We start from the raw sequence: 51349 nt of genomic DNA, 5'->3' as shown, positions 1-51349 counted from the left end.
CACGGATCTGGCGCAACGTGGGTCTCACTCCCTGGGAGATGGCGCCACCTGCAGGCCCTCAGGTGCACTGCGGCATAGGCCCTTCAGAGGCCGGAAGAGAGTGCAGAGAGGGAGCAGATGACTCTCTTGGAGGCCTGGGTGGAGCTCCCGGCTAGACCACCTCTTGCTGTCCCCGGCCCTGGAGGAACCGAGGCAGATTCCCAAATATGTTTTCCAAAACATATTTCATGGAGCTCACATCCTGGTCAACAAGCTTGGGAAATGCTCTTTGGGATTATCTACACACAGTTGCCCCCAAAGTCTGCACTGAGTTAACCCTTCAGTTCCCTGACATAAGCCCTGAGGCCATGAAAGAGTCGGCCTCATCTGCAGAATGGGGCAGAGAGAGGGTGCTGCAACCCTTATCTCAAAGGCTTGGCAGCATTTTCAAACTTTAATGAGAAAGAAAATCATGTGGGAGCTTGTTTCAATTTCAAGTTCTGGGGCTCCAACCCCCAAGAAATTCAGATCCATGCAGGAATCTGCATGTTGAATTAAGGGAGATTCTAATGCACATCTTCTGCCAGCCCTGCATGAGAAAAACTGAGGAGGCGGCCTTCAAGGAGGTCTGGAAGCAGGCAGTGGCCTGCCCGACTCCCTGCCAGATCATGCCGGGCAGGCCGAGCTGTGACTGCAAGATAGCAGATGCCAGGGGAGCCTCTAAACAGGGGTTACAGAGCATTAGAGGGGTCACGCTGGCTCTGGAGACTGGGAAGAAAGGACTGATGGAGGGTGAGACCATCAAGGTGATGGCTTCAGTTGCCTGGGTGAGATTTAATGGTGCTCTGGATCAGGTGGTGACAGTGGAGGGAAAGGTGAGGGGCAGATACTTGAGGTAAATCCTGTGAAATAACAGAAAGAAAACAATGAAACTTCTGGTTATATTAATTTCTTATGCCAGATTTTTAAAACCACACACACACACACACACAGAGTATGACTAACTAGATCTCCAAATGATTCCAGCTGGTGAAGTTCTCTTTGCAGGTGAGGCCACACTTAGCATGGGAAAGAGACAAGTGGTCCCCACTAGGCCCTTTCCAAATTTCTGAGCACAGAATCTGTGAACATAATGGAATATCTGCTTTTCACAACTGAATTTCAGGGTGGTTTACTGAGCAACAATTTAAGCAAAACTCCATCATTATGTAACCTTGGTATCTTTGTTCATACTTTTTTTTTTTTTTAAAGATTTATTTATTTATACAAGCACTGGGTACAGTCAGAAGCACAGGAGGGTGAGAGAATTCACCAGAGAGCAGAACAGGTAGAGTGACGAAGTACACTGCTGAGGGGAGCAGCCGGCGACAGGAGAGGTCTGCACGCCATGTGGGACCCTCCTCCGGTGGCCGGGGAGCAGCTGGGAATCGAACCAGCGCTACAGAGGCTGTGGGCAGCTTCGCAACCCAGCGCTCAACCGCTGCACCACAGGGGAGGCCCTCTTTGTTCATACTTTCTGTGAGAAAATTAAGTGTGTTCCCATAGCTGCCCAAATTGAGGAGGGGGAGGAGACAGCAGTATTGAGTCCCAGGCAAGTTAGGGTTAATTAGGGAGCTTCAGGGACAGTGCAGGCAGGGACTTCTGAGATAAGAACAGTAAATTCTAAGGGGTGCTAACCAAAACATACTCCAGAGATGAGGTCAGAAAGCCCAGGAGGACTAAACAAAACCAGTAAAACTTGAGAGAATGAAACTTTGGACAGGGGAGGTAAACTCCACGATAAGAGAGCAAAAGAGTCTCAATATCCTCTAGACATGGGCCCATACGGCGTCTTTTGCCCTCCCTGGCAATGCTTCCTTGAAGTCTTTGTTTTTGTTCTTTTTTCTCTAAATAAACTTTTCTTACTTTCTTGAATAAAGTTTGCTTCTTTCTGCTTACTTGTCTACGTCTGAGAATTCCTTTTTACGGTTTCAAGAATCCATGGTTTTAAGGGCTAAATTAATGCACATGGGCTTCCGTATCAGTTTTTGGGGGAAGAGGTGGTGTAACCAGGGGCTGTAGCTAGAAGCTATTACAGGTGGATGCCCAGTGAAGGATGGCACAGGTGAGAAGGAACAGTCCCACGCATAAATTTGCTAATTTAAACCATCCTTGCCCGTTGTTGGTTTGCAAAACCCCCTCAGGCAGAGATCAGGACGTAGTCTCGATCAAAAGCCAAAGTCACAGCAACTTTAGCTAACAAAGGATGCCACAAACAGAAAGCAAAAATCGGGCCTCCCTGGTGGCGCAAGGGGTTAAGCATCACCACACTATGAAGCAATCCGCAGCCTCTGCAGCATAAGTTCGATCCCCGGCTGGCCAGGGAGCAACCCACATGGCGCAGCAGACCTCTCCTGACTCTCACCCGCTGCTCCCCTCAGCAGTGTACTTTGGTCAATCTGTCTGTTCTGTTCCCCACTCTGTGTTTGGTGAATCCTCTTACCCCACCCCCCTTCTCTGGCCTGTACTCCAGCTCTTATATCCGTAAATAAATAAATGTTAAAAAAAAAAAAACAGCAAAAGTCTTAGGAGGGTGTAGGGGCAGGACTGGACAGTGAGCAGGTTTTCTGATCCAGCAGACTGGGTAAAGGAGGAGTCAGAGTTCTCAGTGGCTTTTTTTTTTTTTATTTTATTTTTTGTTTTTTTGTTTTTTTGTTTTTTTTTCTTTTATTCTTTTATAAACCCTTGGGTCGAGGGCTGACTTTCAATAGATCGCAGCGAGGGAGCTGCTCTGCTACATACGAAACCCCGACCCAGAAGCAGGTCGTCTACGAATGGTTTAGCGCCAGGCGCCCCACGAACGTGCGGTGCGTGACGGGCGAGGGGGCGGCCGCCTTTCCGGCGCGCCCCGTGTCCCTGGACGAGCGGCTCTCCGCACCGGCACCCCGGTCCCGACGCGCGGCGTGCGGGGGACGGACCCCGGTCAGTGGCTTTTGCAGTCTTTTATTGGGATTACCAGGTACACGGCAGGCAGGGGCGCTGGGGGGCCGGGAGGCTGGCAGGCCTCCCAGCCCCCAGCAAGTCTTCACTCTTTCTGGGGTCTCGGCATTCGCTCTGCTTCTCTGATCTTGGCTTCTTTTTCAGCTTCTTTCTCTGCTTCTCTCTCTGCTGCTTCTGCTGGCGTCCCCGTGATGCCGCCCTTAAAGGCACAGTCTTAGCCCAGGTGAATCCCATCTACCCATGCCCACACCCTATTCCAGATGCCCGCCATCAGGCATGCATTCAGGACTGCAGGGAGCCATCATCTATCCTGATGGCAGGAGGGCAGAAAAGCCTGACATTTTTTCTTACCCTACAGAGGGCCTCCCTGGAGGGCCTCCCTGGTGGCTCAGGCGATTGAGCGCAGTGCTGTGAAGCTGTCCGCAGCCTCTGCAGTGCCAGTTCTATCCCCAGCGGCGGAGATACCCACATGGCGCAGCAGACCTCTCCTGTCCCGCCTGCTGCTCCCCTCAGCATTGTGTTTCATCAGTCTGCCTGTTCTGTTCCCTGCTCTGTCTCTGGTGAAGCTTCTAACCCTCCTGCACACCTGGCCTCTTACCCCAGTTCTTGTATAAAAATAAATAAATCTTTTTTAAAAAATTATCCTTTAAAAAAAAATCTTAGGAGACCAAAAGAACAAAAACTTCTGAGTTTCAGAGAAGCCCAACAGGTGGCCTCAGATGCCATCTTTGATCTGGCCACAGGATCCAAAACTGCTTACTACCACACAGAACAACTTCCGCAAAATCAAACCTCTGAGCAAGTGACTACAAACAAATTGCACACAAAAACACAAAGTTTTCAGAAGGGCCAAGCCAGTTTTTCTACAGCAAATCTACACATATCTGAAACAAATATACTTAAACCAAAAAATCACACTTGCGCTATGGTAGCCAGTGCCATGGGGAAGCCACCGTTCCCCAAAGAGCTAATCACAGATGGCTCATTCCTGGCTGCCTCACCAGCCAAGACTGGGCAATAAGGGGCACTAAAACTGGCCAAGGACAGTACCCAAATAGTTTACCAGTCACTGAGTTCTTCACTCGCGAACACAATTGCAAGACTATTCAGGTTCAGAGAACAACAACAACGGGATTTATTTAACAAGCAAGGGAAAACAAAGAGTCACTGAGGCCACTTGACACCCGGCAACCAGACAAAAGGCCAGGATCCAACTCACGAAGACAGCAGAAGACACGACAGGAGATGCTCCGGTTGCTACCATGATGCCCCCATGCAGCACCAGACAAGCGACACTCAAAACAGCAGCTGCAGCGGCCCAAGGGCAAACGACCAGACAAACGGCCACACTCACCAGCTCAGTGAGGCACCAGCTCCGGGCCTTCGCCTTCCCTGCCAGGCTGTAACAGCAGCAAAACCAGGAACAGTTCAGTCGCTTGGCTACTCGTAAAGCCTCCGAACTTTTCCTCTCTTGAGGTTGGCTCCTGGAAGCCTCTCCACGTTCTCCAGAGGCCCGCAACAGCCTTCTGGAAGACCGACATGGTGGGGGTAGAAATCGCTGTCCCCGGAATCCCTGAATACCCAAAAGTGCTGAAATCCCAAATGCTGAGTGCCGGAATTCTGCAGTCCTTTTTATTTCTTATCAGAGTCTCTACCCGCACTGATACTTTGTATTTTCCCTGGGACCATCCACCCTCACCAGCAGCCCCCTCCAGGGGGCGCCACCTATAACAGTCTTTGACTTCAGCCACCAGTTAAAATCAGCCCCAGAGGGGCTCCACCTTTGAAAGCTCCCTGTGGAAGGAGCTGAAAGGCCAATTTCACTGTTTCTGACTTCACTGCTCCATTTCAGTTTACCCTGGATGATCTAGATCCTGCTGCCTGTGGCTTTTTTGCTCTCAGCAGAAAGATTCTGGCAAACTGGCTTCCTCTTTGGCACCCAACATTTGGGTGCCAAGTGTTTTGTTTTTTTTTTTTTTTTTGCATAGAACTGGGGTGTAGGCCAGAGATGCAGGGGAGATGAGAGGATTCACCAGAGTGGGGAGCAGAACGGGTGGATTTACTGAAATACATTGTTGAGGGTAGCAGCGGGAGAGACAGATGTCTGCTGCTCCCTGGCCAGGGATTGAACACAGTGGTGGGCCGTCATCACAGTGATAGCACTGAGACTTAACCCCTAGGCCACCAGGGAGGCCCCAGTACCCAACATTTGGTTACTTTTAGAATGGGCACTTCTAGAGTCTCCAAGGCTGCCCCTCCCCCCCACCATGGCTTGGAAGGGCTGGGGTGAGGGTGGAAGGGAAAAGGCTGGATTATTGTGCCTCTGCTGCTGCTCACAAGCTCTGTGACTTTGAACAAGTCACTCTATTTCTGAGACAGTTTTTTCAGCTGTAAAATAGGGCGAGTGGGCCCTGCCCTGAAATACTGAATGCAGCAATGCTTGCTTTCGTAAAGGCTCCATGAATGTTTGTCACTCCTTCAGGGTTTTTCTTGTTGAAAACCAGAGTCCAAGAGAGTAACTTCAACTGTGAACAGAACACATTTCTGCTCTGAAAAGGGACCTTTGCTTCAGTCCAGACTGGGAATTTGGGCCTAGTTTAGCCAGGGCTCATGAAATCTAGTTTGGGATTGGTGCAATCTGGGCTCCATAACCCACAGGTCTGCACTTCTATCCCAGAGCCACCTAACTCCTCCGTTGCCTGAGCAAGGCCAGGATGCAGCTTAGCGGAAAGGAAGCAAGCTGTTTCTGCAGGCCAAGTACCCAAGGCAGACAGGAAGAGACCTAGATTAGGATATATGAGAGCTGTGTTGATGTCTTAGCTCTTCTCGTACTTGCTATGGGATATGAAGCACCTCAGGACCTCAGTTTTCCCATCTGTAGTTCATTTCATATTTGAAATGTTGCCAATGGGAGGAGAATTCTGTGTGATAATATGGAGACAAAAAGGGAGGTGAATATGAAGGCCAGACCATGGAGGGTCCATATAAGCCATTTTTTTTTAATATTTATTTTTATACAAGAACTGGGGTACAGGCCAGAGGTGCGGGAGGATGAGAGAATTCACCAGAGACAGAGCGAGGAGCAGAACAGGCAAATGGGACAAAAACACTGCTGAGGGGAGCAGCGGGCGAGGCAGGAGAGGTCTGCTGTGCCATGTGGGTATCTCCCTGGACAGCTTCATAGTGCTGCGCTCAACCCGCTGCACCACCCGGGAGGCCCAAACCATTCTGTTTTGATCTTGTAAACCTGTGTTCCAAATCCTACAGCAGAATTACCCATGAAATTTGTTAAAATGCAAATTCTTGGGTCCTGTTCTGGGGTGAGGCCAGTGGAGTGTATTTCTAATGATTTCCCTGTAATTTTTTTTAAAATTTTTTTTTAAGATTTATTTATGCATTCAAGAACTGGGGCAGGCCAGAGGTGCAGGGGGTGAGAGGATTCACCAGAGACAGAGTGGGGAACAGAACAGGCAGATTGACTGAAACACACTGCTGAGGGGAGCAGCTGGCAAGACAGGAGAGGTCTGCTGAGTAGCTCCCTGGCTGGGGATCGAATTCATGCTGCAGTGGCTGCCATAGTGCTGACACTTAACCTAGGTGGACCAAGGTTCCCTGTAATTCTTACCTTTACTTTCCAACCTCTGAAAAGAGGGCAGAGGTAAATGGAGGGAGCTGAAATGAACACGTCGTGACTCCACTGCTTTTGAGAATCAGTAATCTCACATCTGTCTGATGTTTGGTGTCTGCCTCTTGTGAACACTTGGTACTGCATCAGGGTGGTCCCCAGGAAAGGGGGAGGTTCCCTGCCCCACCCAAGGGAGGGTGGAGCTGAGCAGGAAGAGGAAAAGCTGCAGAAGAGACTGAGGAAGGAAGCAGGATGGAGCCAGGAGACCTGGAGGAGGCGCATGGAGCCTAGAGACACGTGAAAAAACTGCACTTGTCTTTTGGTCGTGGACTGGGTGACACAGATGTGGGTGAGACCCGTGGGGAGGTGACAATGGCAGCTTTTATCTGGATGTTGATTTTGCTCTTTTCCTTCTGGGCTTGTCTGGTTGTTTGTGACCTTTTTCTGTGGGTCCCCACTGGAAGATGCTTTAGACTTGTGGCAGGCTTTGGGGCCTTGTTCTGGGCCGATCCCATTTGGATGGAGTTTTACCCACGAGGGGATGGGTAACATTGGGTGCTTCATTTAGAAACTAGACTCTTTGCCTTACCTGTATTGTTTCCTAGTTTTATTAAAGTTCCTTCCCATTAAAGTCTCCTATGTTTTGTGTTGATGCGGCGGATGGCAGAACCCATTTAGAATAGGCAGGTTTGCGGGGTTTGGGCTGCCCCTCTCCCTGTCCTATAACAGTACCACCTACTTCACCACTATCCCTTTTTCTTCCTTCCTAAAAGAAAGGACGTTGACTAAGTTTTGAGTGAGTTGGTACATGTCTTTACTGCTTATACCAGTCAGTTGATGCTTCCGCTACTTGTGACCAAGGATTCCAGACACAGTAATTTCTCTCTCCAGCTTGACTAAGAAACTCCTGAGAGTGGGAAAGACTGGGTATGACTGAACACTGTATCCCACAAGCCTGGCACATGTACCACATCTATTAATAGCAGAAAGTACTATTTTTCATTATTCCCCAGACACTGCTCTGGACCTGGTTTTGGGCTTGCTAGAGCTGGATGGCTGGGCCTGAGAACTCCCAGACCTGAGGTGAGAAGGCCCTGAGGCAGTTTATGAGAAAAGCTTAAGAATGTCCAGCATGGATCTCACCCACAGTGACGCCCGGGAGTCACACCAATGCAGGCTGGGAAGGCAGATGCTGGCAGTAATAGGCATTACAACCAGATTCTTCTTGGGCTGGAAATAAGGATATTGTGTAAATAACCAGGCAGGACCAACCTCCACACAAGTCATGAATCCAACCACTGTGGTCAAGTGCCAAATATGAGTGTAGGCACACCTTAGAGCAATGACAGTTGGGGAACACAGCATGGGCTGTTTCTCAGGTAGGACCTCTGAAATGATCTGGTCTTGTGTCCTGGTCTCACAGATGGGAACATGAGATCTGGGTGGGACCAGTGGTTAACAGTAGTGTTCAATTGTGAACTCAGGTTGCTTTCCACTGTAAGAGATTTGGGGATGGACAATGGAGAAGGATCCTTTCAATTCTGCCACTTTGCATGCAGAATTAAGGGTGAAGATGCGTATGTTGACTTTTCTGAAGGAGAGGGTCCACAGCATTCATCAGCTTCTCAAGGGGGCATAAGACTAAAGAAAAAGGGAGTGAGTAGATGAGGTTGCACAAAGTCATACAGAAAGTCACAGGAGGCCTCGGGCTACCACTGTGTCCTAGAGTCTTAGTTATTGCCCGACACTTCCTCCCCACAGGTAAGGCCATTTTCTTCAATGTGGCTGATTGGTTAATGCATCAGATGGGCCGAGTCAGTAGGAGCCCCAGGGTTTCCAACAGGTGGAAGCTCTGTTGTCCTGCTGGCATCACTCATGGATGCTGATAGCGAAGGACGAGAGAATTTGGTTGTCAATGCACTCAACGCCGCAGATTCAGTCTCCAGAACCTAAACACACTTATAGTAACACAGGCTCTGCTCTTCGGTTCAGGCTGTTATGTGCATCAAGCTCAAGTCTTCCATACATCTCCACAGCTCCAGGGGACACCATGCTGACCTGGAAAGGGTCTACTCCCAAAGCAAATGACAACTAATTGAACACAACAGCAAAGTATGAAAATTAATCGAGATATTTAATAGACAGTGCAAACCATAATTTCATCTGAATATAAATGTATGCACATGTTTCCAATGAGTTATCTATCAGTTATCACAAACAGCAACAAGGACCTTAGAGCTATGTTAGAAAAATGTATAGCTGGAATTTAATTCTAACAATCTCACTTGCTCTCAAGAGAACACCATCCATTTCAAATCAGTGTCACAAACTCCAAAAGACCAGGGGAGCAGGAGTGAGGAGTGGGCCAGAGTGGTAAACACAAGGGCCAGTCACAGGTGATGGAGAGAAATACAGTTCTTGAGGAAACCAAATCAGATGCATTATTACAGCTAAGAACAAGGAAAAGCCTATGGCTTTTAAAAAACGACTTTTCTGCCAGTACCATACAAGTCTTACAAAGAGATGTGCGACAAGTCAACAGACTTAAAAGGACAGAGGCTACATTTTCAGATCATTTAAACTGCAAACGGTCGACCCTTTCCATTGAGGTTCAGCAGTGGAGTTAGCGTAGTCCAGAAGCTCAATGTTGGATTTGCAAATACAGTTTATTTTACAGAAATTCAACATTATAAACAGCAGGCACCTCCCACCCCGCCCGCCCCCCCTCCCCCCAACCCATCCCGCTGGGTGCAGACCATGCTATGCAGAGAGTGAGCAGCGATGTGGCCGTACTGCTTTGGAGGGAGATTCAAGAGCGATGGAACCTGCCTGCACCACGTCCTGCCTGCCCTGCACACGCACACGCACGCCTGCTGCGCAGGCCACCAGAGTCTGTCTGGCCCAGCCTGCACTGGACCAGTTACATGGACCCAGCCCAGGTCTCCAATTCCTTCATGTCATCATCTTCCTCTTCCTTCTTCTTGGCTGTATAAAGAGAAAAAGGGCTTTTAGGAGACCTGCTGCTGGCTCTCAACGCACCCCAGCTGGGAGCCAGGGCTGTGCTACATGGCGTCTGCTGGCAGCCAGCTTCCTCTCCAGGCTGCGGCAGACCGCTTCTCTGTGCCTAAACCTGCAACATAAACTCCTGGTTAAGCACTTTCCCCAGGCCAATCCCTCCTGTGCAGGGCCTCACAAAATAAGGATTATACATCGAGAGCCCCTAAGGATTTCCTGAGGCCTCCAGTCCCAGACCATCCATGGTGAGGGAGAGCAGTAAGAGCCCAGAAGACAACTAATCCTCGACAGCCCTCCACTCCCCTCAAGTGGCTCAAACCACCACTGCACACCCACAGGCAGCTTTCTGGACAGCATTTCGACAGCACTGCTCACAGCTCTCCAGGGAGCTCACTTGACTGCAGGGGCCATCTCCCCTGGATATGCGGGAGACTGAGCTGACGACGGCCTGGCCGCACTTGTTCCCTGAAGTCTCCAGGCCAAATCAAATTGCTTCACCTGTTCTATAGGAATACGTTGTAGAATATTACCAAAGGGTGAAATGATGTGGGAGTGGAGAGGGAGAAGAGGCAGGAAATGAAAATTTTATAGAACCAGGTTTCCAAAGCTGTTTCCTTCTCAAAGTGGTCGTCTCAGGGCCTGGGCTTTCCCCCCCAGACAGCGCAGGAGACCACATGGGACGTGAGAGCCCTCCTGGACTTCAACTCTCATACTTTCTCCCAGTGCCTGGGCCTTTCTCTTTTTTTGGCCACCCAGGGAAAATTATTCTAGAACAGTGTTTCTTGACTGGTGTGTGTGTGTGTGCGCGCGCGCACGCGACTGGTGTGTGTGTGTGTGTAAATCCCAGGACATCTGGCAATATTTGGTGACATTTTTGGTTGTCACAACTTGGGGAGGGGGTGCTACTGCCATCTAGAGGCCACAGCCATTATTATTAAGTATCCATAGTGCACAGGACGGGTGCCCTCCTACTCCTCCCATAGAATGACCTGGTTAGGTTAGTAGTGCCAAGGTTAAGAAATCCTATTTCTAGAGCGAAACTAGGAATGGGCAGGTAAAAACGTCTCTGCAGCCACCACAATAGATCCTATCTAGTTCTCAATGCTGTGCAAACTCAGAACCCACATTGAGGCAAACCACCCACAAGATTACCCACCACATGGTGTCACAGATGTGTAGTGACTCTGGATAAAGAGTACTCACTGGGTTTTGATGGAAGGGTTATAGAAGGAACATTTGGTAGAGGGACTGTTTCGGGTCCACTGATTTCCAGCAAATTCTTGTCTAGTTCCTCCTGTTCTAGTTCTTCTAATTCTGCCATGAGCTCATCCTGGTAAAAGGAAACAAAACAGTGAAACAGATGCACCTGGGAAGCCCAGTTCCTGAAGCAGTATCTCTTGATTGATGGCTCAGAACCCTCCTCCAGAGAAGTGAATCCCCCCACCTCCCCTGAAGAGGTCAGACGAGAGATGAATTCCAGGCCAATGCTCTATGACTCAACTAACCCAACATATGCTCTACTGGTGAACATACAGACTATCAAGCAATTACTGATGTCTACATCTGGTGTCTTATAATAGGCTGTAAAATATTTAGAAGGGTTTTATCTTTTCATTCCTATTTATCTCAGAACTGGGCACACTGAGTCAATATTCTGAAATGTTTGCTAAACTGAAAGTAACGTGACCAGTCTATCAAAGTCCACTCTGAAACTATGAAAACCCTGGTGCTGGGAGCCAAAGGTAAGAGTCACAGGCTGTCTTCTCAATTATACAAGTGAGAATCTGATAGGACAAGGAGTGAGGCTTAGCAGAGAGAGTCTTCATTGAACTCAAATCTAAGGCAGAATGCAGTAGCCTCACAGGGACTTTGTTGCATTTTTAAAACCCAAGAAACCAAGGTCCCAATTGCTATAGCAGAAATTGGTAGGTGGCAAAGTTCCAAACAGATGGCTCAGGAGCCAGATATAAATGCTCCTTTTGTGGTTTTACCTTTCCCTCACATTAGCGTTGTCTAAAGGCAAATCCTGTTAACTTCTCCAGGGCATGGTCACCTTGGTTGCCCCAGCTTTGAGCCCAGGGCCCACCAAAGAAAGGTGCAGAGTAACTGCTTCCTGAAACCAACCAGCAATCTGAGGCCTATTGAGGAGTCCCAACAAAACAGTTCCTTTACTCCACCTCCTAACCCAGACAGTGAATGTATCCTTAAAAATCTAGAACTAGTAAGGGCTAATACTATGCCCTATTTATGTCCAAGTCTTTGGAGGGACGAGACTGGTGATTTCCAGACCGCATGCCCCAGGTTGAGAACCTGCAACAACACATCAGAGGGTGACCCGGGAGTCGCTGTATAGACATGTGACCCAACACACTCACCTCATCAAACTCTTCTCCAAACCCAACAGGCTTTGAGATAGCTGTTGAAATCTCTTCTGCCAGTTCTTGCTGGTCAGCAATGTCCTGCATTAACTCATCAACTTTATCGATGTCCCTTTAAATAAATAGACAGATGTCATATTAGATGATCAGTCTGTGTAAAGATGGGCCTCACTGGTGGCGCAGGGGTTAAGGACACAGTGCTATCAAGCGATCACCAGCCACTGCGGCTTGAGTTTGATCCCCAGCCAGGGAGCTGAAACACATGGCACAGCAAACCTCTCCTGTCTCCCCTGCTGCTTCCCTCAGCAGTGTATTTCAGTAGATCCGCCTGTTCTGCTCCCCACTCTGTCTCTGGTGAATCCTCTCACCCCCGCACCTTTGGTCTATATCCCAGTTCTTTTTTTTTTTTTTTTTTTTTTTATAGAGGCATGTTTTATTTATTTGTTTGTTTGTTTGTTTTGTTTATACATGCACTGGGTACAGTCAGAAGCACGGGAGAGCGAGAGAACTCACCAGAGCCAGAGCGGGGAGCAGAACAGGCAGAACGACCGAAGTACACTGCTGAGGGGAGCAGCGGGCGGCAGGAGAGGTCTGCGCGCCATGTGGGACCCCCCTCCGGTGGCCGGGGAGCGGCCGGGGAGCAGCCGGGACCGAACCGGCACCGCAGAGGCTGCGGGCAGCCTCGCAACCCAGCTCCCAACCGCTGAGCCACCGGGGAGGCCCCTCTTTTTTTTTTTTTAAAAAAAGATTTTATTTATGCATACAAGAGCTGGGGTACAGGCCAGAGGTGTGGAGGGTGAGAGGATTCACCAGAGACAGAGCAGGGAACAGAACAGGCAGATTGACTGAAGTACACTGCTGAGGGGAGCAGAGGGCAGTCAGGAGAGGTCTGCTGTGCCATGTGGGTTGCTCCCTGGCCAGCCGCGGGGATCGAACTCATGCTGCAGAGGCTGCGGATTGCTTCATAGTGTGGTGATGCTTAACCCCTTGCGCCACCAGGGAGGCCCCTACACCCCAGTTCTTATATGTATAAGTAAATCTATAAAAAAAAAATAAAGACTGTCTGTGAGGTGGGAACAGAAACCCCACTCTACATAGTCTGCTTCCCAGCTTCACCCCCTACAATTAATCCTGTGAATCTTTATTTCCTTCTTTTTCCCCTTTAAGAATCATAGTATCAACAGGGTGGAAGAATCGTTAGATCAGCTATTCCAACAACCCTTAAGAAATGAGGCAAAGTTAAGTGCCACAATCACAGTCTCTTATGCAAGCTAGTAACATGTCAAATGAGAACATGGAGCCTTAACTCCTGGGTCAGTAAGTCTTCTTCAAGCTCAAGGGAACTCTGTACAGGGGGCAGTATAATCATAAATCATAAAGTACAGCTATGCCACCTGACAGGCCCTTCCCATCTATCCAAATCCATTTTTGGCCCTAAAGGAATGCTCTGTACTAGGTGCTAGGTATCTAGAGGGCCAGAAATGACGCAGACATGGACTTCACTCAGGAAGCTCACAACAATGAACTCTCAGATAACACCTCATTTATTTGAATACAACTTTTCCTACAAACCCACATTTCTAGAGCAGGGACCAGTAGGATTTTTCTGTAAAGTACCAATTTTAGAATTTGCAGTCTATACACATGATCTCTCACAAATACTCAACCCTACTGTGTCACACAAAAGACATATATAAATTAATGGGCAAATAGTGTTTCAGTAAAACTTTATTTACAAAAACTTTACTGGCAAAAACAGGCTGCATTTTGCCAATCCCTTTTCTAGTGAGCACTCAGAAGGAGGCAAAAAAGGCCTCTAAGCACTCCCACATACATGCTGCCGATTGAAGCAGAATTCCAAATGCAAAATTTGTTCATGAGAGGCCTTCATTTGGCTCTAGTGTTACCTTGGCCTTTCATTATAACTGCAACAAGCTTGTTCATATAGTTTCTTAGACCACTATAAGTGAGAAGTAGCTATGCAAAGACAGGAATACTGAGGTCAAGCACATTGTCAACGTAATAGTCTAAACCGAAAGCAAGAGGAGAGGCAGAAAATTCCATTAACAGCAGACATAAGAGATCAGAAACCCTTGGAAGTACTTTTCAAGGCACCTGACAGTGTGATGAAAAAGTCATGGACCTTAAATTCTAATCAATTACTTCTAACCCTAGTCCTAGCCAAGGGAATATATTTATACATATATGCCCAAGTTCATATATAACCCAAGGAAGTCAAGTCCCATCAAGCTTGCCTACCTTGGTAATCAGAGGTCTGGGTGAGAGGACCTTCTAAAGACCTTTCCAGACTGAAACTCTAAGCTCACCACAATAATCCTGAATTACACAGAAAATACTGTTTCATTCCATAAGATCTGCTTCCAAGGCAGCAGGAGACATAATCCATTTTAGGAGTTCCAAAAACAGAATGCAAATTAAAATAAACTCAGGGGCCTCCCTGGTGGCGCAGGTGGTTGAGCACAGCACTGTGAAGCTGTCTGCAGCCTTTGCATGCCAGTTTGATCCCCTCCGGCCGTGGAGATATCCACATGGTGAGCAGACCTCTCCTGTCTCGCCCGCTACTCCCCTCAGCAGTGTAGTTCAGTCAGTCAGTCTGCCTGTTCTGTTTCCCACTCTGTCTTTGGTGAATCTTCTCACCCTCCCGCACATCTGGCCTGTACCCCAGTTCTTGTATAAATAAATAAATCTTAAAAAAAAACAAACAAAAACTCAGGGGCTGGCACGGATCAGTCAAGAGATCTATCCACCAAGGCCATGGCCTCAGCTTGAGGCATTCCAGGGTCAGCATTGCTCCATGCTGGGTGCCCCCCTCCACTAGCAGGGGACCACTTACATGTTGTCGTGGGCAGCCTTCATGGCTTTGGCGGCATAGCCCATATTCTTGAGCACCTCAGTGTTGGTATTAGCGTTCTCTAGGGCCTCTCGCTGGAACTCAATCGTTGAGAGTGTACCATCGATCTGTGCCAGCTGCTTTTCGTACCTCTTCTTGCGCTTCAGTGCCTGGAGGGCAGCTGCATGAGAGAGAAAAACAGGGTTTCAGAGAGCCAGATACAAGGTGATGTCCACAGTTCAGCTGAGTCTTCACCCTAATTGTAATGGATGTATCTCAGTTGCTTCTATTGTAAGAGAGATTGGCTAATAATCTCTTCTACACAAGAAACACATTCAATTTCAAAACTATACAAAATTCACATCCTTCAAAATACAGCCAAGCTGGGCCTCCCTGGTGGCCTAGGGATTAAGTCGCAGCGCTACCACTGAGACAGCCCACATCGACAGCCTGAGTTCGATCCAAAGACAGGGAGGTAATCCACACATGGCGCAGCAGACCTTTCCTGTTTTGCACGCTGGTCCCCTCAGCAGAGTATTTCAATCTATCTGCCTGTTCTGCTTCCCACTCTGTCTCTGGTGAATCCTCTCACCAACTGCACCTCTGGCTTACACCCCAGTTCTGCTACACAAAAAATAAATAAAATCTAATATATATATATATATATATATATATATATATATATATATATATATATATAGCCAAGCACATGAGCAGAAGTTCACATCCTCTGGTAAACACACACAAATCAAAGCATGAGAAGGCACCCAAACAAAGAATGCATTTTGAGGTTTAACTGCCTTAGATTCAAACTCCAGCTCATAGACAGAGATAGGTAAGCTATTTTCCCATCCCTGAAAGGTTCATTTTAATAAGGAGTAAATGAGATAATATATGTAAACAAGCAATTATTTGGCAAGATTCTTTCGTTGTATTCCCCCAGGTCCATAAGGCAGGAAACATTCTTTCCTCCATCCTCACTGTAAGGTATGCCTTTCTGATACTAGGAAAAGGTGCTGGGCAAACAGCCAGCTTCCTACCTGCAAGGTTGACTAGGTATCTTCCTCTCTGGGGATAGTTGATTTTTTTACCCCATCTCTCTCCTGTGTGTATTCTGAACTAGCTAAGAACTCCAAAGAGAAAGGTTATACATTTAATATTCCCATCAGAAACCTTCACACATGGGTCATGAGTAAAATAACCTTGAAACTAGACATTGGGTTAGCATTTGGGCAAAAATACGTGTGAACATAGTCATGGTACCTGGACCACTCTGTATTTTACAAACTTTTGGCAATGCTAGTAAACTAAAGGCTCACTGGAATCAATGTGCGAAGGTGAGTAAAATGCCACTCTTCCTACACACTAACACACTTAAAGTAAAACATCCTCCACTCCAACCTTATTTCTGACCATAGAAAGTTGGGTCTATCTGTTGCCCAAGCCTAAAGGGCTATGCCCAGGGTTTTACATAAATATATGCTAACTCTTAGTGCCCTGCCTGATACTTCTCCAAATTCCATTAGAAAAGTAAGTAGTGGGTTCTCATCACAAGAAAAAAAACTGTAACCACATATATGGCAATGGGTAAACTCACTGTGGTCATCACTTTGCAACATACACAAATACCAAATCATTATGTTGTACACTTAAACTAAAAGAATGTTATATGTTTATATCAATGAAACTGGAGAAAAATGGGGGAAAAAACAAGTACTGGATCAATAGGAGTTCATCTAAACCAAATATTCAAAGAAGATGCTTCTAAGAAATCCCTTTCCCAAAGAATCCCAGTGTCATTCATAAACACAACTTCTCTAACAACTGAAATAGCACCCAAGCCAATAATCATTTAAGAGGTAAGAGGTAACTTTGAGATGGAAAGAAAAAATAGTCCTTGGAATCTCCATATTTAATTATACCTTTGCTGGTTCCAAGAGAGTAATTACAGCAACAGTTACAAAATCTAATAACCAGCTTTATTGGCTCTGAAAGCTGAAGCAAAAACAACTCCAACCACACTGAAATAAACATTGGTCTCTAGACAGTTGTTTCATTAGACATTCCAAACAGCTATTTGGAAGAAAAATACAGAAGAGATACCCTAAGAAGCAGAGAGATCAGCTGAAAAGACATTCACCCAGGACTGGAAACTCCTTTGAGGCATTTGTTGTAGTGACTGTACAGAAACTGTTTTCAAAGAATGCACTGGATCAACGAAACTAGACAGGACGGTTCTTTCTCCTGTCTAGGCAGAGGCAGGTGACTTCTCTTTGAAGAGTTGTGAGTAGGGCAAGTTTTCCTGCCCCAACTTGGGCATTCATTACAGGGATCATTAGTCCAAGGTAGATCAACTGATGCTAAGAAGTCATAATGTATACTCATGACTCACATAGGCAGTTTCACACGTTGGGGAAAGAGTAACCAATAATATCCTTTCACTAAATGAGTGATCGTGTCCACAGTCCTTTCAAAGACCCAGGATTCTACTAACAGAATTTTAGTTCAGCTAGCAGAAGGTACAAGGGCTGGGAGGGAAGGAGAGTGATGCTTCTTTCTTACTTTCAGCATGAACCACACAGCTAAAACAAACACACTCCAAAAGACACTTACACACAAATGCAACACTAAGTGATAATTCTGAAGAACCCTCAGCAGCCAGGTCATGGCAGGGCACTGGCAGGCAGGGGGCCAAGTGAAGCCCTGCTTTGTCTCCAGCAATCATTCAGATGGTCCTTGCCCATCATGCCCAGAAATAAAATGTTCAGGGTGCCCTCAGCCAGGAGAACCACAGCCATACCTCATGTCACTAGTTGTGTTTGCTGGAGTCACCTGTTATCTTCCCTGTGCATGTGGGCAACAAAAGACCCAAAATCAAAACAACACAGTTAACCAATGTCAAAGAAACCCACCCTTCTTTAGGGACAGTTATTAGTAACCATCTGTGGACCATAAGGCATCAGATATCCCACCAAAGTTTGACCAAATAAGAGTTTCAACATGCCATCAAAAGCAGAGGGGTTCAAAAGACTCCCAGGGATACTGAAGTCCAACTATTCTCGGGAAAAATGATGCCCAGGAAAGTGACACAGCTTGCCTAGATCCTGTACTGAGTTAGAGGAAGAATCAGGACTAGAACACAGGTTTCTAGCCCAGGGCTCTTTCTACCACCTCAACTTTGTTATCTCCCATTAAGTTGCTATAAATAAACCAGCAGTTCCCCCTTCATCAGGAAAATAGTCTGCCTAATGCTCTTTCATCCAATTTCCAAACCCTGCCCTTTGCAAACCTCATTTAAAAGCTCATGCTGACACATGAAAGAAGTGGAAAGCTACTGAATATACTCCTAAGTCCCCAATTAGAAGAAAAAGAAAAAAGAATGGAAAAAAAGATACTAGTGTGCCTGGTTCCAGAGTACACCCCCAAATGAGTGCTGCCGATCCTGCCTGCAGTTTCTGGGTTCTCATTTCTCTACCTTATTAAAAAAGGGGGCAGGAACAGTATGACTCTATAGGACCCACAGAAAGGTCTCAAGAAACCTAAATGCATCTTTAAGCCCAAACAGAGGCTGGTTGTGTCTGTCCCTCAATGTCCCAGGCTCACCTGCAGAAAAAGAGGGCCTCATTCCAAAAGCCTTGGCATGTTGCCCCTGACAATGCTGTCCTTATTCCCACACAACTGGGGAGTTTACGCTAGACGTGAAGACAGCACTTTTCAAGGAGCTTCCTTCTGTGATATATCTCCCTGTTCCCCTAACTTGCTCTCTGTGTCCTGGAGCTAATAGGCTCCATTTAGTGATGATAAAATAAGTACTTGTATATGAACAGGAAAGTGGTGTCTGAAACCCTGCTGACTTTATCAGCAAAAGCACAGGGAGTACAGGGAAAATTCTAGGGAGAAAAAAGGAAGTTGCGTATCTGTTTAATGAGAAATAAGATGAAAGAAATAACCCCCCCGATCGACAATCTAATGAAATATAAAAGTGCTCCAAAATTATTTAAATAGTGTATATAAAATATGTTCTGTAAAAGGCAGATAAAGGCAGGTATGATAAAACACCACCAAACAGGGCCTCCCCGGTGGCGCAGCGGTAGAGCGCTGGGTTGCGAAGCTGCCCGCGGCCTCTGCGGCGCCGGTTCAATCCCCGGCTGCTCCCCGGCCACCGGAGGAGGGTCCCACATGGTGCGCAGACCTCTCCTGCCGCCCACTGCTCCCCTCAGCAGTGTACTTCGGTCCTTCTGCCTGCTCTGCTCCCCGCTCTGGCTCTGGTGAATTCTCTCACCCTCCCGCGCCTCTGACTGTACCCAGTGCATGTATAAACAAAACAAAAACAAACAAGCAAACAAATAAAGAAAAACATGCCTCTATTAAAAAAAAAAACAAAACACCACCAAACAAGCTCAGGAAATGCTGGATTACATTAAGTTACCATGGCCATTTAGGGAGTTTAGCTATCCAGCTATGAATTTCAGTTCTACTATCAGGTAAACCTTAAGCAAATTAGTTAACTTCACTAATCCTCAGATAATAATAATACTGACCTCAGAGTTATTGTGAGGATTAAAAATGAGATAGAATGTAAAGCTCCAGACACAAGGTCAGACATGTCTATGATATTACTAATGGAAGACTTCTCTCCAAGCCTATTTTAACAGCAAAAGAACTGTTACCACCACCACTCTCCCAAAAAATAGTTTGGGAAAAATCAATTTAAAACCACCTTGAGGGGCCTCCCCAGTGGCGCAGCGGTTGAGCGCTGGGTTGCGAAGCTGCCTGCAGCCTCTGCAGCGCCGGTTCGATCCCTGGCTGCTCCCCGGCCACCGGAGGAGGGTCCCACATGGCGCGCAGACCTCTCCTGCCGCCCGCTGCTCCCATCAGCAGTGTACTTCGGTCCTTCAGCCTGCTATGCTGCCTGCTCTGCTCCCCGCTCTGGCTCTGGTGAATTCTCTCACCCTCCCGTGCTTCTGACTGTACCCAGTGCTTGTATAAATAAATAAATAAATAAATCTTTAAAAAAAAATAAAACCACCTTGATTGGGCCTCCCCTGGTGGCACAGGCGGTTGAGCACAGCGCTATGGAGCTGTCCACAGTCTTTGCAGCGCCGGTTCGATCCCGGCCGGCTGGGGAGGGCCCCACACGGCATGGCAGACCTCTCCTGTCACACCCACTGCTCCCATCAGTAGTGTATTTCGTCAGTCTGCCTGTTCTGTTCCCCGCTCTGTCTCTGGTGAATCCTCTCACCCTCCCGTGCATCTGGCCTGTACCCTGGTTCTTGTATAAATAAATAAATCTTTAAAAAATAATAATAATAATAAATAAAACCATCTTGATTATTCAGCCAACATAAGCTTCACCATTCTTAGTCTTGGCAGGTGCATACGGGTACTGGAGCATAAAGAAAGAAGCACGAGGCTCGAAGTCAAAATATTGGCCCTGATACTGGCCTGGGCTAAGTTATTTCACCTCCTCACCAAGTGGGAAATGGAAATGACATCACTATTCCAATGAAAATAAGAAAGATAATCTCTTTGAAAATACTTAGCGTGAATATTCTCTTCATCTTGCCCATCTCTTACCCCCTTCTGTCTCTCTCTCCTAGTCTGTGTTCGACAATCTCCCTGTGGGTCTCTCGATTTTCCTGTCCCTGGCATTTTCCCCTAGCACTCTCCAAGAAAGAGCTGTGGCACAATGTAGAAAAATATATGGACAGCAGCTAGCATCTGTGAGTGGCTTCCTCAGAAACAGGCACCAGCACTGATGTTTTACATGCTCATTGGATTGTCCCAACAACTTTATAAGTAGATATTTTTACTGTTCCATTTGACAGATTAGAAAATTGAGGCACCTGCCCAAGTCATTTGGTTAGGCAGTGATGGACCGGAGGGTGGTGGGCCAAGGCTGCCCATCTGCAAAAGGCAAGTTCCCACTCTCCACAAGAACACCTAGAACACCTACCCTGTAAGGCGCAGGCAGCTGGCTGGCTTCTGCTCGAGCCTGAGGATCTAAGAGTCTCCCGTGCTTTCCCCACCCAACAGATTTCACAAACTAGCAGTCTGACAACAAGGGCACCAGAGGTAGCTCCATCTTCCCAGAAGCTCTTCACTAATTGGTAATACACGAAGGTAAGTAGTAAAGGCATTTTTTTATCTAGTGGGTTTCTTTTTTTTTTTAATTTATTTATGCATACAAGAACTGGGGTACAGGCCAGAGGTGCGGGGGTGAGAGGATTCACCAGAGACAGAGCGGAGAACAGAACAGGGGGATTGACTGAAATACACTGCTGAGGGGAGCAGTGGGCAAGACACGAGAGGTCTACTGTGCCATGTGGGTCAGCTCCCTGGCTGGGATCGAACTCATGCTGCAGTGGCTGCGGATAGCTTGATAGTGCTGAGACTTAACCCCTTGTGCCATAGTGAAGCCCATTTTTGTCATATTTTTCTTTGTTATTCTCCACTAGGATACCTAGAATTTGAAAAACCAAAGGGTCCAGGGTTTGTATAAGTGATAGCGATCCTGGGACCTTCCCTGTGACTACATCTGGAGGGAAAGAGCAGAAACAGAGCGTAAGCAGCAGATTGTTCTAGGGTGTCCCAGAGAGAGACACCCGGGGCCATAGGGAGGAAGAGAAAATGGCAAAGGGGAGTCAGGCCCACCCAGGGAAATAGTGCAAAGCCTATGTGGCTGCCTCCTCCTGTTCCTAAAAGGGCAGCTGATGGCTTCCCACGGCTCTGCTGTGGCTGGGTTCAATTCAGTGGAGGTGTTTTACTTCCCAGACACAGCAGGAGGCCACGGGTTAGCTCCATGTGATCAGGGCAACTTAGGGCCAGCACTGAGAACTGAGAACTAGAACCTAGGGAAGGAAAGTGACAGCCCTTCATTACTGAGGGTTACTATGATTTGAGATCTAAGGTCAAGGTTCTTTCTGTACACCAACCATGTCACAGAAATTCACTTAAACAGCCATCAGAAGCTAAAACTGAGCACTCATGAGGCTCACAGATATGTTTTCATTGTCCTATGTCTCAATATATAAATCTGAAAGTTATATATTTCACACAAAAATCCACCTTTTTGGCTTCCTCGTGAAGATGCAGATTATCTAGCAACAGTGAGCCCACATTGCTGTCTGGCAACCACTCAGTGGAGCTGAGTCCAGCCATCCTTTTAGAAGGGCACACATACTACAGTTCACCTCAGCATCAGTCACTGCCCACCACTGTATACCTTACTGTATATCTTTATTATATACCTGCATACATTATTCATTTACATGTCCTGACCACCCTAAAACACCTGGCATTAATCTTAAATCTGGAGGAAACCCTTAGGAGTTATCTGGGACAATCCCTTGCTTTCAAGCAGTTAAAGTTATTCCCAATTTAAAGACAGGCAACCGGGGCCTCCCCGGTGGCGCAGCGGTTGAGTGCTGGGTTGCGAAGCTGCCCGCAGCCTCTGCAGCGCTGGTTCGATCCCCAGCTGCTCCCTGGCCACTGGAGGAGGGTCCCACATGGTGCGCAGACCTCTCCTGCCGCCCGCTGCTCCCCTCAGCAGTGTACTTCGGTCGCTCTGCTCCCTGCTCTGGCTCTGGTGAATTCTCTCACCCTCCCGCGCTTCTAACTGTACCCAGTGCTTGTATAAATATAAATAAATAATATTTTAAAAATAATAATAATAATAAAAAAAATAAAGACAGGCAACCGAAGTCACTAAAGCTCAAAACTTGCTCAAGGCCATAAAGTCAGAGGTAACATCCAAAGAAGAATCCAAACCAGGTATCCTGTCTCCCAGGACGCTGCTCCTTCCACTCTTCTAGGGGATACCAATATTCAGACAGAACCTGTAAAATGGGTCCTGTGATCCTAGATCTGCCTTTTAAATTTAACTCTGTCATGACCAAATTATGTCACTGAGAAAGGCCACTTGCTTCTTAGGATCTGTACTTCTCATCAAGGACACGAGAAGGGTTGATCAGATACTCCAAGTTCTTCCTTCAGTTTAGTAATACATGAATCTATATAGCTGTGAAACTGCCAGTAACTGGGTGAAACAAATACTGATTGACCCTGTGAAATCCTGAAAATGTAAGTAATATCAAATACACTTCAATTTCTGAGTATTTTGGATTTTCTTATCCAGTGAAATTAGTATCTCTTTTAACTGGTTTCACAAACTGAGTTAGAAAGAGCTGAGACTCCCTCCAACCCCTGAACTCAACAGTGCCAGCTGGGTGGAGGAGGATCCAACATTAGCCACAAAGATCATTTACAACATCATTTAGGAGAAATGATAACTAGTGTGTGACTCCAGATGCCCTCACCCTCCACTGCATTACAAGTTCTGACCCTGCTAATAACCTCCTCTGTCTGAAATTCCTCTATCCCGTCAGTCTTAAAAGATACCATAGCCGGGCCTCCCAGCCCCACAGTCATTTCTTCTCAGGCTTTCCACACCAAGATCCTTTCCCTCTTTTCAATTCCTAATGGTCAGTATGGAGCTCAAACCTTGATCCGGTTCTTTTCTCACATACTAAACGGAGCTAACACTTGTTCAGAGCCTTGCATTTTATTCCTTCATTTAATCCTCACAATAAGGAATTTATCTTAATAGCCCCTTTACAGATGAGAAGATTTGAGGCTGGAGAGATAAGTAAATTGCTAACCTCTCAAAGCTTGTGAATAACTGGCAGAGTCAGGATTCAAATCCACACTTCTGCTTGTAGTCAAGATAAAATGGTAGGGACTGGATTTATCCTCCCATCTAAGAGAAATAAAACATAGTTTTCAAGATACTGAACATCAGGCAAAAAAGGACAGTAATCCCTCAGAGATGTAAAATAAACAAGATGAGCCCTACAATCAACCCAGTTTATTACTTTGAGAGTTTCCAGACATCAACGCATGGAGAGAAGACCCTGGAAGCACCTGACACATTCCCTGAGTTGATGAGCTGAGTCTGGGGAGACCAAAGCGATAGGAGTCCAGAATTCGAGAGAGCTGTGGGGTGGGAAGTGGGGTAAATTCTGGAGATCTGCAGAAAGTCCCCCTCAAGTAGTTAGTAGAATACTGATCAGTGTAAGTGTGTGAAGAAAGTTCCTGAGGCCAGGAAAAGAACCACCTGAAAGGATCAGAGAACAGTACTCATATGGGGCGAGTTAAGAGTGTCTGCTCCTCAGCCATATTAGAAAGACCTCTTAATTCACAGGGGTTTTGGGTAGCATATTCAGAAAGGTCTTGTTTCAACAGTAGGGGATAACTAATCCTTTACCAGATAAGCATGGCTCTGGTCCCACCAATCTTAAAAGCAAGACCCAAAAGGACAAACTATTGCCATGGAAATTAAGCTCAAACAAAGCCTAAGAATATTTATAGGAAATTAGAAATATCCCATATCCAAAAAGGAAAAATTTACACTAGCAGTTCAATCAAAAGTTACATTCAAAGAAACAGGTGAACACGATCCATAATGTGGAAAAAAAATCAATCAATTGCATGTACCCCTGAACTAAAATAGATGTTAGAATTAGTAAAAACTAAAGGAGACACACAGGAAGATGTTATTTTAAACACCCAAGTGAACTTTTAGATACTAAAATTACTGGATGGAATTAATAGTAGATTCGACACTGCAGAAGAAAAGATGTAAACTTGAAGACATAGCAACAGTAAATATCCAAAATAAAACAGAGAGAAAAAGAAATTTTTAAATGAACAGAGGATAAATGCTGTGGGATAAGGCCAAGCAGCCTATGTAAATATAACTGATTTTCTCAAATGAGGAGGACAGATAAAAAAGTATTTCAAGAAACAATGGCCAAAATTTTTCCAATGTGGTAAAACTATAAGCCCAGGGGCTTCCCTGGTGGCGCAACGGGTTAAGAAGCAACCTATGAAGCTGTTTGCAGCCTCTACAGCATGAGTTCGATCCCTGGCCGACCAGGGAGCAACCCACATGGCGCAGCAGACTTCTGACTCGCCCGCTGCTCCCCTCAGCAGTGTACTTCAGTCAATCTGCCTTTTCTGCTCCCCACTCTGTCTCTGGTGAATCCTCTCACGCCCCCCCCAACACCTCTGGCCTGTACCCCAACTCTTGTATACATAAATTAATAAATCTTAAAAAAAAAACCTACAAGCCCATAAATCCAAGAAGCTCAATTAATCTAGCATTAAAAAAAAAAAAAACAACAACATAAAAACTACCCCAAAGCACAGCGTAATAAAATTGTTTAAAACCAGTATAAGAAAGAAATCTTAGGATAAGGAACAAAGTGTAGAAAGGGTCCAGTGGACTATGGTAGAAGCCTTTGGGTATCTTGGTGGTGTGTGTGGTGTGGTAACACACATCTGCAGAGGTTTGAACTATATCTCTGAATCATACAGTGTTGCGTGACATTACTTCAATAAAAACTAATACAATTAAAAAAAAGTATCATAATTAATGTAAAAAATAAATCTCAAAAGCAGCCAAAGGAAAAAATACACATTACATACAGAGTAACAAGAGCAAAAAAACTGATGGAGATTTCTCATAGGAAGCAATACTACCAAGAAGACAATGGAGCACTATTTTTAAAGTAACAAGAAAAGAAATACCAACCTAGAATTCTAAACTGAGAGAAATCTTTTAAAAACAAAGGCAAAATAGGGCCTCCCCCGGTGGCGCAGCAGTTGAGCGCTGGGCTATGAAGCTGTGCACAGCCTCTGCAGCACCGGTTCGATCCCCGGCCGCTGGCGAGGGTCCCACATGGCGTGCAGACCTCTCCTGCTGCACCCCCTGCTCCCCTCAGCAGGAGGGGAGCTGTTCTGGTCTGCCTGTTCTGTTCCCCAGTCTGGCTCTGGTGAATTCTCTCACTTTCCCGCACTTCTGACAGTACACAGTGCTTGTACAAATAAATAAATAAATCTTAAAAAAAAAAAAAAGATAAAAACAAAGGCAAAATAAAGGACTTTGCCAGACAAAGAAAGAAATGAAAACTAGAAGAATTCATTACCAATAGATTCACACTATAAAACATTTTAAAGTAAATCCATTAAATGGAAGGATAATAATAGCAGATAAAAATATAGCTCTACAAAGAGATGTAAGGAACACCAGATAAAAACAAGAATAAACAGGGCCTCCCCGGTGGCGCAGCGGTTGAGCGCTGGGTTGCGAAGCTGCCAGCAGCTTAGCGCCGGTTCGATCCCCGGCTGCTCCCCAGCCACCGGAGGAGGGTCCCACATGGCGCGCAGACCTCTCCTGCCACCCGCTGCTCCCCTCAGCAGTGTACCTCGGTCCTTCTGCCTGCTCTGCTCCCCGCTCTGGCTCTGGTGAATTCCCTCACCCTCCCACGCTTCTGACTGTACCCAGCGCTTATATGCATAAATAAATAAATAAATAAATAAATAAATAAATAAATAAATAAATAAATAAAAATAAATAAATCTAAAAAAAGGGCAAATTATCGAATGGATTAAAAAATCCACCTATACTACCTACAATAAATGCTTCAACCATTAAAAAAAAGTAGATTAAAAGTAAAAGAATGGGGCCTCCCCGGTGGTGCAGCGGTTGAGCACTGGGTTGTGAAGCTGCCCGCAGCCTCTGCAGCACCGGTTCGATCCCCAGCCGCCGGATGAGGGTCCCACATGGAGTGCAGACCTCTCCTGCTGCCCGCTGCTCCCCTCAGCAGTGTACCTCGTCACTCTGCCTGTTCTCTCCGCTCTGGCTCTGGTGAATTCTCTCACCCTCCCATGCCTCTGACTGTACCCAGTGCTTGTATAAATAAATAAATAAATAAATCTTTAAAAAAAAAAAAAAAAACTACAAAAAGAACAACAAGAGAAACCCAAAGTAAACAGAAGGGAATAATGATTAAATGAAAATCAATAATAAAAAACAGATGGATATTAACTAGACTTAGTGTGGAGACAATTTCACAATATACACATACATCTAATCAGTACGTTGTTGATCTGAGAAGATCAACAAAACTGAACTCCCAGGCAGACTGATGAGGAAATAAAATTTACCAGTAGTAGGGATGGTGGATGCGACATCACTGCAGATAGATATTAAAAGAGACTATGATGAACAACTTCATGCCAATAAATTTCACAACCTAGACTGACAAATTCCCTGAACAACCCAAATCCATGTTCCTTCTCCTGCATCAGGAATTACACCTTGTTCATACTTTGCTATGTAACAGGGACAAAAAATGTTTATATAGTCCCAAAGCTGATGGAACCCACAAGCCACAGAGAGATGCACAATGTGATATGATGACAGAGATAAGCACAGGGCTCTGTGGAACCCAGAGGAGGGGAATCTAACTTCTGACGTTACCACACATTTTAAAAGACGATAAAAAGCAAGAGATATATCCCAGGCAGGAGGAGACATGAGAGAATGGGGGAGGGATTGAAGGAAGATAAAAGCCCAAGAGAGAAACTCAAGAACAGACTTGTATGTCTTATTAAGGAGCTGCTGGACTTTATCCCAGGATTAGAGGGAAGCCATTGAGAGATTCTAAGCAGGACAGGAACGTGATCAGATTTGCATTTCAGAAAGATCGTTCTGGCTTCTGGGGGCAGAAAAGACTGGTGACCAAATCCAGAGTTTGGATTTTAAGGGTCTAAACTAAGGCCAGAGCAGAGGCGCTGATTAGGATGGAATGAACTTGAGACATATCAAGAGGGAAGATTCCATGGCCTTGATCACCAGTTGGAATGTGAGAGGAAGGAAATGGAGAGGGAGACAGGAAAGACTCCAGCTAAGGAAGTCCCAGCTAGGGAGTCAGGAAAGGCTTCCTGGCTGGGGTGACCAAGAAGGTGACTGAGATAGAGATTTCTGAGACTAGTGACTGAGAGATAATGTGGAGCAAGAAGAGGGAAACCATTTTCACCAGACCTTTCCTTCCCTGCACCACCAGTGAGGCCTGAATAAATAAAAATAAATGTTAAAAAAATTATCTACCATTTATATGACTAATCAAAACAAAAAGGTAAGTAACTTAAATAAAATTGCCAATTTCTTCCTCATTGCCAAACATGAGTTATAGTTAAAACAGCTAACTTAACTAGGTCGGTCTCACCAGAGGAATAAAGACATTGACTGAGCTCCTCCCCCACCCACTAGGTTCCAGGCTGGATGCTCTTAGCTGTGGGTAATGATCTTGGCTGGGACAGAGGTAAAGTAGAGTCTGCCTTTGGGTTCCGTTCCCAGGCTGGGATGAAATGTTGTTTTTTTTTTTTTTCTAACTGGCTTTTCTTCCTTGCTTCCATCTGAATTCATGCCAACAAGAGCCCCCTTCTGCCTGAGCAAGCATAAGAGCACCCTGGCAACTGAGATGACAACAGACATCTGGGGGATGGGGTAGTTTGTGTATGGGGCACGTGAAAGCAGAGAAACACTTTCCAGTGGCTTTCCCAAGCAAGAGAGAAAACCAAACCAGCTTTTTTCCTTTCAGAATCAGAGACACGATGAGGGGATGTAAGGACAAATCACCCTCCTTGCCCAAATGAAGCAGGTACATTTCTTTTCTTTCTTTCTTTCTTTTTTTTTTTTTTTAAAGATTTACTAATTTTACAAGAACTGGGGTACAGTCAGAGGCACAGGAGGGTGAGAGAATTCACCAGAGACAGCGCGGGGAGCAGAACAGGCAATCTGACTGAAATACACCACTGAAGGGAGTGGTGGGCAGGACAGGAGAGGTCTGCTGCACCATGTGGGAATCTTCCTGGCTGGCCGGGAATCAAACCCACACTGCAGAGGCTGCGGACAGCTTCAAAGTGCGGCGCTCAACCTGCTGCACTACCGGGGAGGTCCTGAAGCAGGTACCTTTCAGGGAAAAAAAAAAAAAAAAACTGTCCTGTCCTGGTCCACAAGAAATGGGGACACAGAACCTCAGAGTACTAGAAGACTGTGGTATATCTTTATTTTCACATTGCCTGTAATTTATAACCCAGCCTATAAAGTTAGAATATGAGCTCTGGCACAGAAACATCAATTCCAAAGAACACCTGCACCCCTATGTTTATAGCAGCACTGTTTACAATAGCTAAGCTTTGGAAACAACCCAAATGCCCAAAAATAGATGACTGGATCAAGAAGATGTGGTACATATATACCATGGAATATTACTCAGCATTCAAAAAAGATAAACACATGCAATTTGCAGCAACATGGATGGCGCTGGAAGGGATCATGCTCAGCGAAATAAGCCAGAAAGAAAAAGAAAAATACCGGATGGTCTCACTCATAGCAGGAATCTAGAAAACTTAAATAAGGGGCCAGGAAAATGAATAACTATAAGAAAGTGAAAATCAAAATCAACAAAAAACTATGAACCAGAGACACTTTTAGGGGGGCGGGGGCGGGAGGGGAGGGATTGGGGTCAGAATGGGGGGGCTGCAATTGTATGGGGAATATAACAATAAAATATATTATCTAAAAAAAAATATATAAGCTTTGGACACTCTATCTAGAAAAAAATTGAGCCCTTCGATTTATTTTTTAACGTCTGTTTTTGTTTTAATTCATCTGTTGATTTTCTCTATATATCACATATGGGTGAAATCAAAGGTGTTCGTCTTCCTCTGTCTGGCTTATTTCATTAAATTTAATACCCTCTATGTCCATCCAGTTTGTAGAAATGTCAGGAATTCATCTTTTTTATAACTGTTTCTATTTTGTATATGTATCATATCTTCTTTATCCACTTGTCAGTTGATGGGCATGCCAATAAATATGGGAATGGAAAAAAAAAAAAAGAATATGAGCTCTGGGAGGGACAGAATTCTCTATCTCAGTATCCTTGGTTCACAGTAACACCTGGTCAAGGATGGCTGGCTGGAGGGGAAATCCAGCCTTGCAAAGACAGAGGAAATTAAAGCCCAAGGAGGTGTAAGCAGAAAAAAACATGCTTAGGAAACCCCTGCTGAATGAAAGTCTGGTGGAGAAGAGCGCCTAGGACCAAAACCCAGGTCTCCAATCCTTCCCCACAATCCGGGTTGGGTTAGGGAAAGAATGGATGATCTCCTAGGAACATCCCTATCCCAGGGAGAAGAGTGCAGGGACGATTGTTTTTCTAAGTACCAAACCTCATAACCCAAGCCTCAGCAGCTGCCTCCTAGGCCACAGAGACATGACTCAAACTGGGGGGCAGAAAGTGCCCTCTCTGATTGCTGTGATTGGCCTAGTCATGGGCATATGACCCAATCAGCTTCCTTCTCTGAAATGTGTGTGTGTGTGTGTGTGTGAAACGCATGTGTGAAATGCATGTGTGTGTGTGTGTGTAAATTCTTTCCCCAATCCCTCCAAGAACCAAAGCCATCAACCAGAGCAGTCTGCCTCTGCCCCAAAGGCCCAGACTTAAGAAGTCAGTAATTCAGTAAGATTGTGTCAACAAGCTGAAGGGAGTCACTTCCGCCTTGCCCTTTCTCACAGTCATGTGACTCAGTAAGTTCCCCTTCTGCAGAGTAAGAGAGCATGAGTTGGCATTCTATAACCTGCAATGAAAAACAAACCAGCCAATTCAAGAAATGACGTACAACAGAAAAACAGCAGGAGAAAAGCTGGGACAGGATTCTCAAACTGGGGTCTGGGATCCCTAACACACCTAAAAAACTGCACATGCACCTGTTATGCATGTTTTTCTAAGGAAAAAGGACATATTGGATTTTTAACTGGGTCTGTGACACCCCCACCCCTGCCACCCCATATATCTCTCTCTCTCACACACACACACACACACCACCCCCATCGGAGAAGCATGATTTTATTTCTACATTTACTTTCCCTGAATGAGGAGCTAGGTTGAGGAGGAGTTAGGTGGTTAGCAATTCCCACTTCTTCACCAATAGCCATTTACTGCCCTTCTCAATTCTAGGGGACCTGGATGAAGGCAGATACAGCTTCTCCCTTAGAGACTCCAAAAGCCTCTCTGCCCACACATCTTCAACTTAAGCCTCAGCAGCTGGCTCTTCAGCACACCAAGGGAAAGTCCCTCCCAGTAACTGGAGCAACCAGGGTAGGGTTATGGTGTTGCGGGGCAGCACAATCAGCTGGATATGTATTATCAGGGGCAAGGGGATTTTGCTGTGCTTTTAAGCAGACATGCTAAAAATGGCTGGGAATACCCTTTCCTTACTACCCTCCGCATTATCTTTTATTGTTTTGTGATTCAGGTCAGATCTCACTGCAATTAATTTCCTGAGGCTAGCCAAATTCTAAAGCTGAAATGAAATTCATTTTTATCAAAAACTACTTGAAACAACTGGGCCACTGTCAGGTAATCCTGAGGTGGGAATTAGGAAGATTTGGGTCACTATACTGGCTCTTATTTACAATCTGGGTGACCTTGAGTTTTTGTTTTTATTTTTTTAAGGTATAATTGAAATATGACATTATATAGTTTCAGGGGTACAACATAATGATTTCACATCTATAGATACCACCAGATGGTCACCACTATAAGTTCAGTTAACGTCTGTCATCATACTAAGCTACAGTTTTTTTTTCTTGTAATAAGAACCTCCAAGATTTATTCTCTTGGGAACTTTCACATATGCACTAAACTACTACTAAGTATAGTCAAGATGCTATACATTACTTCCCCATGACTTATTTATTTTATAATTGGAAGTTTGTACTTCTCAATCCTTTTTACCCATATCACTTATCCCCACTATTCCCCTTCCTTCTGAAAACCATCATTCTGTTCTCTGTATCTATGAGTTTTATTTTGTTAGTTAAGCCTTGAGCTTTAATTCCCCATTTATAAAATGGTGATAAATACTCCTGGCATGAACTATAATACCTATCATCTAGGAAAGGCTCAGCAAACATTAACGGAATCAAGTCTTTATGAAAAAGAAAATCCCATTTCCGAAAGTACCATGATAGTCATTCCTAAAAGGCTCTTTCCCAAGGCTCACTAAGATGGCAGTCACTAACTCTCTCTGAGGCTCACTGTGTATATGAGTACAATAAACACAAGAGCAGCTGTATTTCACTGGGGCATTGTGAGGAAACAAGGCAGCACAGGTTAAGCACTGTGTAACCATACCTGATAGAAGATGCTCAATAAATCTTCATTCCCTTCCTCTTCAAGAGGGCAAAAGAGTAGAAAATGACGTCTTTGACCGTTAAATAACTGTCCTAACACTGCAGTTAGTAAGTGGCAGAGTCTGAATTCAAACCCAGTTGTCTAACTCCAGAGCCATTATCATCATCATCATCATCACTATCATCATCATCCCCATTTTACAAGTTAGGACACAGACAAGGCCAAACCACTGACCTTAATGGCAGAGATCAAATAGAAGAACCTTTCTGCTTAGTGATTAACCTTGGTCAAAAAAAAAAAAACCAAAAAAATCCAAGGAGTAAAAATACAGCAGGCACAAAACTGTGAATGTACTTAATTCCATATAACTACACATAAAAATGTTTAAAACAAGCAATTTTGTTACATATGTTTTATCACACACAGAGAAACCAGATCAATTCATGACTCCGCTAGTTGGCCTTCTCACTGAACAATGCAGCCCATGGCCATATATATAAGAATAATAATACTGGGGCCTCCCCTGGTGGCACAGCGGTTGAGCGCTGGGCTGCGAAGCTGCACGCAGCCTCTGCAGCGCTGGTTCAATCCCCAGCCCCCAGCAAGGGTCCCACATGGCGCGCAGACCTCTCCTGCTGCACCTGCTGCTCCTCTCAGCAGTGTATTTCGTTGATCTGCCTGCTCTGCTCCCCGCTCTGGCTCTGGTGAATTCTCTCACCCTCCTGCGCTTCTGACTGTACCCAGTGCTTGAATAAATAAATAAATAAATAGATAAATAGATAAATAAATAAATAAATCTTAAAAAAAAAAAAAAGAAGAATAATACTGGAGGACTAAATCCAAACTGCACACAATTACCAGAAACCAATACTGTGGGGGAAATCATTTCTGTTCCCTTGAACAATACACAACAGTGCTATATTACACCTGACTGTTCAGAAAGGAATGTCAGAAAGCAAACTTTGTACACAGGGAAGCAATATTTCAAGGGTTCCCAAGCAGTCAAACTGAAAACAAAAAGATAAAGTGGTTAAGCATTGAAGATTTTCCAGTCAATTAAGAGCCTTAATCCTGGCCACAGTACCCTATACATCCCCTTGCTGGAAGGCTCCAAAGACCCTCCCCACAAATGACTTACAGTCTCAGATGCTTCCCTGTGCCCCACTCCCACCTCTTCAGCAAGTTGGTTTTCCCGGTTCCAAATGTTTGGAACCACCTGACGCTCCTGTCACTGCATTCACCCTTCACACGTCACCACCACCTCCCCCATCCAAGCTTCCTCCCAAATCCTGCTGAGCACTCTTCCAGAGTGTCTTTGTTTTCTACCAGACATGAGACTTGGTTCTGATTTTGGCTCTGGTCAAATCAGTCTTGGTTTCCTCATCCGTAAAACAGACCTACATGATCTAAGTCTCTTAGGTTTCTAATAAATAGTAATTCATTAAAACCTAAACAAGGTTCAGCCAGGCTAAGCAATTTACCCTACTTTCTTTCCTATCTACTGTCTACACACACACACACCAAGATACAGCACTGTAATGTGCAGATGTCCCAGGTTATCTCTTCAGGCTGACCTCTCAGGTGTTGGTCTTCACTACCTCAGAAGACTCTTTAAAGAAAGGAATCACCTTATATCTACGTCAGACATTGCGTTCTTCCCTCCTACCAATCACAGTCAAATGCTTTTATTAGCGATTAAAACAAAACAAAAACTTGCTTCTCACACATGAAAAAATATCAGAAAAGTCTATGTTTGAAATTATTCAACCAAAGGGGGTAAAGAAATTCGGGCCAAAATAAATGCAGACATGTATTCTTATGAGCCTTAAGACAGAAGAAAGAAGTCAGCTTCTTGGAGTCTAGGGCACAAAGAAGGGTAGGGACATGCCTCTTGGTTTTCCTTCCCGCTACACTGCCCCATTCTCCATTGGCTCCTGGCAAACAAGGAAAGGCTGAGCGAACACCACAGAGGTGGATTTTTGGCTGTCACTGTATCTCTCCAAGCACCCAACATAGTTCACGAATGCAAAGAACTGGCTGAGAAGGACCTGGAAGTTCATCGAGTGGATCCTTTACTGTATGTATGGGCCATAGGAGAACTGGATAAATTGTGTCTATACACACACATTCCTCTCCCAGCAAAAGGCAGTATTCTCTCCTCCTAGCTGCCTCTCACAGCCTCCTCACTTTTGCCCTTGGATCCTAGTTATAATCCCTGATGGGTTGTTAGCCCCATGACACAGGTCAATCACTCCTTTCTGTACCCCCAGCAATACCTGGCACAGTGCCCTATTCCACTAGGTGTCTGGGAAACATATGTTAAATGAGTAACAGAAGGATAATATAAAGGCTTCTGGGATTCTTAAAGGAAATAGAGTAAACACTCTCCCTCTCAAGTCCTGAGTTGCTATAAAAATTATCAAGACTGCTGGAGTGCTTGATCTGGGTAGTGGTTACACTAGTGAATACTGTTATAAAAAGACATTAAGCTGTACACTTTGGACTCATCTGCTTCTTCTTCTTTTTTTAATTAATTTATTTATTTATACAAGCACTGGGTACAGTCAGAAGCACGGGAAGGTGAGAGAATTCACCAGAGCCAGAGCGGGGAGCAGAACAGGCAGACTGATGAAGTACACTGCTGAGGGGAACAGCGGGCGCAGCAGGAGAGGTCTGCCATGCGGGACCCTCGCTGGCAGCCGGGGATCGAACCGGTGCTGCAGAGGCTGTGGGCAGCTTCGCGGGCCAGTGCTCAACCGCTGCGCCACCAGGGAGGCCCCATCTACTTTATTCTTAAGAAAGTTTAACATCTTGGGCTTCCCTGGTGGCACAGGGGTTAAACTCTCAGCGCTATCAAGCTACCGCCAGCCACTGCAGCACAAGTTGGATATCTGCCCAGGGAGCTGACCCACGTAGGGCACAGCAGACCTCCCCTGTCTTGCACGCTGCTCATCTCAGCAGTGTATTTCAGTAGATTGCCTGTTCTGCTCCCTACTCTGTCTCTGTGGATCCTTTCATACTCCGCACCTCTGGCCTGCACCCCAGTCCTTACATGCATAAATAAATAAAAATAAATCTTTTTTTTAAAAAAAGATATCTTAATAAAAAAAAGTCAAGACGCAACAAGAATTGCTATTTATATACCCTTTCCTAAGTCTTTTACAGACTTCCTAATCCTCCCCAAATCTCTGTAAAATGGGTTAAAGTGAGAATTATTCCAATCTCTTGCACAGGAGGATCCTGGGAGGCAGGGAAAGACAGCTTAGTCACACACAGAGTTAGGAGTGTAGCAACAATGGGCCCTGGGGTTTATGATTCTCCACCCAGCCGTCTTAACCACCAACAGCCAGTTATAACTCAAAAGAAAACAACGCCCTAAAATAGCAACTGTTTGCTCCATCTCTCCTGTTGGCTTAGTTTTATTTTCAAAACCATTCTGGCAGGGCTGGGAATATGCCACCACAGCATCTACAGAAAAGCAGTGAGGCATTAGAACTCACTGGAATTGAGGAGCTAAGTGCCATGGGTTCTAGTCCCAGGTTTGCTTTCATGAGCTGTGCCTTTTTTTTTTTTTAAAGATTTATTTATTTGTTTATTTCTACAAGCACTGGGTACAGTCAGAAGCACGGGAGGGTGAGAGAATTCACCAGAGCCAGAGCGGGGAGCAGAGCAGGCAGAAGGACCAAAGCACACTGCTGAGGGGACCAGCGGGCGGCAGGAGAGGTCTGTGCGCCATGTGGGACCCTCCTCTGGTGGCCGGGGAGCAGCCAGGGATCGAACCGATGCTACAGAGGCTGTAGGCAGCTTCGCAACCCAGCACTCAACCGCTGCACCACCGGGGAGGCCCCATGAGCTGTGTCTTTTTTTTTTTTTTTTTTTTTTTTTTTTTTTTTTTTTTTAGAGGCATGCTTTATTTATTTGTTTGCTGGTTTGTTTGTTTGTTTTGTTTATACATGCACTGGGTACAGTCAGAAGTGCGGGAGGGAGGGTGAGAGAATTCACCAGAGCCAGAGCGGGGAGCAGAGCAGGCAGAAGGACCGAAGTACACTGCTGAGGGGAGCAGCGGGCGGCAGGAGAGGTCTGCGCGCCATGTGGGACCCTCCTCTGGTGGCCGGGGAGCAGCCGGGGATCAAACTGGCGGCGCAGAGGCCGCGCGCAGTTTCGCAACCCAGCGCTCAACTGCTGCGCCACCGGGGAGGCCCAGCTGTGTCATTTTTAACTGGTCACCTAACCTCTCTTGGCCTGGGATTTCCCTCTGCATGGGCAGAAAGAGTTCTTAAGTTCTGTGAATTTCCAGACTGCTTAGGAGATAGAAATGTACCATGCACGTTAATGAAAGGGAGAGAACCGTGTTAACAGGCACTAGTAGGGAACTTGAGGTTTTAAAGGCCTTCATTTAGAACCAGGTGGGTAAATGTTTTCCATATTCCTAAGAGGCTTAGCTGCTTACGTTGGCATCAGGATTTATATTAAGCACAGGAGGTCTCTGCGGAGAAGCCTGCTATTCTCCCTAAGACAACCAGCATCATCCTTAATCACCAGTCTAAAAAGCAGATTTAATTAAAATGTCTCAAGTCAGGCCAGTCCTGAGCAGCTTGTTCCTTTTCCCCTATCCTTACACAGAAGATAAACATCTTGCATCCTCTAGCCCCAAAGGTGGGTTGGTAAGGAAGTCAAGTCCTGCCACAAGAAAGCACCCCAGTTTGATTTTTTTTTTTTTAAATAGAGGCATGTTTTATTTATTTGTTTGTTTGTTTGTTTGTTTATACATGCACTGGGTACAGTCAGAAGCGTGGGAGGGTGAGAGAATTCACCAGAGCCAGAGGGGAGAGCAGAGCAGGCAGAAGGACCGAAGCACACTGCTGAGGGGACCAGCGGGTGGCAGGAGAGGTCTGTGCGCCATGTGGGACCCTCCTACGGTGGCCAGGGAGCAGCCGGGGATCGAACCGGCGCTGCAGAGGCCGCGGGCAGCTTCGCAACCCAGCGCTCAACCGCTGCGCCACCAGGGAAGCCCACCCCAGTTTGCTTAACTGGTCACTGGTGGATTTTTGTAAAGAAGGGTTTGAGTCTGCTCAGCGCCAGAAGAAATTTGTACCTCTGATTTGTCAAAAAGCTGACAGAGAAGTCAGAGCCAAGTTACTAATCCAAAGGAGGCTCTGACACCAAGAAAGATGCCCTCTGGAATCTGTGCTGTTTACCTGGACAGAGGCTGAGGCGAGCAACTAAAACATTATTCAGGGCCTCCCTGGTGGCACAAGGGGTTAAGCCTCAGCACTATAAAGCTATCTGAAGCCACTGAGTTCAATTCCTGGCCAGGGAGGTGACCCACATGGCGCAACACACCTCTCCTGGCTTGCCCGCTGCTCCCCTCAGCAGTATATTTCAATCAGTCTGCCTGTTCTGCTCCCCACTCTCTCTGGTGAATCCTCTCACCCTCCATACCTCTGGCCTGCACCCCAGCTCTTGTATGCATAAATAAATAAATCTTAAAAAAAAAAAAAAAACATTATTTAGCTCTGGCTTCTAAACCAGGACCAGGGAGTCAAAATGGAAAAATGTCCAACACCTTCTATATAAGAGTGTGTGGATACCCTTAGGTTTTACAGTGAGCAGGGATATTCTAGTTCTAACAGAAAAATGAATGCTGAGCTGCTCCATCTTTTTATGTAAAACTGCTTAGAGTCACACTCTGGAGAGTGACTGGAATATTACTGACTCATGAACCTTAGCAATTATTTAATCCAGCCATCTAATTCATTTTGACATAACAAAAGCCCACAGTAGGGAAGGCACTTGCCCCAAGATAGTGGCTACTATAGTCAGAACAAGTACCAGTGTACAGTGTTTTTCTAAGTTTGAGGGCTGTACTTGACCATCCTGGGTGATGGAGAGCACTCAGGGAACAGGGAAATTAATAGGAGGCTGGGAGCTCAGGAAAGGGGGAAATAAGAGAGTTAGTTCTCAGATTTTTGTGATTACCATAGCAGACCAAGCTGAACTTGAAATGTACTGCCTCAGAAACACAGGTCCATGTTATCAAAGATAAACATGAAGAGAAGATTAAATAATCTCAAAGATCACAACTAATTGAGCAAGTCAGCAAGGCAGCTGGGAGTAAAAACTGCACAATAAGCAGTAGTCAAGGAACTGGTTATTAAATGAGGCTGGGTGAAGACAGTTTAAATAAGGAGGATCTGCCTGTCTACCTTTGGTACATTACCTGAAATACTCTCAAGTGGAAAAAAAGTTGCTGCTCTGCCTCTACCCAACTGCCCAGGATGTGCTGGGCTTCAGAAAAAAAACAGAAGGATAACCAAGAAGTAAGGAGAGAAAAGGTGGTGACCCTTATAAGGGACCAGCTCCTCTAACCCACCTCATTCCCTCGGACAATAATGGGTAGAAAGCCTACCAAAGGGAAACCATCGGAGTGCTGCTGGAAGATGGCTACTAGATCCCACAAGCTGCTCTAGAGAAAGTGTCCATTCAGTACGTGCCTCAATAAATTTAACCTAACACAGGTTCTTCAGCTAGGCAGCCAGGGCCTTCTCAGGGAGGCTGCAGCCTACCTTTCCATCACTCTGCCTGAGCCACCACTATTCCTAACCAGCCCCCATGAGCCCCCCACCTCTCCTATACACATACACAATGTGTTCATCTCAGTATCCTGGCTCCCGAACACCAACTCGTCCCAAATCTTGCTCATCTGTGTCCCATACAGTCCCTTCACAAAGACTCTTCCACTGTGGTCTCTCAAATCGTTGGCCAACCTGTGTGAAACTTAATTGTTGAACAAACTTTTTCTAGCCACCATCTTCAGAAACAAACATCCCTTCCTGGGATACCAACCAGAGTCCCAGCTCCTAAATCTATGAGTAGCTGGCTCTCTTTCAGGGACCATTTGTGAGGCTGGGCCACTCTCCTCTTACCTCTGCAGAAGCTAGTGTTCTGAGATAAGTAGCTTTGGAAACACACACTGTCAACTTCAGGCCATTATTTTAAACTCCTCTTAGGCCCATGCTCCATTTGCCAACTAATGCTAGGAACTTAAAACTTGTTTCCAGCCAAATGCCTCTTCTTTTGTCACACATGCCCTAGTGTATAGCTGCTGAGAGCTACACTGAGGACTCTGGGTAGCCTGTTGGCTTTTTATTTCTACAAAGTGTGGCGATTTCCATCTCAAGTATGGAAATCAAGAAAAGCTCAAAGTCTCAAGCCTGCTGTTCTCTCAGATCTCATAGTATTATGCACCAATTGGTTTACAACCTATGGGTTGTGAGTCCACGGAGTTCAGTTATCACACCCCTGCTCTGTGAAAACTGCCTGCACACTAATGGTGGGTACATCACACAATAATCTGACCACCTATTATTGCTTATGTCAGTCGTAGTTCTAGGATAGAGATATAGACAATGGGTGTTCAGTGATATAGACAATGGGTGTTCAGTAACTATAGCTTGAAGGGAATTATGTATCTTCTCAAATAATGGGTAGTAAAAGTACAACTATTACTACATGACCATCCCTGATATTTTCTGGAATCGAAAAGGGCCCTCCAACCTGAAAAGACTGAGGACCTCTGGCTGGTGAAAGTCTTGGATAGGAAGGAATTAGATACAGGTCCCAAACCTAGTGAGACTCCATAATGCAGAGCCAGGAGACCCTGAACTGTCTCTAGATCTTGATGTCCTCAGCAGAAAAACAAAAGCACAGGACTTAACAAAAGCACAAATACTTTAATGGGTATTCCCAGCTCTGCTTTTTAAGACCCCTCACACTTAGGTCAGTTTCTGGACTAGACTTATACCTGGTTGATTTGACCATTCTTAGAGCAGTGGTCCTCAACTCTAGGAGCTTTTAGCACTGCTTGGAGATAGTTTTGGTTGTCTTAACTGGAGGGGGAATGCTATGGATATCTGGTGAGTAGAGGCCAAGGATGCTGCTAAACATCCCACAATGCACAGGACAACCCCCCACAAGAAAGAAATGTGCGATCCAAAATATCAATAGTGCCAAGGTTAAGAAACTCTGCTCTAGAGGCCAATGAGAAAACAAGCTCATTGTGGTAAACAAAATGGAAACCAGGCTGGGAAATACACACTGTTAATGCTATAGTGGATTGTGAATGAATGAATATAGTGATTAAAGGTTCTCAAACCATTTCAGACACACATGAACAGTCTCCTCTTCATCTTCTCTCTGGCACCAGTTCCACAGCATACCCAGTCACTCTAAGGACCCCCCAACCTCCTCAACCTGACCCATACCCATGATTGACACATAGCCTTGCTGAAGCTGGCAATGGAATCTGAGAGTGACCATTAATAAGTATTAATACAAGGATGGTGGATGCTGTATTAGTAAAGCACTAGACTTGGAACCTAACTTAACTGCTTTGAGCCAGTTTCCTCTTCTGCAAAATGGGTTTAAAATCACGACCTGCCCTATCTATCTTATAAAGCTTCTCCTGAGTATCAAAACAAGATCATTTACATGAAACTGCTTTGGAAGTCAATGCTATGTACTAATGTGAAGTATGCCCCTGCAGAATAACAGGTGCTCACATTGTGAAGGGAATATTATAAAAAGCTATTTCCAATGACAGGATTTTGTCCATCAATAAGTTATAAGTATTCAAGACTATGGAGTCCTGGGCCTACGAAAACACCAAAGATGAAAGAACTCATTGATACAGCCCGCCTAGGGATCCCCAACATTCCTGGGTAGGTTCAGTGAATCATGTAATCTAAAGCCCAGCTTTCTCATCTCTAATGAGGGGGTTATAATACCATTCATTTGTTGAAAAGATCAAATATGATCAATTTTGTCAAGTACATTCCCAAAGATTAGGAGTGGGGGGAGGCAATTTTTCAATTTCTGAAGATTTTCCTTCAGAAAAAAACTTTTCACTTTGTAATATATATATATACAGTTTTTAAAGATTTATTTATTTATCTATACAAGCACTGGGTACAGTGAGAAGCGCGGGAGGGTGAGAGAATTCACCAGAGCCAGAGCAGGGAGCAGAACAGGCAGAGGGACCGAAGTACACTGCTGAGGGGAGCAGCAGGCAGCCGGAGAAGTCTGCGCGCCATGTGGGACCCTCGCCCGGCGACTGGGGATTGAACCGGCGCTGCAGAGGCTGCGGGCAGCTTTGCAGCCCAGCGCTCAACCGCTGCGCCACCGGGGAGGCCCTGTAACATAATTTTTTTAAAGAATGGTGAGAATAACTTAAGATGTATCCATATGAGCTGTCCTTTATACCTCAAAAGTTACCCTTAAAATCTAAGCATGAGAAGGGCTGTCTAGTCAACAGTCCTATGGCCCTGGCCCACGATAAGCAATAAGATAAATGCCAGGCTGGTATCAGCTTCCTCCTAACACATGGCCACAGAAGGCTAACAGAGGGCTTCATCAGAGTACACCCAAATCTTGTAACTCTAGGCTGGCCATGCAATCTGCAACCACTTAACTACCCTTGTGCAAGACTCTAAAAGGAGAAAATGCACTGGAGTGGTGAAAACAACTAATTCACTTCATGGAGAATTAAGAAACTAGCAATTATTTTGAATTTCAAATGTTACCCATGTCAGTCAATGTTTCCAAGAGCAATGAACACTAGGGACATCAAGCTGATCAAACTCCTCACCCTAATGGAGTCTCTCAGGTGGCAATTCCTTTCAAGCAGGGGAGAGCTGTACTGCAAAACACACCTACAAGTCTTCCCATTGCTTTTACAATTATCAGATCTTACAAAGATGACAAAGAAGGAACTTACAGCTCCTGCTTACACAGACAGTACAGAACTCGCTTCTCAGGTTTATTGTTTCCTATTTCCTTTTGTGGAAAGTGAAACAACTGAAAAGCTATCTGCAACCATTATCAGAATGAACTATACTTCAAATTTAGTATGCTAAAGCTAAATCTTTTGTAACTAGGCATTTTACTGTTTTTATCCCCCCTTCTGATTCAAATAAAGTGCTTTTAAAAATGATTACATATATTTCTATATTCCTGATTGTTCTTTCTGAAAAACTTTTCCTATTAATTCAAAGTTTGAAGCACTCATACATTTTGAATTCCTTTTTGTTCCAACATTTTATTACTCTCCACCATAACTATTTAATAAGGCACAGATTAAAGCAACATGTGGGCACCTGTACACATACACACAACACACATAGCTGTTTTGGCTGCCTCCACTACACAATTTGTACTCTGAATTCTGAATATGCATCTAGGACAGATCACACTGTACCCTGTTGTATCGCTGACTTGTCTGTCACTCTAGCTAGACTGTGAAGCAATGCCTGTCTTCATTTCTAACTACCTATATGCCGGTATCTGGCATATAGCTTTAACTAACATACATATTTATAAAACGGATTAATTAATGAAGCAAAAGTTTCTAGTTACCTTCTTTTAAAACTGACCATCTGAAATAAAGTGCAAATGTATAAGCTACTCTAAGACCAAAAAGATCTAGAATCTAAATAGATCTGGAATCCCTAAATAGCATACAATATCCAACTGTTTCAAGTCTTCTACTTTCCTTTTCTCAAATACTATTTATGACTCTATACTCAATACAGCTACATAAAAGCAAAGGTTCTGCAACTTCTAGTTATAACTGTCAATTTGAGATGGTGTTATACACCAAACGTGAGTGTTTACACCCAGCCCTCACTCCACCCCACATATTCCTACTGTAGGGACTGCCTACTCCTTCCTGTAAGGACTAATACAAATGATCACACTGTCACTCCTAACCCTAACTGGGGCAAGTGCTTCTTCGGATTTCCACTGAGCTCCATTATGAGTGTTCCTTAAGTCAATTTTGGACTTTAGCTACTCCTGTCCTAGGTTTATATTCCCCCACAAAGAGTATGGGCCTCCTGAGAGCAAGTTCGTGAGGCAGGTCTCCTACTTGGGCAGAAAACACTGACTGAGGAATGTCTTAACTACTTTGGGACACAGAACCTCTTGCCTCTCAGCAAACTAAACCACCCTGACTGTTTAGTGGGGAAGAAATTGTCCTCTACAGGGTGTGCCAAGGCCCAGGTCAAATGCCCTAAGCAACCTGGTGCTTGATGTTTTTTTGATTTATTTTTTGTTTCTGACTTTTTTTTTAGAGATATGGGGATGAAAAGAAGATAATGTTTTTTTACTCGGTTTCAACCCAATCAGGAATCCTTGCTAAGAAGTTCAGTATCACCCCCAAATCCAGAAAAATGCCATTTATAGGATTGAATAAGATTGATGATAAAATTCCCTTACTGATCCTCTCCTACCATCCCTATACTATATTATCCTTCTCTCTCAACTTTGAAGTTCCTTTTGTTTTCTATTTTTTTTTGCGTAAAAGAACTGGGGTGTAGGCCAGTGGTGCAGGGGGTGAGAGGATTTACCAGAGACAGAGTGGGGAGCAGAGCAGGCAGATCTACTGATACACTGCTAAAGTGAGCAGTGGGCAAGACAGGAGAAGTCTGCTGTGCCATATGTGGGTTACTCCCTGGCCGGGGATCGAACTCAGGCCGCAGTGGTGATAGCGCTAAGACTTCACCCCTAAGCCACCACAGAAGCCCTTCCTTGTATTTTCTAATTTTACTTTACCCATCAGCTTCTGAAAGGAACAGTTTTACTTAGGAGGTTGCAAGACTCCAGTGAGAAAATAACTGGGCTACTTAGTTGTGATCACATTTTTTTCTGAGAGCACCACAGATCTGTTCAACTGTAGGATCAACTGGGCCAGGCTGTGTCTTTTTCACTGCCTGGAAATCCACATGGCATCTCAGATGGTTCCTAACACACTCAACAGGCTCTCAGAGAACATCTGTCCCTCCTGATGCAGAAAACTGGTAGAATAGAAGAGTATCAGTGCCATAAAAACAAAATAGGAAATAGCCACAAAGTTACTAAACCAAAAACCACAACTTATTGAAAAAACCTTTCTGGTAGAAAAAGATATGACTTTAAAATTTTCATTTTCTAGCCCTCCCAAGTGGATCTAATACCCCTTGACCTGGGGTCCTTATTGGACATAAGCCAATGAGCCTCACTGAGTGGAAATTCTTTCTTTACCAACTGGTCCCCACACCAGGCAGTGGTAGACCATGAATATGGGAACTGCCCCTTAACTTACTACCAGGGCTGCCAGTGTCTGACAATCAGTGGGTCCTCATGAATGACAGCTTGACAAAATGCTTGTCAGATATCCAGATGACCAGGTCTTTCATGAAGAAGGCTTTATGCCATCAGGAGGACATGTGCTTAAAGTACTTTTCCAAGCAGGGAAAGTCAGATTTCTGTCAAACCATCCACATTCTGTAGCCTTCTCAAGTTTGCGGATGCCTGAAGGTATTTGCTAATAGGTTGAACTGGCTAAGAGTTTAATCTCTGAGCAACAGGAGGAGTAAACAAACTGACCAGGGACACAGCATTCCTGAGTGTCCAGGAATGCATATTGGCATGGGTATATTAAGAATGTCCAATATTCCCATTGAATACCCACAATAACTGCAGAGAGGTGTCTCTCAAACTTTAATGTGCATACAAACGATTCTGGGATTCTCATAAAGATGCAGGTTCTGCTCTAATAAGTCTAAATGGGGCCTGAGGGCCTCATTGGTGGTCTAGGTGTTAAATCTCATTGCTATCACCACTAAGGCCTGAGTTGGATCCCTGGCCAGGGAGCTAACCCACATATGGCACAGCAGACCTCACCTGTTTCGCCCACTGCTCCCGCAGCAAAGTATTTCAGTAGATCCATCTATTCTGCTCCCCACTCTGTCTCTGTTGAATCCTCTCAGCCCCTCTCTCATACACCCCAGTTCTTTTACAAATAAATAAACTTAAAAAAAAAAAAAAAGTAAACCATTCAATCCTTCAGCTAAAATTTCTTAAGAAGGGACAAACATTGGGCCTCCCTAGTGGTTCAGGGGTTAAAGACAGCACTATCAAGCTATCGCCAGCCACTGCAGTATGAGTTCAATCCTGGGCCGGCCAGGGAGCAACCAACATGGTACAGCAGACCTCACCTGCCTTGCCCACTGCTTCTCTCAGCAGCGTATTTCAGTAGATCTGCCTGTTCTGCTCCCCATTCTCTCTGGTGAATCCTCTCCTCCCCTCCCCATACTTCTGGCCTGCATCCCAGTTCTTGTATGCAAAAATAAATAAATCTTTAAAAAAAAAAAAAAGGGCGAATCAAACACTAGGGTTCCTAGATATTCATTCCTTTACTAATGAAGGTCACAGGAAAGTATAAATGCTTTTAAAAAGAAATGCTTGCCCTGGTGGCACAAGGGGTTAATTCTCAGCATTATCAAGCGATTTCCAGCCACTGCAGCTTGAGTTCGATCGCTGACCAGGGAGCTAACTCACATATGGCACAGCAGACCTCTTCTGCCTCGCCCACTGCTCCCCGCAGCAGTATAGTTCACTAAATCTGCCTGTTCTGCTCCCCACTCTGTCCCTGGTGTATTCGCTCACCCTCCCTCACCTCTGGCCTGTATCCCAGTTCTTGTATAAATAAATCTTTAAAAAAATAATAAAAAATAATGTCGTTGTTTAGTATCTTCTCTTTCACTTCAGTGACATGGCACAAAACAATTCTGGGCAAAAGGACTACATTTTCACAACACTTTTCCTACTTACAGGAATTCCTTAAGGCCCCAAGAGCTCTGCTGTCCTCCCAGTTAGCCCTGGCTTTCTTCCTCAGAGATGTATAGCTCATGCACATCCTCACAGGTTTCTCCAAGACCTTACTCCCCACACTCAAACCCAATTCACAACAACCCAAGCCACCCTTAGCAAAATGTTCAGGCTCAAAGGTCCTCACATTTAGCTAAACTTCAGAACAAAATCTATCTTGAATTTATTTTTGAAGTATCAGTGTACTATACTGAATTTCAAATCACATTATAAACCTACTGGTATGCACTTAAAAATATTTAATCTTCCTGCCAAATGAGGCAAGAAAAGATTTTGTCATTTGAATCAAAGGCACCAGCATGTTTGGACAACCAACACATAAGGCCTCTCTGACACGCCATCTGTCTTAAGAGTAAACCAACCCAAGCTGGCTAACCATTTCTTCAAAAAAGAAACTTAAGCATCACCAAGGGAAATACCCACTGCTCAGTTCCCTGGGTGGGTTTCAGATTTTCCATCTCAGGGCCTCTAAGAGAGGAGATCCTGCTGGTACACATACCATTAAGATATTGTACTTTTCAACCTGATACTTAATTCCAGAGAACCAAAAGGCTGCATTCCATATATATTTAACTTATTAAGATATCTTCCCACATGCTAACATTTTAGAGTAACTTTAATAAACATGAGAGAGCCAGCCTGGTTCCAGCAATGAACAGGATTTAATGAAGATGTATTTCCCGGAGCGCCTGGTTTCTCTGCATCCATCAGACACTTTTTAGCTGAACCTAAATTAACCTGTAAATGAACTGCTTGCATTCATAAATTCAACAGAAATGTACCAGTATAGTGTGTCTGAGATACCCAGTCTCCATTTTCCAATCTCATAAAGTTCTCTTGTTAAGCTAAAATACAGTCCTTTCTATATAGTGTTTTCATCTCTATTAAAACAGGAAATCTGAACCACTTAGGGTTACAATGCCTTAAGAAAATAATCTTTGATATTTGATCAACTGTTAGGAATAAAAGCAACAGGGTACTGTCTAGGAAGTTACCAAAAAAAGATGTAAGTTTGAGTGATTTTTGTCAGCTCACCAAGACTGCAAGCCTGACTTCCATCCAGTTCTCAGTGAAAGAATTTTTCCATTTTGAAAATTAAACCAAAGTGTGATCAATAATAACTTTGTCAGAAAAGGAAAGAAAAGTATACTTTACAACCTATAATGTACGACACTTTTTCATGTGTTATCTTAGTTAATCCCTACCAAGGTCATGTGAGATGATTATCATTTCCACTTTAGATGAAAGGAAAGTAACAATATTTAAGGATGGCAGGGACCCTGTCTAGTTTCCCTATATTCCCAGGGATGAGACTGGGACAGTTTAAGAACTTGCCACATACTTATGCATGAATACATGACTATAGAAAAGGAAATTTGGGGGAAAATATGCAACCTAAATTGTGCTCTAGGTTCCTAACAGAAACCACTGCTACAGCACATATGCACAATGCAAACAATCTACTCAAAGCTTCAGAGTTTTGTTTCCAAGGATGATTTTATCATTTTTCCAATATGTATGCCACAAAGAAGGAAGCCACATTCACCTACACACTCCACATGCAGGGCCTGTTTCACTTCTATCCCTCCCCCCATCCCCACCAGCACCACACCTTACATAGGTGTGCATTTAACAAGCCGAGCAGATGACAAAGGTCATGATGACGCCTCCAGCCATCATGGGAATAAGCAGAACACAGACACTCATCACCAGAAGAACTGGTCTAAGTCGACTCACATCCTCTCTTGGGCCTCATTTTCCTCCTGTCCAATGGGAATAATAGAACATACAAGATTGTTTTCATTCATTTAATAAATACTGAGCATTAGCCACAAGCCAGGTACTGTGCTCGGTGCTGGGGACACAGTGATGAACATGACTCTATGTCATGGAGCTCAGAGACTCAGGAGATGCTGTGAGACTCACATGAAAAAAGGAGTGTTACAAACTTGAAAGGACTGCATGATGATGAAATATTACTCCTTCAGGGTGTTTCCCAACTTGGTTAATGGCATCACTGTCCCCTCAGTTGTCCGAGCATAAACTTGGGGATCATCCTCCACTCCTCCCTCCCCTTCATCCTGCCCACAATTCCAATAAATCACCAAACTCCTTTTGATTCTCCGTCAGAAGTCTCTGACATGTATTACTTTCTGTCTGGCTTTCCATGCTTCTACTCGAGGGCCTTTGTTCCCACCTGAATAACTACAAATTCCATTGTAATAATGATAATGGCAAGCATTTATTGATCACTGACCTAATGGCAGGCACTGTACTAAGAGCTTTACATGTGTAACATGATTTAACCCAACGAGGTAGATACTAGTACCCCTATTTTATAAAGGAGGAATCTGAGGGGCAGAGTAACCTGCCCAAGGCACATAGCTAGTAAGTGACAAAACTATGGCTCAGGCCAATAACGATGAGAGTCTATTCTTATTCCTCACTGGATTCCTGCCCTTAAGCCTTGTTGGCTGGTCTACACTCCTACTTATGCTGCTGCTGGAGTAGTCTTTACAAAATCCAAGTTGATCTGTATCTTGTACTTTAAGATCATCAATGACTTTTCAGCATCTCTGGGTCAAAGTCTAAAGGACACAGGCCACTACCCAGTATTATCCACCTGCTGCCCATCCCCAGCCTGCTCCCCGACTCCTTGCTGACCCATTTCACATCCTACTCTGATGTCTTCCTTGGCCTTTCCTCTCCAGACAAACCTTACTCCTCTGCAACCTCAGCCCTATGTACACAAGTTTTAGTAGTGACTGCCCTTCCTCCTCTCCCCCTTCTTATACACACACACACACAGACACACACACTTCTAACCTTGAGTTTTTGGAGGCAGGCATACTGTATTTTCACTTCTGATTCTCCAGGTCCTAGCACAGTAATGCGTGAGTAAGTGAATGGTATGTGGTAATGGTAACACCTCATAGCACTATACTAGCAAGCTGGTAAAAAAATCTTCCTCCCTGAGGATGCTAAAAAGAATGGCACATTACAACAGCTCCTGTCCTCTCAAGCAAATTCAAGACAACAGACTGCTTTCAGCAGTTATTACAGCTAGGATTTGGCCTCCACAGTCGGCTGGCAGCCTCTCTCCAAGCCTCTTGAAAGCCAACTCAATCACTTCTGAAACTGCAAAATTAAACTAGCTGTAGACCAAAATACAACAGGAGAACTGCTCTCTCAGATGGGAGATGAAGTAAGCTGACACACCTCCTCTACCACCTGCAATGGGCAAAGTGTTCCAAAACCCAGACTGGTAAAAACAATGACTCCAATTACCATGAACAGCAGAGGATCCTGACTGAGGGAAGAGTCATCAGAGAAAAAGTTAGAGGCAGCAAAATTTAACCCTACTCTCCATTCTCAGAGATCCAACTGGAGCCCAGGCAATAACTGGATGACAGCAACTGCCTCCTCCATGGTCTCCTCGCTCCCACTCTCACCCACCACCAATCTACTTTCCAAAGCCCAGACAGATGGTGTTTTTAAAACTATCAATAATTAGGACACACTCCTGGAAAGCACCCTCCAACAGCCTTCCATGTACTTGAAATAAAATTTAAACTCTACCAGGAAGTTCAAAGTCCACGCCCCACCCACTTCATATCACTCTCCAATCATTTCGCTCCAGACATGGAGATCCTGTTTATTAAAACAAATCATCCTCTGGGCCTTTTTCTCTCCTGCTTTCTCTGCCTGGAAGACTCCTCCACTAGATTTTTACAGAGCTGGTTCCTTCTCAAGGCTCAGTGCAAACTGGACTTTTCCAAAGAGGCCTTTCCTGATCATTCTAGCTAAAGTGGCACCCCTTCCCACCCCATCACTCCTAGCAGATCCTCTTTGTCCACTTATTACTTGGGAACAATGTTTTCTTCATTTATCTTCCCATCTGTTTCTGTCTCCCCCCTCATTAGGGTGGAAAAGATATTTTGTTCACCCTGTGAATACAGTGCATGCAGTAGCACTGGAAACATTTTCCCAGAGTACTTGTTAACTATCAGCAGAGGAAAATCCTCAGTTTGGGTGATTTTGTTCTTAGGTTAGAACAAAGAAAAGATCTATTTAGCCCTTCCTATATCCTAAGTGCTGTAAATCCATGATCTTTCTTTCAGAGGCAAATTAATTAGCTCAAGGTCATACAGCTAAGCAAAAACAGACTTTTCCATTAAATACGTGTTTGTGCAGCTCCTAAATCCCTCTCTCCTCTGCCCATCTCTGAGGGGGAGGGGCTGTCACTCTATGATTCATACTCATAGTGCCACAACAGCAAGAAAAATCAAATATTCCTAAATTGCTTTATAGCTATTACAACATTTCACATTCACTAAAAAAACCACAAAATACTTGCCCGAAAGTCATATAATAACATGAAATAAAGTAAGTGTGCCTCGAAATTCAATACTGAATCCTGCCCTGAACTCCCAGTAGTGGGGGCTGGGGAGGAATCAGTGCCAAGGGAGAAACGGAATCCCTATTTCTTATTCAGAGGGATAGGAAAGAAGTGAGTCACAGGATGAAGGCTTGTGCTACGTAAAACTCTGATAAGACCTGCTATGAGGCAACAAGAAGTGACTCAAAAAACTGGAAGGCACTTTAGGCCTCACTGAGGCTAAACACCAGCTGATGGGTTGGGGGATGAGACTTCAAGAAGGGAAGCAACTTGCTCAAGTTCACTCAAGTGAACAGAGCCGGAAACAGGGGTCTCCTCTTTCCCCAGTACCATTCTCTCCATCAAGGGGGCTTCGCAAGGGGAATTATGACTCAGGGGGACGGGGAGAGGCCAGGGCTGGACTCCGCGGAGGGGTCGCGAGAGGGCAGGGGTGGGATCCAGAAGGACACAAACGTTAGGATGAAGGGCAGAAACGATGAAGAGGACGGCGGCGACAGTACAAGGGAAGATCGAGAAGGGCAGGCCAGAGGAAGGACGAAAATGCGGAAGAGAAAGGAATTAAGGGCGGAAGAACGTGCCCCTCGGAAAGGCCCTGGCAGAGTTGGCATAACCTGAGGGGAGACAGCTAGAATGACAGAAAGTCTGACGAAGGGGGAGTCCAAGGATGGGGGAGACACTGAAGGGAGTCACACGGGCAGGCGTCCCGGGCCGGGAAAGGCACGGAACAGTCTGACCGGCGAAGAGTTCCAGACTCTAAGGCGACTAACGAAGGTGGAGCCCAGGCCCGGGGAGTCTGAAGGGGTTCTGGGGAGACTGGGCCGTCTCACCGCGCTTGTTTTTGGTGCCGTGCTTCTTGGCGGCCGTCAGCTCCTGCTCGATTTTCTTCTCGAGGAATTCCTGCTTCTTACTTAGCATCTCCTCCGTGTCCCGCAGCCGCTGGATGGCCTCTTGGGGGGTCGGGCCGCCCTTGCCCGCCTTACCCCCTCCCGCCCCAAAGAGCTTCCCAAACACCGACATGTTTGCTGCTCGCCGCGCCGGCCTGCGCCGCCCGCTCCGGCTCGGCTAGGCTCCGGCGCCTGCTCCCGGCCCCGCCGCTCCCTGCCGCCGCAGGCCTCTCCGCCGCCTCCACCCGCAGCTGGGCCCAGCCGCGCCACCTCCCACAGGCCCCACACGCCCTGTCCGGCCCGCGTCAGGGCAACGCGCCACTGACTACAGCTCCCAGTAGGCACCGCGCGCACTGCGCCTCAAACCTAATGGGGAGAAGCGTGCTGCATGCCGGGAGGCTATAGTCTTCCGGCTTGAGGCGCCCCAAGGCGCATCTTTTAGATCTAAGAAGGTCAAAGGGTGAGGTGGCATGCTGGGAAATGT

At 45.3% G+C, this 51349-nt stretch overlaps 1 protein-coding gene across 1 annotated transcript; it reads right to left on the bottom strand.

Moving 5' to 3' along the window:
- Positions 1–9333: 9333 nt before the first annotated feature.
- On the bottom strand, positions 9334–50998 carry CHMP4B (charged multivesicular body protein 4B; the record flags this gene model as incomplete). The annotated part of the gene is made up of 5 exons (XM_084248351.1): positions 9334–9568; positions 10802–10928; positions 11974–12088; positions 14831–15008; positions 50809–50998. 5 exons carry the CDS (start codon positions 50996–50998, stop codon positions 9504–9506), a joined length of 675 nt encoding a protein of 224 aa, XP_084104477.1. The 3' UTR covers positions 9334–9503.
- Between the last annotated feature and the right edge of the window lie 351 nt (positions 50999–51349).

This window comes from Talpa europaea (assembly GCF_964194135.1).
Source record: "Talpa europaea genome assembly, chromosome: 11".
Taxonomy (NCBI): domain Eukaryota; kingdom Metazoa; phylum Chordata; class Mammalia; order Eulipotyphla; family Talpidae; genus Talpa; species Talpa europaea.
The sequence above is the reverse complement of the archived record's forward strand: the minus strand, read 5'-3'. Positions and strand labels throughout refer to the sequence as shown.